At 30.7% G+C, this 72,089-nt stretch overlaps 1 protein-coding gene across 1 annotated transcript; it reads left to right on the top strand.

The window, feature by feature from the left end:
- The first annotated feature begins 30,954 nt into the window (after positions 1-30,954).
- LOC139510617 (peroxidasin homolog) lies at positions 30,955-68,661 on the top strand. The gene is made up of 10 exons (XM_071297167.1): positions 30,955-31,600; positions 46,821-46,921; positions 51,643-51,654; positions 56,083-56,391; positions 58,717-59,022; positions 60,239-60,541; positions 64,208-64,528; positions 65,157-65,219; positions 67,165-67,212; positions 68,309-68,661. The coding sequence occupies exons 2-10, from the start codon at positions 46,858-46,860 to the stop codon at positions 68,596-68,598; spliced, it is 1,716 nt and encodes a 571-aa protein (XP_071153268.1). The 5' UTR covers positions 30,955-31,600; positions 46,821-46,857; the 3' UTR covers positions 68,599-68,661.
- Positions 68,662-72,089: the final 3,428 nt, after the last annotated feature.

Here is a 72,089-nt window from a genome sequence, read left to right as displayed (position 1 = left end):
ATGTGATTGTTATTTTTTTTACAAAATTATTTTTTTTTCAATAAATTGCAAGATTAAAATAATTTAAAAACCATGTATGAAAATAATTAGTTTTCAAAAAAATCTTGAAAGGCAGGATACATCAAAGAATATTTCCAAATTATTTTTTTTTTAAATTTAGAAAAAAAGGGGGAGGGTCAACCCCAAATGTGCCTGTGCATTTTCCTAAAACTTTCAAAGTTTTACAATTTTGTGTTTAAAACATCTGTTAGTTAAGTAATATTATCGGTCGCCTTATCAGTATGAAATGACAGATTTATAGCACTACTTAACCATTTTATAATTGAGAGAAGATATGACGTTTTCACTTTCTTGTGCATGGATCTAGGACTGGCATTTAAGATTTACAACATTGTATAAATGTTATATTTAACAGCAATTATTGTTTATAGTTGATGCAGTATATAAATGTTATTTTTATGATCCCACAAAATTCATCCCTCTTTAAAATTTATTGACCCTTTTGCTGCCTGGGATGTAAAAATGCGTAGCAACGTCCGATGTCTTGTGTATGGAGAAGGCCACTCTTTGTGTGTGTTATTGTAAGGTCATGTAAAGGACACTACAAAAATACTTTTTATCCTAAATAAACGGATCATTAATTCATTGAAATCATTCAATTATTGACGATCCTTAGCATTTCCTGATTTAATTCCATTGTGGTAAATATATGAGAAAAAAACAAAAAGAGATACACAGTCTTCCAACTTATTCTTAGAACAATGTTCACATCACTAACTTAACTTCTATCTATTATTCTTCCTACTTTATATTCATACAGAATATCCGTGATTTGTTTTATATTTCAACTGTCGTGCAGATAGAAGGCATATTGCTTTTCAATTGTTATATTTGTCTGTAATATTTCGTTTCAAAAGATGACAAGATGTGTACATTAAAACAACTATACAATGTTTTCAACTAATCAAAACATTAGATTAAAGATTAATTACTTTAATAAACATTTTCATCTACAATAGATACCACCAAGGTCGTTTACCTCCATTAGTAGAAAAAGGTTAATGAAGAATAACGGCAATGATAAGCGGGAGATTAAAAAAGTGAATGATAATTTCAATACTTAAGATATCATCGTATCCTTAAAAAGTACAACAAAGTATTGCGCCTTGAACAAAGAAATAAGAATAGCTTTAGATCACATGTAAGCCAAATCCGCAAAGTTCTCAATAGAAACAGCATATCAATTATGCAAATATATTGCTACTTGAGGATTAGCCATAGAGTTGTACCTTCATGAATCATATGACCTCATGATGACCTAAAGTTTAAACATTGTTCAAAAACACAAAAAGTCTTTTCAACTTAGTAACGTCTTCTATAATATATTTATAAATCTAATTCATTGAACTAAGGTCAATGACTTATATGCTTGAATGTATCGGGATCTCATTAGTTATTTACGAAGACAAAAGGTTAAAATCGCCACCACTGTCCCAGGTTTTAGGTAAAGGGTTTGATTTCAGCTAGCATGTTTAACAGACATACATTTAATCTGTATGTGTCTGTCCCAAGACAGGAGCCGGTAATTCAGAGGTTGTTGATTGTTGTTGTATATCATAATAGTTTTTCATAAAGCAGACTGTTATATTTTTCGTTGGCAAAGGGGTTTTCGCTTAACAGTCATTACAAAATTATTCCATCATTCAGATGAAATAAGAGAATAAACTTACTCCATAGATATATATATATATCACAATTATCAAAAAATAATCTGATATTTTTGGTTGATTTGTGTATTCTTGTCTTTAATTTGTGTATTCTTGTCTATAATTTTTGTATTCTTGTTTTTAATTTTTGTATTCATGTCTTTAATTTTTGTATTCTTGTCTCTAATTTTTGGATCATATGTTTGGTGTTTATGCCATTTTGTGCTTCTTTGTTACATATTTGTTTTTTAATAGTCATTAAGACTATAACACAATGTTGACTGCTGTACTACAATTTGCAATTTTTACCTATTATGTCTGTTTGTTTTGTTCACAACATCGTTGTCAATATATTTGAATTTGATGCCACTATCATACAAGTGAGAGGTTTATCTAGCTTTAAAACTAGGTTAAATCCACCATTTTCTACATAAGAAAATGCCTGTACCAAGTCAGGAATATCCCAGTTGTTATCCATTCGTTTGATGTGTTTAAGTTTTTGAATTTGCCATTGATTAAGGATTTTCCTTTTTGAATTTTCCTTGGAGTTCAGTACATTTGTGATTTTACTTTTTGGTAGAACCAGAAATATGGGGAAAAAATGACATTGTGGTAATTTTTTCCCCTGACTGAGTTCTTCTTTGATCATGGTCATGCACATGCTGTAGTAAAGGGTAATTTCTAAGACTTGTCGACTCTGAGTCAGAATTATGTCCACGTAAGTTGGCAATTTGTACTGTGTTGTAATGTTGTGGGAAAGTACGTTGAAATTCGCTTCAGCGTGTTGGTCTTGTACATGGCAGGTTCATATTTAAATCATTTTAAAATATTTCAACTACTTGACACTGGGTGGTACATTTATATGCATTATTCGTCTAACTGATTTAGCAATACTCTCAAACATACATCCTAAGATTTAATCAAAAGTCGGCTTTGGTATTGAAATTATACATTTTGATGTAATGATCAAAGTGCACTCTGCACTCCAATTGTCCTATTGTATTTCGGAACCCGGTTCGTGCATTTCGAATCTCAAAGATTTTTCTTCTTCTGTGTTAATTGTGCATTTGATTTAACAGTGTCTATCGATGTGCTTCAATGAATATTCTGTAATTATTGATAAAACCATAACATCCAACATTGTACAAATAAAATAGTTTGAAGGTGGAATAATTTCTTAATCATAACAAAAACGGGGGAGTAAGTTAGTTATACTTAATGACATTAGGTAGGACAGAAAGAAACAATTAAAGAAAATTACATATTGTTTATTAGGCTACAATTAGACGATGATTCCACAAATAACAGGTGTTCTATTTACTCGTACTTGTTATCATGGTTATATCTATAAAATGTGTTCTTGAACGTTGTACTTCGCCCTTCCATTTTTCCAAACAAACCAGTTAATGACTTTTTTATATGAAATAGTTGGTCAATTAATGAATCATTATTCGGTCTAGTTTTTGTTATTTCAGAGACATATTATAACACTTTGGTTTTATATTTCTCAGATTGAACAAAATACAAAACACAAAATCATTATAACCTTTTAAACAGAATTTAACAAAAGTTTATTCAACAAATGTATTGTCAGTAAAGAATACAACATTTTCAAGAAATATAATATGTTTTTAATGGTTATATGATTTAACACTAGAACTTTGAAGCTCAAACACCATAGAAACCATTGCATATTGTTCTCATAATAACCGGAGAGGTGGAGTAATGCTGTTCATGTTTGACATTGTATCATGAAAACATTATCAAAGGCAATCAGAAACAGCTTTAATACATCTATTATTTTGTATCATAGAGACATTGTACCAGAATGGCCATTGGTTATGCCAGACTCGCATTATAACTACAACAAACTCATCACTGACGTTTGAATCAAAACAAACAAAGTTCCATGATAAAAAGCATTGAGGACTCAATATTTCAGAAAATTTTGCAAAAGCAGTACAGAATGTTTCAACATAATTATCCTTTCTAGATTGAATTCGTATTTTGGCTCTACTAAAAAAATATAGTGGGATAGTAATCGAAATTAATTACATGAAAATGAGATCATTTAATATGAAGATGCAGGGTATAAATATTTTGGCAGAGATTAGTAACCTCTAATAATCGGAAACAACGGCTAGGGGGAAATTGTCAGCCTCTCAAATGACAATTTTGCTGTACAAGACACATTTAATTGTTATGAAAACTTGGTGTTTCATGTCGTTTAGATTGTAGATTTAGGTACGTAGGAAATGTTACGTCACATTTTATCTTCCGATTTTTGTTTGGAAGGTAGGGGGGTCTTTGTACACTATTAGACTTACATGCATGTTTCAAATATTTAATATGTGGACTGTTAGTTTCTCCTTCTGATCGGCACAAACTTTCACTTTTATATCACTTTTATTTACAATGAATCGATACGCATTTAGAACGTACATTAATTAAATATTTCCCACGCAAGAAAAATGTTGCAGTAAACAATTATTTATTTGTTATTTTCTGCATGCCCTAAAGATATTTTATTTATTCCTATTGGGCAAATCATATTTTCTCGTTTACTATATCAAATCTGTATTTTTCATTTTAGATAAACAGGATTAAAACAAATTCAAATTTCCTAGAAAACTGCAGCATCAGATTTTCACGTTTTTTGGTAGAGCGATTTTGAAAAGAAAAGTAGCTTTGTTCTATGGTAGTCCTTGTGAAATGTGAAAGTGAACTCATCATAGAAACCAGAATATAAATTTTGAGTATGCGCTCATCAGTGACGCTCCAATTAAAAAAAGAGTTAAAAAGGCCAATTAAAGTACGAAGTTGTAGAGCATTGAGGACCAAAAATTCATGAACGTTTTGCCAAATACAGATAAAGTAATCTATTCCTGAGGTAGACAATTCAAAGATGACTGTTAAAGGTTTAGCTTTACAAACAACATCACTTAATATTATTGTTTATGTGTTGATTCTTATTTGTGGGTAAAAAGTTATGTTGAAGAAAATATAGCCTATCAGTTGTTTTTTAACCATGTGATGACAATGAATTCCTAATTGATCATTAAATTTAGAAACTAAGACTTTTGGCCTAATTAGATGGATAAATATTAATTATTTAGCATCAATATTTTATATTTCAGGACAATGAGCAATAAATAAGCCAATAAATGCCACTTAAAAAGTATTTCGATTTTGCAGATACACAATCTTATTAAATAAAGGCATTCAAAAAGATTTCATTTATTGCTTTTTATTATATTTGAAAATATATCTTGTTAAGAACGTTGTTAATCCAAAACTACACGAAGGAGGAACTGTTCAAAGCTACTTTCGCGAGCGATTATATTTCGCGAGAAGGAAAAAACGCAAATTTAAATCATTGAGAACAATGTTTGTATTCTGTTGTGTAAATATATACCTAAATTGAGAAAATCGTTGAGATATATTATCGCAAAAAGGCGACTGGTAAGAAACAATTGCGAAATAAAGTATCAGCGAAAATAAGTTGGTTTCAAGTATTTTGTTATAGTAGGAAAACGTTAACGACAAGATTTGAAGCCGATGTGCATTACAAAGCCGTTAATAGTAAATCATCGGTTAACTTTACGCTTTTGAAGTTCAATTTTTGCGCTTTAACTTCATATTATTGTTTGAATGGTTTTGCGTTTGGTTTATTTTATAAATGAAATAAGTGCAATTGTTTAATGACGGCCCATATGCATTGTAATGAAAAAAAAACCGAGTATCGGACATTTACGAGATTTCCGTTAATGAGTTCAACAGCATGTTAATGGAAATTCTGAAAACTATTTGCCCTAAGTATAGTCTTATTTGAAATTCAAGACATAATGACATCACATGCATGTCTAGCACGAAACTACCGATGCGGTAATTTGAATTCGAAGACAACTTAAGAAATTCGAGTCTTAAGTTAATTAATATAATTTATTGCATATAGACTTTTTTATTCTCTGCTACTTGTAATATAATTTTTGATAAACCTAACCGCAGTCTGTAACTTTAATTTACAAGGATCCATTCTATCACTTAAATTCTGCATGCTAGTATTATTTATATAAATAAAAAAATAGTTTGAAAGTCTCAAATTCTCAAATATTCCTTTTCGCAATATTCTAGTCTTAATTGAACAAAAGCTATCACAGTTTTGAAAGAAGCCCGATTGTCTTTTAGAGAGTCCACGCCTAAGGTATCATCATTCTTTACCAGGAGGTTTAAATTTAATGTATCGACTTAAACATTGAAATACTGAAATGATAATAGGTAGGGACGATTTTTTTTGTTGATTTTTCTAATAGGGCCATTTCAAAATCTACTAATTTATATTAAAAAAGTAAAACTATTACAGCTTCATTTTTATTTATAACAGCTAGTAAGAAAATAACTCACTAGATCTTTCTGGGATGGATTTAAATCAATCTTTATCTTTATGTGTTTTAAAACTGTTATTTATCCGTTCATCATTTGTCTATTAGTCATGCAGATAACTGTTTTTCGTCGATTTTTCCTTTTAATTGTACCCTCTTTCCATTTCCTCAAAATAACACAAAAACTAACATCGTTAACAATTTCTCATTCGTATCTCCAAGGTATAATATTTCTTTTTTATAGTTTTTTTTGTGGGAACTCTGTTTATGTTTAGTGTTATGCAGTTTCATTGGGAAATCACAAATAAATTATCACAAATAAATTAAATAATATTTGCTTAACACCCAATAGTAAAAATTACTAGAGTGTCCAGTACCAGAATACATCAGTATATAAAAAAGAAGATGTGGTATGATTGCCAATGAGACAACTATCCACAAAAGACAAAAATGACACAGACATTAACAACTATAGGTCACCGTACGGCCTTCAACAATGACCGAAGCCCATACCGCATAGTCAGCTATAATAGGCCCCGATAAGACAATGTAAAACAATTCAAACGATTTCAAAATTGTCATTTTACTTCCGGAGGGCAAGAAATACAGGCTGATCATATTTCGATATAACTATAAACCATTGTAGTCCATAAAGATATGTTGTGAATTTCCACACGATAAATTTCAAAATGTGAGCTATTTTTAACAAGAATTATATATTCTATATCCACATGTTTTCAATAACATAAAATGTTAACAAATATAAAACGTTTTGGGCTTCAAAATTCCAGAATGTGTGGTAATTTACTTCTGAAAACAATATCACTTTTTTTCATCAGAAAAAGAGCCTTGAAAATATAAATATTTGCTATTCAATTAAGAACTAAATAAATATAATAATGGAACTTAATTTGATATTCGCGTGTTTCAAGAGTTAATGCAAAACGTTATTAGAACAAACAGTACCGTTACTGTTAAAGGTGAAATACACATTAATAATTGTGATAAAAGAAACATTTCAAGCATAGGAAAATCACAAAAAAAATTATTTTGAAAATATATTTGAATTCGTTTTCCTGTTTAATGTAATATACTTTAGTTGATTCAATTTTAACCGTTTAATTTGATATTCGACCTTTATTGTAGGTTGTTGCCATTATAAAAAAAACTAATAGAAAATTAGAGTTTTGTAATATCGTGTTATTTTCTGTCATAAAATGTATTTTACATTTACTTTTATCAGACCGATATTCTGAGGTTATGTTAGTCAAATATTTGCACTTTTAATTCACGCGTTTAAGCAATTTATTAGTGACTGTTTACTTTAATTTGATGCTTACAAAGCGTGGACTTTCAAAACAAAATAATGAATTCAGTTTATATCAATAGTATTAAAAGATAAAATCATGTTGGTTTATAGAGGTTAAAAGCAATGTTGCTTTATCAAAACGGGTTAATTTAATTTTAAAAGCATATACCAAACACACTGTTTACAGATTAACCTCGCAATTTCCAACTCAAATAACTTCTTCGATTTTCATTATATTAAGTACCCGCCTTTGTGATCTAATTTAGTCAGAATCAAAAGATCACTCATGAAAATCAATTTGGTTAATAACTCCTAATTATGGAAGATAGGAACATGCGATTGTATCTCCCTGTCTAATACATTATAGATTAAATTTACGACTGATAGGTAACTTCCGACATTGATGGGTGTTACATCTATCAAATTGGAATTCTTTTGTGTATATAATATGGTCTTTATTTGATTATGTATTTCCATATTAATAAACCTATCCGCGTTTTATAGAAATATGCAGATGTCTTCCGTTATAGGTTTGGTAATATAATCTGCTTCGATACACATGCATTCATTGTGACGTATACGTCTTATATCTTGTCAACCAGATAAAAATAAGACTGTATGATAATTATTAAATTTGCATCAACTTTAAATTAGTTTCAATTTATCTGCAGTTATGCTATATACTTCACTACCACATTGATATTCAATATATCATAATTTTCAAATTCATTTTTTTCCAAAATGGTGGGAAGTCCTGAAGGCGTGAATAGAAAGGAATGAACTATAGTCTTTCGTGTAATTGTGCAACTTTCAAAGGTACAAGGAAATACTAAATTGTAAGAGATAGTCATTTAATATCTAACAACTATTTACGAGGAGTAGTTTATCTGTTAAAACCGAAACGTCTGCCTTCATCTAAAATGAAAACAAAGATTAATAAATATGATGTGTTCGAAGCACTATTCTGCTTTGTCTTTGTCATCGGGAGAGCTCAAAACCGAACATTTGTAAATCGGGGGTGTGGACATACTGTTCAACCATTGTACCAGTCTAGGAGGAAAGTGTGCCGCCCGCAAAGATCAGGCACGTTTTGTATATGCCTATCCAAATTCAGAATTGAGCATGTAATTCTGTGGTTCTCGTTGTTTCTAAATATCATATTAGTGTTTTGTGTATTATTTGTTTTGCATTAATCAGGTCAAATTTTATTTTTTTGGATTGTAATTTTTTAATTTTCATATTAGAGCCTTTTATAGCGTTTTGTGTGGTATTGGTTTTGTTTATATTTGGGGGCCTTACGGTTGCATATAGATGTTAACTTCTGTATCATCTAGTCTCTGCGTTTAATTGCCATTTTCTGAAATTTAGAAAAGCAGGGCACGTTTGTTTGTGTCTTTGTCAGATTTATTGGTATGAATGTGTGCATTTTGTCTTTGTTATTTGTTTACACAGTTTTGTTTGCCTGATGTCAATAACTGTTACATTAACAATCATGTTTAATTGGATTGCACACCAAATTTGTCAATATTAAGAATAAAGAAGAAAAAAAACATATCATACAAGTGGACGGTTGCGTTATTTCTTTGTTGATGCCTGTACCATGTCATGATTATGACAGCTTTAATTCATCCTCTTAGTGGATTTTATCTAACGTTTTCAATTTCTTGAAAGGAGGAGACGGGCTTATAATAAACATTTGAGTTTGGTTTTTGACACATCAAAATGGCAACGTAGGACTCGTATGTTGATAAAAATACATGAATAAAAAATTCAATATCTCAGAATTTGTAACAAATATTTTCGTTCTTCTTCTGATTTGTGTTATTTTTAACAGAAAATAAATCAGATTAAACAATATAAGTTGAAGCAGAACTATTTAGCAACTTTATTTCTATCATATTGTGAATTCCGGTCCTTGACTTTAAAGTTAATGGACTAATTAGCAGATTATAGCCTATGGGAAATAAAACAAGGCTACAATGAGTACTAGAAAAGGAACAAATGAAAATGATTCCAGTGCACATGACATATCTTTGTGGAATAATCTGTATTTGAAACAAATATGACAAGACCAAATGTATTGAAATATCCAAATTAATTTGATTTAACTGAGCCAAAAACTACAAATACAACCAAAAACATCACAGGCTTCTGAAATCTGATTAAAATCATTATTTGAATAGCCTACCAAAAGAACTTGGAATTCACAGAAAATCTGGAAATTCCATTTATACACAATCATGTACAAACATCATTCACAAAAAAAGAAATAAATGAATCCATCCTTCTCTTCATTGAAAATAACATTTAAATGGTAAATAAAAATCTGCTTAACACTGGATACCAAAACTTCAAAATATCATAATGAAATTAGACATTCCACTAAAAATTACTCGATTGAACATCGGTTATAACTACAATTTTTCCCCAATTAAAACAATTGGGGTTAACATTTTTGTGAAGAGATCAAAACTTTCACATTTGTTGATCATGTTCTGTCATTCTATCACCGACAATTCAATGAGTATAACGGATTTGAACTTCAAATTAATGGTAATACCGAAACTAGAATATATGCTACATACATAAAGTTCTTTTTATATTAGAGATTGACAGCTTCAAACTTGAATCCATGACAAACGTGACGATATCATATTCTCATTGTCATATTGACATTTATCAGCATAACATATTATATCATAAACATCTCTGTCCAATGTCATGACGTTTATATAATCATTAGATGTATTTCATTTATGATACGTTACGCACGCACGTGTATGTTCACATTATGCGGACTTCTTAAATACGGGTGTGCTCCTCACACAGAACCTGCTATAAAAGTAGGTACCACTATAAGAAGTCTTACTAAAATTGAGAATAGAAATGGGGAATGTGTCAAAGAGACAACAACCCGACCATAGAACAGACAACAGAAGAAGGTCACCAACAGGTCTACATCCGTTATTCGATCTCAATCCCAAATTGGTTTGCCGATTCTATGTGACTAAGTCTGAATTACTAGTAACAAGCAACATGTTTTATAGGTCTTAGATACCTTAATAGTCTTTTGATATATCAAAATTTACTGATTTTGTCTAATTACCTAATGGAGTATTTTGATTGAGTATGCATTCACAAAGCGGGTGATGCATGGACATCAAAAGACTTTAACACTGACGCATCCGATCTCTGCCCGTTAAGGTTATTTCGTTCTTTTTGGTTTAAGTTGGATATGTATATTCTGATTTGATTCGCAAGATTTAAACATCTGTATATTACTGTTGCCCCTCAGCTAAAGGATACTTTCGCAACCACCTCATTAACGAAGAAAACTCAAGTTTTCTGGTTCGTTTCCCACGTTTAATTGAAAGATCATGTATGAAGTGAAATTTTATATTTCCGTATTGTAAGATAACCCTTAATGAAACTGGTAATAATGTCAGACTTTCCTGTTTAAACTATAGTTAGCTATCCATTGAAATAATGGATGAACAAGATTATATATAAGATTATATTTCGTAGAGTAAACCATTTATTGCATAATAAGTTCACATATTCGAGCAATAAAGGCTATGTCTTTTCCGAAAAATGTCACATAGAATGTTGAAAAAATATAAACGACTACGAATATACAGCTTCGCCATCGTTTTGGTGATCCTACATAGTTATTTACTAGATGACACCACTAAAGAAACCTTACTTTCCACAATATAATTTCCTTTCGGAAATTAACAAATAATAAGGTTAATTGAAATGATCCAAAAATAATTTAAGATAGCCTAGAACCCAATCCCAAATCCAAAGTTTATATAAAATTCAAATTTTATCCAATCAATGATTAGTAATATTTTTTATGATTGCATGTCATCCTTAGGGTTGGAAAATGATTTAATTCGGCAAATTATAAATATAGAAATTACCTTAAGGAACATTGTATGAGATTTTTGTAATTTTCTGTTCAGAAGCAGGCTTCATAACCACTCGTTTCGTGTTTCTGTCATTTAAGCCAATTTAAGAAGTATTGGAAAAGATTTAAGATAGGTACAGGTAAACATATAGATAAATCAAGGAAATCAAGGTAGTGAAATTACAAATGCCCTTAGTTGGCCAAAGGAGAAAAGAAAGGTTACAAATTTTAACACTTCTACGCAATTATTTAAATTCAAATTATGAAATTCTATATCTACCGATGGCAGGCAAATTAAAGAAACTACATTAGAATTCTTCATGCTTAATAACAGAGATGTTCAAACCTTGCATTAAAATATCGAAATTGTGGTCTTCACTAGACGCTTGAGAATGTTTTTTTCAATCGTATGATAAAATATATTATTATACTTCACGTTAAAATGCCATATTTTGATTGGCTAATACGAGGGTGTTAATTTACCCTATCACATGGCTGAGCGGATGACAATTTTTTTGAATGTTACCCTCTCGGTTAGATTAATCAAAAATAGGTAATTTATAGGACAATGAATTGATTTTACATCAAGTTATTAAAGACAATGCTTAGAGCCCTACGTTTTGGCTCGGAGTTATATCTGACTTTCAAATTAAAAAAATAAAACATCTTATACTGCACTCATTCTATTTGATCAGTCAAAATGCGTTGACTGTATATTTCTATGCCATATACAGTCGCTAACCTGATATCACTTTTCCTCATGAATGTTTGAAAAGTAGAGTCAGAACTATATTTAAATATTCATGACGAACTCTTCAACCTGTCCTTGTTTCCAATGTACTATATAACGAAGCGTGGAACGACTCAAACTTATTTCTTTTACAGTTGTTGGAAAACACATTTCACTTGTTAGTTTTTTTATAAACCTATAAATCATTACGTGTAATGCTTATTGTTGATATTCTATTCGATACTAAAACGATTTCATTCACCATCGATTTATTTCACATGTGATGTTCATTTCATCATGAATATTTCTCCGCCAGATATGAGGCCTTTTAAAAGGGGGATTTCCCAATCCCAAGAAATTTAAATCAAATTAATAACAACAATACAATAACAACAATTGAAAAAAAAATTCAAGATATAGCCGAACATTTTCCCGTTTCGGGCCGAATCCTTTTATCGTTGATATGTCAAGTCAATGCATCATTATTGTCTATTTACTTCACTTCTGTTGATTTTTCTAAAAACCGTTACGTTGTTTAGTACGTGATTAGATAGAAAATATTTTTAGATAAAATTCATTTGTAAAAGACAATAATGATGGGACATTCAGTATAATAAATTAAATGAATAACACATATCTAAGAGGGTGATAGAGCAGATTGGTACCCATCGAAAAAGCCAAAGCAGCAAACAAGTACTGCAAGTTTCATATTCAGACAACATGTCCTGACGCTTCGAAAGTATAAGAATTTGTTCTTGGAGTTTTGCCCGCTGAACTGGGTTCACTAAAAAATGAAAACTGTATATGAAATAAACTTATCATTAATATCAGAATTCAGTTTTGTACGCAAGACGCGTGTTTTGTCAACAAATCTTTAACAGTTAAGTTCGAATTGAAAAGTCAATATGGTTGAATTAAGTGCGAAGTTAAAAAGCATTGACGATCTGAAATTCCTAAAAGTTCTGCTAAATAAAGACGAGGTCATCTATTCCTAGGTAAGAAAATCCATAGTTTTTCAAAAAAAAATCAAAAATTTGTAAACAGTTAAGAAAATGCATGTACCAAGTTAGGAATATGACAGTTGTTATCGATTCATTTTATGTTTTTGAGCTTTTGATTTTGCAATTTGATTAGCAGCATTCCCGTTTTAATTTTTCTCGGAGTTCAGTATTTTTTTAGATTCAACTTATTAATTTATAATTATTATAATATCAATGATAACTCCTGTCAACAAAGAAGTGCTGACTACTGGAAAGGTAATACGCTTGGTGACGCGCGTTTCGTCTACAAAAGACTCTCGAATCAAAAAGATAATAAAAAATAGGCCAAATACAGAACTAAGTTGAAGAGCATTGAAAACCGCAAATTCCTAAAAGTTTTACATCGAATAAAATGTAAAGTCTAGTTTTGAGATTAAGGAATGTCACCCTAACCATTTCACCGCATATTTTTTTTAAAGTTTTTTTGTTTATTCAAAATATTACATTTTCCCGATTTTAGGGAGGAACATTTTGTGCACATCGCCATCTTCCTTAATCCATCACTGTTCATTCTTTCAATTTGGATTTTATTCATACATTCGTAGTTAATATCATACAAATTCTGGCTATGACGAAGTCTAAATAACCAATGCAGTAAAGTGAAAGAGAATGGTCTCAATGTAGCCGTGTATCTTTAGTTAAGATGTCTAGTGATGTTAGTATTAAGATATTGTAAAAATAAATAGACGTGACCAACTGGTTTTAAAGAACAAATATAATGCTTTTATCCTAGCTTTTTGATCAATGTTGGAATGAAATAAAGTGGTACAAACAAAGAACGGATAATGGGAAATAATTTATTTCCGCAGTAAAACAATTCTTCAATTTCTTGTCCCAAATAAAAAACATCTTACGAAAAACACACATTTAAATGTCAATACAATTATTTTCTCTAACTTTATTGTACTCGGCAGAAAACTAAATTATCCATTCAAGGTAATCTCCGCTTGTAAAAGCCGCATGATTCTTTGTGAAAATTGGCCCTGTTATTAAATGATATAATTCAATTAAAAAACTTTCTTTGTACTAAATCAACATTTGAAATAAAATATTGAGAATACTAGCTTAACAACCATGGAACATAAAAGTCTCGTAATGGAAAAGAAATGAAGTATAAAACGGGCAATTTGAAGTTAATTAGTAACAAATCATTTCAAGCACGCATTTGTACTATTCAATGTCCCATGATACAAGTTGATTAGTTTAAACAAATATACTTGATGATTGCGTTTTTTACTATAAGACATAAGTATGTTCCAAAAATGTATGAAAAAATACTGCACTAAAGCAAATTAAAAAAAATGGGAAGTCAATAAAAACTTACAAAAACAAACACTATTTATCAACAAAACAAGTGAAAAACACTTAGCAGTAACAGGCATATGCCGAGGAAAATGGTGGGTGAAGCCTGGTTTCGTCTCTAGCTAAACCTCCTACGTGTATGACAGTTGTTATAGTTCTGATATATTAACAAAATTTGATGAACAACCCAAACAAACATAATGCTAGATTAATGTGACTATATAATTTAATAACATAAATTTATGTTTAGATATATGATTATTATATTTTCCATTTGTACATCTACATACTTTAGTTTCATAATTACCTCCAATTATGGTAGTCATAAATATCAGTCAACATAACATAAAAAAACAACTATCTTAAGAATTTCTTTTTTACACCATTTTCATTTGAAATTCAGGGCGTAGCCAATCACAGTTACTAAATTACAAGTTGAATTTTCGAGGTCAGGGAACGAACTGACTTTAAAAGCTTTTTTCAAATATAGCATTACAATAATTAACTTTATTTATAAGTTATAAAATAATAAAAACATATATGTCAGTTCTAACTGATATCTTATTAGAATCTAAATCAGTTAGGTCAAACTTTAGCCGACCAAATAATTAAAAGAAAGAAAAAAGAAAAAAGAAAAAAAACCAAATTCTAAGGAAAATTTAAAAAACGAAAAGTTCGTAATCGAATTACTAAATCAAAAGTTCCAACGTATCAAACGAATGTACAACAACTGTCATATTCCTTGATTTAAACTATTTCGTAGAAAAAATCTCTTTCATTTGTCTTTGTTTCCCCCTGACGACAGAAAAGGACATAAAACAACATACAGGTTTCAAGGTAGATCGATCATGATGAAGGACTGGAGATGTGGAGTGCAACTAAAAAATAAGATAAATTAGATAACGCGGACATTTTGCTACTCAAACTAATAGTTTTGAGAGGCCCCTTATAATACAAGCATATGGAAGCAATCCGATTGTAGCAAGTTTAGCATTTTGTTCTATAATGTGAACTTTCGTAGGTGATTAATTGCTATTACGTGTCGTTTGTGTTTGAAAAGGTATAAAATATTTATTGAGAACATCTAATTCCGATGCTGTGGGATTTACAAATGAGTGTAGGTTGCCATTCTTGATATCAATTGTATTCACAATAATATAAGGCATTTGAAAATTAAGTTAAGGTTTGATTATTCATTTCATTTTGGCTGAAATGTTAAATTTCTCAAAAGAGTACAACTGCAATAAAACAATAAAAAAAATAAGCTTTGAGTATTTGCAAGAAAGTTATTCTTCTGAATAATATTTTGTTTCAATTTTCAACAGTTTTGTAGATTTAAACGGAAAATAATATTCGATTAATATCCGACTAGATTTGTAGAAGAACAATTGAAAGGAATTGATTTCTGATTCATTGCTATTAAAGAAAACACATATCAACATTTGTTATCTTCTGTCAAGTAAAAGTAAACCAAACCATTCATATTATTTAACTGACTTTTTGTCACATGAAGGACATTTCTTTCATCAACAAATATAAAGGTTGAAATAGCAATATTAGCGAAAATAGAAATTTGATAAAAAAAAAAAAATAAGTATAAGGGAAAGGTCAATCAATAAAATATTCTAATTGAGATAATACCGCAGGTCCACTAAGCCACAATCGCACTATGATCTGTGTGAAAAAAAAATTGACGATTGTACCGCGATCGTCGTGCAGATCGCAGTAAGGTCATAGTACGGTCGTTGTGAAGGCTTTATGAGCGTGATTAGCGTGGCCAACTTTAAACATGTTCAAAACAATCGTGGTGAGGTCCTGGCGAAATCAAGTCGTAGTAGAAGCATAGTGAGAGCGCAGTGAGGTGTGGTAAGATTGCAAAGATCGCTGTACCATCGTAGCGAGAGCATAGCGAAAGTATGATTCTATTCGTAGAGACTTCGCTACGATCTCACAGCGACGTTATTACGACCTCGCTACGACTATCACGTTCTCACCGCGACCCAACTACGCTTCCACTACGACTATACCACGTTTACATCACGCTGTTTAAGACCATAGTACGATTCTAGCACGCCTATGCTGTCCTCATTACGCTCTTCTTACGACGTTCATACTACGACCATCATGTTCATTGTCATTTTCACATAAAATATATAAAATATCTCAAGGTTTTGTTTTGTTTGTATGTAATTTGGACTTCTTGTCCCTTTTCCCTAACGGCTCAACCACGATTGACACATCTGTGTCATCCCTGCTATCGATCACTAAAACATCGTAGTTTTAAGTTTGATGGATCAACTTAAGGTTGTGATTCAGGTTGGATTGGTCGGTCCGACATTGCTGCTGGATCAGGACTCGTTACTATCAGAGATCCTTCTGCCTCTACACCAAAGCCCACGTGTTCTGGTAGGTTTTGTGACATGATTGTGTAGTTTCCGAGAAATCTACGTATTGATCAGAAATAGAAGGAATGGAACAGTATTGATATGGAACACGATGTTGACGTTATTGCTGAGAACGTAGTAAGATCGCGATATGAACGTAGTATAATCGTGGTAAGAACGTGCTATAATTGCAGTATAAGCGTGGTAAGATCGTATGTAATCGAATAACTCGTGGTATGGTGGTATTGAGAACGTGATGTGAGTAGTAAGAGCATGATAATCATATAAAAAGCGTGTTGAGAACGTGGTATTATCTTAGCAGTACGTTGTAAAAGCGTAATAAGGACGTAGTATCAGCGTGAAAACAACGAACATTAAAATTTTCATGCCGCTCATACCGCGACCTCACTAGGATCTGAATTAATTTAAGATCACAATGAGCGTGGTGCGATCGTGGTCTAGTGGGACTGGGGTTAAATAAGATCGCGATGAGCGTGGTGAGATCGTGGTCCTGTGGGACTTGGGTTAAATAAGATCGCGATGAGCGTGGTGAGATCATGGTCTAGTGGGACTGGGGTTAAATAAGATCGCGATGAGCGTGGTGCGATCGTGGTCTAGTGGGACTGGGGTTTAATAAGATCGCGATGAGCGTGGTGCGATCGTTGTCTAGTGGGACTGGGGTTAAATGGAATGCTGACAAATTATGTTTTCAATTGCGGCAGATTTTTTTTCAAATTGGACTCTAAAAATACCAAAACTGCAAACTTAATCATGTTATCTATATCTATGTTTGAAAAACCTATAAAAAAACTTTGTTTACATTACTGACAATTTGGTATGATAACCGTTTTGCAAATCTTAAGACTTTTATATATATATCTGATATATAATGATCTAAATCAGTTCATCTTTATCTTTCAGAAGCACTTCTGTTTGGTCAGGATCAGAATACCATAAAGGAGGATACAAAATATACAACGATAATAAAGGAGACAAATACAAAACTAGAGGAGAATACAAAACGTAAAGCAATAGAGGAAGATACAAAATAAACAACCATAGATGATGATATAAGAAATACAACCATAGAAGATGAAACAAAACATAAAACAAGGAGGATGATACAATAAAAATTCAACCATAGTGGGGGATACAGTATATTAAAACCAAGAAGAGGATACAAAATATACAATCATAGAGAAAGATGCAAAAACACTATCATAGAGAATATAGAAAATACATTCATAGAAGAGAATTCATGCAAAACATACACAACCGTAGAGCAGGATACGAAGTATACAACCATAGATGAGAATATCAAAAACTCAGCCATGGAGGAGGATTTAAAGAAATACAACCATAGAGGAGATAACACTACATAAACAATGGTGGATGATACAAACTATACAACAATTGAGGAGGATACGAAAAATACAACCATCGATATTTTAGAGAAGGATACAAAACAGTAAACAATGGAGGATGATACAAAAAATTCAACCACGAAGGTGGATACAAAACTGACACCCTTGGAATGGAGGGCGATGTAAACATGTATATCCATAGAGGAGAATACACAATAATATCTCAAATTTGGTAATGGAGTCAGCTTGAATTTGAATTTTTGATTTTTAAGTACATTGTACTCAATTTTATTATCTAATGTATAAGGGCTTCAAAATGGTAGTCTAAAATATTTGTCAAGATGATATTAATCTATTGTTATTTTAAGAAAAAAAGAAATTGCTATTTGATTTGATTTTAATGATTGGTGTTTAACGCCACTTTCAACATTATTGTGATATTAATTAGTGGCGGTAAGTTTTGATAGGCGGGGTAACCCGGAGTGCCCGGAGAGGACCACCGACTGTCAGTAAGAAAACAGAAAGTTGTAGTCAATTAGGTTTTGAATCGAGTGTTCCTGCCCGGTCGGTTTTCAAAGTAATAACCTCAGTTGATTGGCTGGAAAAATAAAGAGTATTTGAACTACTTATACCACTCTGCTTATATGCACTGTTTGAAAGTCAGTTCATAGTTGATTACATAAACAAAATTACAAGTATAGAAACACTGAATAGATGCATTGCGTCCAACCTTCCCCAAAGCGGTGTTCTCAATTTACATTCATCGGACACGCTCAAATCCGAATATTTGGGAACAAAATCGATTAAGTGACACAGTTTTTAGTTACCTCTGTTAAATTTCTTTATAATGTGTCTAGACGATCAAGAGCTTTATAATTGGTATAAACAATTTTCTGTTCTTGAGCAACAATATTTTCAATCCGTTTTAACACTCGACATTATCACTCAAACTGGTATTCATTTTTTAACAAAATTAAAGTCCTTTATTCGTCAAATGAAACTTTGAACAAGAAATCTAAGTCAAAGTCATCTGTTGTTTCTATCGAGTCAGGAATTCAATATTTAGACAAATTAAAATGTATATATGAGAATTACGACTTTGAAGAGGCATGTTATAATTAGACATTGCCTCCATGTTCTTTTCTTTCAAGATGATGGATATTTAACTTCATTGTCCTAAACCTGCTATTCGATTATTTCCTCTGTCATACAACTTCTCCATTACAACTGTCTTTCAGATTTACTGATAGGCATTCTGTGTTTTTAGTTCTTTACGCCATTGTATAAAAAGTTGTAACAGGGCAAAATGTAAATGACTAGTCAGGATTTCGCTATTTTAGATGTTAGTGGTCCATGTTTGTCTGGAAACTGATATATAGCCCAAATAGCCAAAGTTGTCATCCAGACTAACCAAAACTTCCACAACAGTCAAGTTTCCAAACAATACAATTTCTTAAGTTATTAATAGCTATCACAACCTTTTCTTTTAAAAACGGCTTAAATGCTGATGAAACTTTTGCGTTTAATTGTATACCATCTTATATTTCAGATGGAATGTGTAGGAATAAACTTGACTAAACAACCTGAGAGTTGATGTGCTTAAACGTATGTGGTCATTGAATCATTTCTGTCACTAATTATCTTCTTTGTAAATTTGTTTCCCCCACAGCTGAATTCATATGTTTTATTTTGATTTGAACTCATGTAACATTTATATGACCTTGGAAAAAATATGCTTCACTTTATAAAGAACATAGATCATAAATAAAGAAAGCACGTAGATTCTGCCAAAAGACAGAAAACGTGCAATGATTGATGATTTTGTATCGCTAAACATTTGTACAAGTAAAAGATGATAGATTTATGCGGTTTATAGTATTCGTTAGTTCTTTTTTGAAAAAAAGTACATCCATAGTGTGCTTCTGGGACATTGATACTAATAACTCAATTGCATGTTACCTTAAGTAGCAGATCGGAAAATTTACAAATGGCACTTACAGAGCAAAGCAGAAGAGAGAGGGAAATATTGTTGTTTATAAGATTTAATCGTTTAGAATAAAAATAAATATGCAAAGGGAATATTAATTTGCCTATTTTCACAATGATGTTATTTAAAAGAAGATCATACTTTTTGTTTTGGGATCCATGGCGATTATGTTCTTGCAGATCTCTTAACTTAAAGCCATATGATTTTTTTTAATCTAACAAAACTTGAATATGTGCTATATACTTGAATAGCTGTGCTTAACTTTAAAATACATATACATAGAATTTCTTGTAAAATATAACTATTCAGTTATTTTATAAGTATATTCAGAAATTGAGTCTTATTATAGTTATCAAAGGTACCAGGATTATAATTGAATACGCCAGACGCGCGTTTCGTCTACATAAAACTCATCAGTGACGCTCAGATCAAAATAGTTATAAAGCCATACAAGTACAAAGTTGAAGAGCATTGAGGACACCAAAAAGTTGTGCCAAATACGTCTAAGGTAATCTATTCCTGGGATAAGAAAATCATTAGTTTTTCGAAAAATTCAAATTTTGTAAACAAGAAAGTTATGAAAATGATATTCATGTCAACAACGACATTGCATATCGATTGTAATGTGGCAACCACACAGCGCAAATGTGTGGAGAAACCGTTACGAAAGAAAAGTTAAACAAGCCATGACGAAAGAAAAGTGTGTAATTGAGATAGACTAAGTATTTACAAGTAAAATTACAAAAATACCGAACTACGAGGAAAATTTACGCTCATGTGGCTCATGATTCGCTGTTGGCTGTTTATCAACACCCAAATCCAAACGTGTCTTGTTTTGGACCGAACTAAGTGTATTTTCTTATTTTTTTGTTAGTTAAATGGAGAAATATGTGTAAATATTTCATAAATTCCGTTGTCCAATATGCTTCAGGCCTTCACAGAAAATAGATATGAGCGTATAGGGTATACAAACAAAAAAATGTATATTTGAAGCTTTAATAACAATTTTCTTAAAGGTTCCACTTCATGTACATGCATTCGACGCTTAGACTATAATACAACAGAGACATTTATTATGTATCAATATTTCCAATGCAAAATACACATATGTACTCCGATGCTAATTGTAGTGTTTTTGAAATATTTTTTTGTAGTGCATTCTTCGTGTACTATGCCACACATTTTGATTAGGGCTGAACCTAGTTATTGATAAATAATAATACTGAATTTTGCGTTAAAGTTATTATGTACATGATTCATTATATTGTCTTTTTATCGAGGCATTAAAAATCCTTGAACGAATTTACAGAACAAAAATTCCGCATGATTTTAAAATGTCTAGGCCTCTTTGTAGTTACGACGTAAATGGCAATACAAATATCCTAACATGTATGAATGTTTCATATAAAAGTAATTATCTTTGGAGTGCTAGCACGATATGACAGTTGACTGCTAAAAATTAAAGTTATTAAAAGTAATGTAGTGTTTATTGTTGCAGTAATTCGTTTGCTGTGTAATTTCAATCACACAGATTCATTTTTTTTGTATTATACTCAAATATTCTAGTTGCCAAACTATTTGACTGTAGAAAAGTTTTAATAGAAAAATATAAATGATCGTGGTGCTTATCATACAACAAACATAGTACGCGACATCATTTTATTATCTCTAATGTTTCATTTGTGGTTTCTGAAGGTTAAGGAAAATTGCATTTGAAACTAAGTCAATTCAGATATTTTTCTAGCCGTAACACATTTGTTTTCACATGTTTTGGGCTTTCATTATGTTGATAGTAAAAACTCATCAAAGATAACAAACTTGTTATTAAGTACGTCAGACGCGCGTTTCGTCGTAATATATAGAAAAAAAAAGATTTTATGAAATAATAACAATATCATAATAACTATTAGTAAACAACGTTTGTTTTCTTTGACTGCTTCATGATAGATCTTGCACACGGAACAGACTTTGCCTTCGGTGGGATAGAAATTTTAGATTGACCCAGAAAGCAACATTCTGGATAGCATCTTTTATATAGAATATGTCAGACCGTAAAACTGTAGTCAGTTTTGAAAAACAGCGTATTCAGCAAACAATTACAAAACACACGATCACTAGTATACAAATCTAAGCAGCAAATTGTGTCTACCCCTAAGTAGGAACTGTATCAGTGGTTGTCTCAATATTTAACTACACGTTTACGAGCTTTTACATTCCGTGTGCAAAATGTTTATGTTATATAGATAAGGAAACGACATAATTTCGAGTTTCGTTTGCAAACTTCCGAATCAACAAATCATCTTCATGTGATCAATTCAATAATATGAAAGATAATAATTAACGACGTTTTTACTTTTTTGAAATAACTATTGGGATCTGTTAAAGCTACAACATGCGATCTGGTAAATTATGATTTCCAGTTATCTTTCTTTAGATGCAATTTAGGTCTGGGGCATAATATATATTGACCAGTTAGGTAAGACTTATAAAGTAATGACATGCATTTCAGTTATACTGGTTTTCATAGGTTAATAAACTTTCTCTCCATAATAATTTGATGGGTGTATTTCCAATCGGTGGTAAAAACGTTTTCTTAAAAAAAACAAATAGGGTTCGTGACGATGTTTTTTTTTAACTGGGGAGAGACTATCTCTTAAAACAGATTAGTTTTTCTTATAAATATGAGTTTTCACTCGTCAGTATCTTATATTAACATTTCAAAATATGCCACAATAAATTGCAAAAATATGAATTCCACTCCTATTTGTGTACTTTGCACCAGTAAATTATGGGCTGCGTATTGATCAACCACTATTTTGCCTTTTAACGTTCAGAGATATTTTTTCTTTATGAAATCTGCGTAACCGTTTACGGTTTGGAGTAATGATATGATAAACAGATTACTTGTATATTTACTCTTGGTTATTTTAACTGAGCAAGTGTCCCTTAGACATTTGAGAACAAATATTTAAGCGAATGAGCCAGCTACAAATGTAGCGAACTTTCTTTATCTTTTATTTTCCATTCGGATTAGAAATCCCGGTAAATTTAGTCAGCAATACAGAATGTTGTTTAGAGATCATCGTATTTCAAATGTAATCCTATACACTACGGTTTTCAAAAGAGAGGAATTAAGACACTTAATATGAAACTGTATATCTCCTTTGAATGGAGCGACCATTGAACCAAGTTGCTGACAAAGGTCAAAGTACCTGCGTATCATTGCATGATCCATCCTTCTTTTAGGTACAATACATGATCTTATAGTTGTCCAGTGATTTTTGATGTAACTTTTTCATCTCTTTTTTACTGATGTTGTAACTCTTTGTGTTGAAAAGTGTGTCATAGAATTTGACAAGAACTACCAATGCAATTTTAGCATGTGATTTATTTATTAGTCTAAATAGAGTAGTATCATACAAAGAAAGATAACTGGGCACCATTTCCAAACACAAGTAGCTTCAAATGTCCGAAAAAGTATTTCGACAAAGTGAAACGTTGATATTCAGAATTAATAATTTTGATGACGATTTCTTGATCCGAAACTTTGCAAAGAAGCATATACTATATCGTTTCCTTATTTCCTTTTTGGTTTGAATATCCCTTTTGCATATTCTCTTCTATTTATTCATCATGCAAATTAAACTTTTTCACTGTTCATATCTTATACTTTAGGTGACTGAAGTCAGTTATTTTACAAAGAAAATCTAAGTTTCCCGAACAATACTGTGCGTGTGTTGTGGGTTTTTTTAATGATTTTTTTTAATGATTTGACCACGTTTTATGGAGTGAATGTGATATAAAAATGTATAAAAGGAGACTTCTTTTCTGGTAAGAAACTCACAAAAAGATGTTAAAGTCTATCATGTTTATCTATTGTCATAAAAATTCCTAATATCTAATTAAATTAGTAGATTTAGCTAACAAACGTCCTTATATTTGAATAATTGGAAAATTGTTTCAACGTTAATTAATCTATAATTAAAAATTGTTTGCTAATCCCTCTCGGTGATTAATGTAAGATAACTCTGGTTAATTTTCCCAACATCCTATCATTATGGGGAGATAATATAATTCGGTATTCATTTAAAGTCTTTTTCAAAAAAAGTTTTAAATGTTTTATATGTAGGTTCCAATTACATGCACATATAAAGCTGGTAAATATTTGTTTTAACAGAAACTACATCCAACTTGTTTCATCACCTTTTTGTCTTGGTAATTATATGTTTTATCGTCTAAAAAATGGAAATCACGAACAATCTCAGTCACATGTAGACAAAGCACAATGATAATAGCTTCATGTCCATTTGAAATTAAAAGAATTATATTTGTGAGGTGTCGTGTATTCAAATAATAATACAAAAATGTATGTTTCGGCAATGACATGATTTATAAAAAAATCTTTTAATATTATTAATCTACAAGGGAACTGGGGAATAGAGATATGGTCAATAAGGTGCTCTTCTAAACGGCAGTACAAGCCTTGTCAAAGTGTTGTGTCCGTTTTTCTGTGCTGAATGTTCGATTACGTAGCCACGTCAAGTCAAAATGGAGCATGTAGGGAGTGCCTCGCTCACTGCATGTTAAGAACCCTTGCAACTTGTAATGTCATTTTAAAAGATCCAGACTGATCTGCAATCGAAAATAAGGACCGATTCTATCTTCAAAAAGCACAATCTCAGCCGAACATGTACACTTAATCTAGTACCGTAAAAAAGTATCTTAATAACATTTATCATTTCAGTTTATTATGATGTATGCGTGTTTATGTAAATATATACTCTCCGAGGAAAATTCAAAAAGGAAAGTTCCTTATCAAATGGCAAACTCAAAAGCTCAAACACATCATACGAATGGATAACAACTGTAATTTTTCTGACTTGACTAAAATTGACTAAATTTCGTATATGAATACGAAAGTTTTATTTTGATTCGGTTATTGTTATGCATCAGTATTATTTGAGTTGCATCAAAATTGATCAGAATAAAGTGGAAAAAATCAAGGCTTATTGTAAAAGTAGAAATAAATTTTAAAGGTAAAAAATTTTAAAAAAATGATATTTTCATTAGATTAGAAAAACTATAATACACAGGTAAATATCGGAATCATAATTATATTCTATAAACCGATAATCATTTGTCCAACATATGAAATTACCATATCAGATGACTTTAGAAAATTTGAAATCTCATTCTGAATCTAAGAATACGAAGTGACAATCTTCAAGATAAAAAAAGATAACGGATGCGGAATAAAAGTAAAATTTGATTGGAAAGTAAAATATGTTTGCCTTCAAATTAAAAAATCAGTAACCAGATTGATACAACATTCATGTTCTGTTATTATATTTTTACCTTTTAGAAAAATAAAGCCGTTCATTGTAGTGAGCAGTTTTATACTTTTAATGTATGAATGGCAGCATAAATTAATACAAATTCAAATATACACTCCTAATCTTAACCTCAGATTAAAGATAGACGAAAAATCTTCGCGATACCGAAGAGACATTCAAACTCATATTATGTATTAATAAACTGATAACGCCATCCACTTGTATTTTTGTCCATCTGATGAGTTCAGCCTTTTTCAACTGATTTTCATAGTTCGTTCTTATGTTGTACTGTTATACCACTGTCCCAGGTAAGGGGAAGGGTTGGGATCACGCTAACATGTTTAACCCCGCCACATGATTTATGTATGTGCCTGTCCCAAGTCAGGAGCCTGTTATTCAGTAGTTGTCGTTTGTTGATGTTTTACATATTTGTTTTACGTTCATTTATACAAATAAGGTCGTTAGTTTTCTCGTTTGAATTGTTTTACATTGTCGTATCGGGGCCTTTTAAAGCTGACTATGCGGTATTGGCTTTGCTCATTGTTGAAGGCCGTACGGTGACCTATAGTTATTAATGTCTGTGTCATTTTGGTCTCTTGTTGATAGGTGTCTCATTGTCAATCATACCACATCTTCTTTTCTATATGATAACACCATGGTAAAAAAACAAAAAATCAAACCAAATTATACACAACACCGGGTGGAAAATAAGACCTTACTTCTTGGGTGATCTCCTGTGCTCCGGATGGGTTAACAGATCCTGCTCCACATGTGACACCCTTTATGTGTGTAGGAATCTGCATTGACTGTTCAACGATGCGTAGGTAACCAAAGTAAGAAATGCAAATAATCATTGATAATTAAGTCATTGTCACGTCTCATGTATCATTCAATGCAGATTTCTCTTTGTGTGACTGTTTATATAAAAACATTTAATAATTGATGTTCGTTCTTAAGTCATCATACGTAGAAAAGTAATGAAAACATTGAATCACGTCATTGTATTTATCGCTGGTGAACCGGTGTATCTCTTTAATGACAAGCTTTTAAAATCCCCAAAAATGGATAAACATGCAGGTTTTGAATACCTGTTTCAAGAAGGTTTCTATAAACTCTGGAGACCAACCTTCAATGCATATACTAGAATCTTTACTACAATACTTGGAAGATTAATTAAAATATATTTGACGTGTTTACTGTAGCTACAGTACGTGTTAAACTAAGTGTAAGTTGTTAACTGAAAAGGCTTGATAATTATTTAAGTTATCATACATAGAAGAGTAGTTAAAACATTAAACCATGAAATGTATTTATCGTTTGTGAAGCGGTGCATCTCTTTAATTACAAAGAATTGATAAAAAAAAAAAGCAGGTTTTGAATACCTGTTTCCAAATGGTTTCATTAAACTATGGAGACAAACCATAAATGTCATATATTAACCTTTATTAGAATACTTGGAAGAATAATTAAAAGATACTTTACGTATTTACTGTAGCTACAGTACGTGTTGAACTAAGTGTAAGTTGTTAACTGAAAAGACTTACTGAATTATAAAACAAATCTCACTATAGGAAAGCTAGATATCTGAATAATATCTAAATATTGAATATCGGAATATATTAGTGTTAGGCGAAAACAATTTAAGAAATGAAGTGAAAAAGGCAGATTTATGTACATTTCATAATAATTAGTGTTAGGCGAATACAATTTGAGAAATGAACCGAAAAAGGCACTTTATGAAAATTTCATAACAACTTGAGTTAACTTCCCGCTCAATCTTAATGTTTTTTTCTGTATACATGTCATTGTATTTCTAGCTGTATGTTAATGAGCGCTTTTGCTGTCCTTGTTATAGGAATATCTTTTGTCTTTTTATGATATGATTGATAAAGGTTAACAAATCATGACTTATCACGTCGGTTTGAGACGAGTCGGTGTTTTAGTTATAGTACAAAACAGCACCTGACCAATGATTTCATAGTTAATATTTCAACTATTTGCTGAGTCAGGATTTATTTTGAATGCGGTATGCATGACAATTATTCAAGCTAATACAGGAATGCACCATTACATCAAATTTGAAATACATCATCACAATTGACCGGAATAATATTTTAAAAAATCAAGGATTATTGCAAAAGAAATCAAAGTTAAATTTAAAAGGTAAAGAACAAAGAGTATTTCATTAGATTAGTAAAACTATAATATACAGATAAAAAAGGCATCATATATTCTTTCAACTTTTTGTCTATTAAGATAAAATATTTCTATATCAGATCACATTTGAAGGTATGAAATTTCATTCTAAATCTATGACTATCTTCAAGATTACAAGAGATAGCGGGTGCGGAAATAAACAAAACTTTGATTGAAAAGCCTTTAAATCTAAAAAAAATCGGTTAGCAAATTGCTACACCATTCGTGGTCTGTTATTCTAGTTGAACCAGTTAGAAAAAAAGCCGAGAATTATAGTCAACAATGTTATACTTTTGATGTATGAGTCGGCGCATAAATGAATATTAATACTAGTATACATTCCCATTTTTTAATTTCACCTAAAAAGAGAGGCGATATATCTTTCGCAATACCAAAGAGACATTTAAACTCATAAATAAAAAATAGACTAATAACGACATGATAAAAAAAAAGAAGACAAACAAAATTTTACACAACACAGGATAGAAAAAGACTAGAAACCACGAACCCCAATAAAACCAGTTGGTCTCCTGTACTTTAGAGGGGTAATCAGATCCTGCTATATGTGGCACCCTTTATGTATGCAGGTAAAGGCAATAGTAGTATACCCCTGATCGAAATTTATAAATCGATTGAAAAAAAAACCGCTGTGTTTAACCGGCGATGCTTGGATAACTAAAGTAAGACATGCAAATTATCATTGATAAGTTTTAAGTCCTTGTCTCACGTATCATGCAATGCAGGTTTCTATTTATGTAACTGTTTATGTGAAAACATTTAATAATTGATGTTCATGCTAAAGTTATCATACGTAGAACATTACAAGGTTTTAAAATACACAAAAAAATGATAAACATGCAGGTTTTGAATACCTGTTTCCAGAAGGTTTCTTTAAACAATGGGGATCAACCATCAATGGCATATATTAAAAGTTCATTTGAATACTTGGAAGATTAATTAAAAGATACTTTACGTGTTAACTGTTGCTACAATACGTGTTAAACTAAGTGTAAGTTGTTAACTGAAAAGACTTGATGAATTAAAAACAAATCTCACTATAGGAAAGCTAGATATCTGAATACTATTTAAATATTTAATATCGATAAAGCATCATCGGAATATATTAGTGTTAGGCGAAAACAATTTAAGAAATGAACTGAAAAAGGCAGATTTATGTAAATTTTATAATAATTTGATTTAACTTCCCTCTCAATCTTAATGCTTTTTTCTGTATACAATGATTTCTTAGTGTATGTTAATGAGAGCTTTCGTCTTTCCGTCTTAGTGGGATACCTTTTTTTTTTTTTTATGGTATGTTTGAGAATGGTTAACAAATCACGTCTATCACGTCATTATAAGATGAGTCGTTGCTACAGTAAAAGTACAAAACAGCACCTGACCAATGATTCATCAATAAATATTTATACTTTTTACTGAATCAGGATTTATTTTGAATGCAGTATGCGTGAAAATTATTCTGTCCAAGATAAAAATATGTCTATATCAGATCACATTTGAAGGTTTAAAATTTCATTCTGATAGTATAAACATATTTTATTTGCAAAAGTAGCAAAAGGGATTGGACACAAGTTATAACAACATTAGAGACGTCCTCTCCCAATATAAATATAAACACAAAATACATTAGATAAAGACGAAAAAACATAGTAGGAATGCATGTAATACATGCTTTAAACGAAAATTAGAAATAAAAAGAAAAAAATACAATATAATAAAGAATAATAATGAAAAAACTGGACTTGAGTGAAGAGTTGTAAAGTAGAAATTAGAATGTTAATTGATTGTTTAAATCGTTGTGTTATTCTGATATAGGATTGTACGGATTCAAAAATGTCTTTGTTTTGCTAAAAAGAAAGGTCACCGTCACCAGCCAATAGAAGCTAAATGGATATAGCATATCTTTCTAATTTTGAAAACAGTATTTCTCTTGCTTCGTTGTGAAAAGCGCACTGTAAAAAAAAGTGTATACTATCCTCAACAGCTACATGCGGGACTGGGTTTAATATTCACACGATGTAAATCTGAATTTAAAGAACTGCACATATTTCTCTAACGTGTATGAATGATATTACGTTTTCTATCCCCACAACAAAAATAGGAAGGTGGCTGTATCAATTTTGACTTCATTTTTTGTTTAAAAACATTTATATTTTTGGACGTACGTATGTCGGGGTAAAGGCTATGCCATTCAATAGTAGAGGCTGTGAAAAAGGGTTCTGAATCTATGACTATCTTCCAGATAACAAGAGATAATGGATGCGAAATAAAAGAAAATTTTGATTGAAAAGCCTTTAAATCTAAAAAATGGGTTACCAAATTGCCACAGCATTTATGGTCTGTTATTCTAGTTTAACCATTAAGAAACAAGCCGTAAATTATAGTGAACAATTTTAAACTTTTGATGTATGAGTGGGTACATCAATGAATAATAATACTAGTATACATAACCATTCCTAATTTCAGCTAAAAAGAGAGTCGAAATATCTTTCATGGTAAAAAAAAAACCAAAAGGACAAACAATATTTCACATAAAACAGGATAGGAAACGAAACTAGACACCACGAACACCACTTAAAACCGGTTGGTCTCCTGTGCTCCGGAAAGGTTAGCAGTTCCTGCTCCACATGTGGCACCCTTTATGTATGTATGAATCTGCATTGTTTAATCAGCGATGCGTGGATAACGAAAGTAATAAATGCAAAATTATCACTAATAACAGTTAAGTCATTGTCTCAGTGCATGTATGTTTCTCTAAATGTAACTGTTTATGTGAAAACATTTAATAATGGATGTTCATGCTAAAGTTATTATACGTATAAAAGTAATTGAAAAATTAAACCATGTCATTCTATTTATCGCTGGTGAACCAGTACATCTGCTTAATTACAAGGTTTTAAATACAAAAAAGATTAAACATGCAGGTTTTGAATACCTTTTTCAAAAAGGTTGCTGCAAACTCTTGATATCAACCATCAATGGCATATATTAAACATTTATCAAAATACTTGGAAGATTAATTAAAAGATACTTAACATGTTTGCTGTAGCTCAATACGTGTTAAACTAAGTGTAAGTTGTTAACTAAAAAGACTTGATGAATTATAAAACAAATCGCAATAAAGGACAGCTAGACATCTGAATAATATTTAAATATTGAATATCGATAAAACATCACCGGAATATATAAGTGTTAGGCGAATACAATTTAAGAAATGAAGGGGAAAAGGCAGATTTATGTAAATTTCATAATAGTTGAGTTAACTTCCCTCTGTATACATGTCATTGTATTTCTAAGTGTATGTTAAGAAAGCGTTTGTTGGAGACCTTTTGTCTTTTTATGATATGTTTGAGAAAGGTTAACAAATCATGACTTCTCACGTCGTTTTAGGACGATTCGTTGCTACAGTAAAAGTACAAAACAGCACCTGACCAATTATTCTTTTATAAATATTTCATCTATTTGCTGAATCAGGATTAATTTTGAATGCGGTATTGAAATCTAAAACAGTATCAAACTTGGATCAACGGTTATCATAATCGGCCGTGACTGTTGGCAAGCATAAGATTGTTTACATTCAGAAGGACTTGATCACTGCAAGGTTAGCTATTCAGTGTTTCTGATTTAGAAACCTAAGCACATTCAAAAACTATTGTAAGTACATGGAATGCACTTAACAAATTATTTGCGAATGTACGGAACGGTCAAACTCTGTATGATACACATTTAAGTCAATACTGTGTTGTATAAAAATATAATCGGCTCTGATAATCCATTTCTAGTATTCATAAACTATTTTAAAAGAAAGTTTACAATCTAGAGAAACAAAAACATCCATTCGTGTTGACGGAAATTATCAGTGTATCTAGTTCTTATTTCTACTGCAGGAAATTACAAACACTTTAGGTTCTAGACTAAAAGATTTTCAAGTTAAAATTGGTAAGTAAAGTTGTTTTATTACTTTTACTATTTTTGCTCCCCGAGTTTTTAAGCTAAAAAGCCTTGGGTTGCTGTCAATTATGTTTTCCACCCTTTTCAGTTTTCCCAAGCCTCAAACGGAAACTGTGATGCTTTTTCTATCTGTGATTTTCAAAAAAGTAAAATACAAATTTAAAATGTTCTCTATATATATATATCTGTTGGAATCATTGTCTTTTGTACCCCTATTTTTGACACTTTTTCCTATAATGTCTGTTTGTTTTGTTCAAACATTGTTGTCAATATAATGGGATTTGATGCGACTGTCATACAAGTGAGAGGTCTATTTAGCTTCTAAACCAGGTTTAATCAGGAATAGGACAGTTGTTATACATTTGTTTGATGTGTTTGAGCTTTTGATTTTGCCATTTGACTATGGACTTTCCGTTTTGAATTTTCCTCGGAGTTCAGTTCTTTTGTGATTTTACTTTTATGAAACGGTGGTTATTTTTTTATGATTATGCATAGTAACGTCATGAGGGGGTTATCGGTTATGCGAGTAAATTTTGCCTATCACCAATACCGGGTTCAGTGAAAGCAGATTGTATCCATAACTTGGAAACGAACATCATATCGAAAAAAGTCCTTGGGAATGAGCTAATTACCACGTTAGTAGAAAAGTGAGTTTAATCCTATAGAAGAATCTAAATGCTTAACAATATTATTATAAAAGCAAGGTTTCTTGACAGTTTAAAAAGAAACACGTATATTAAGACGTCTAAACGTACGGTTCTATAAGATTAATCACACCTTTTGTATTGACGTGTAAGCCGGGGCGATGAGCTCACAAACTGTTAAAAATTCCCAACGACTTTAATGAAACGTTTGTGAACTGAAAATCAAGCAACGTGTCTCCGACTTGACTTTCTTGTTATATGTGTTTGACTCCATGCTACGGTGACATTTATACATAACAATGTTACAAAGTTTGTTGAGTGCCATCAGTAAATATTTTGGGATTTATAATTTAATCCAATCAACAAAAAATATATATATAAATTAGATCTAACTCGATATTGGATCCTCATTTGCAGTCGCATTACAAAAAAGGGGAGTGTTTAAAAAAAGAGGAGCGAAGTATACCGGGTGGATATATAAACTCAAAGATCGGAATTAAACTGGCAACGCCATGTCTGAAAAAATTGAAAGATAAACAGACAACGAATAGTAAAAAAGACACAACATAGAAAACTTAAGACTAAGCAACGCGAGCCCCACCAACTGGGGGTGATCACAGGTATTTCGGAAGGGTAAGCAGATCCTACTCCAAATGTGGCACCGGGTGTGTTGTTCCTGTTATTACAAACCCGGTTAGTAGTCTTAATCGGTAGGTTACATTCATGAAAATGGAACGGGATTGTGGTACGACATAAGGAACATATCCGATATTATATGTGAAACAGAAATGCCATAAAGGTCAACCAACTCTTGATTGTATCTGGAAAATTAACGTTAGTTTGAAGTAAACAAATGTGTGCATAAAACATCAGTCAGATCATTCATTTATTAAGGACAAATTTGTCTCGTCCGATGATAGAATTTGCGTGCTTTATATAAAGGTGACAACTTCTTTTTGTACAGTTTACGCTGACGCTATAATCTGTTGGTTGACCATTATATAAATTATCCATTGTTGAGATAGAGCAGATTGTTTACTTACCACGTGAACACATTATCAACTGAGGCGATTTATTGTCCTTTAAATTATCTATTTTTGATTGGCCTGTACAAGAAGGTGACATTAAAAGAATTGTCTTCCGCTCAGCTATTGGATAGAGTTAATTGTTCAACTCGTATTAGCCAATCAAAATCTGGCATTTTTACTTGAAGTATCAAATATTTGTTCCAATTGTCGGAACCACAATCCTGTCCTCTGCACTTCGATTGTGACATTATCGAATGAGAGTTACCACTAGATTTGTACTTGCATGAGGAACACGACGGGTGTCATATGTGGAGCAGGATCTGCTATCCTAATATCGGATCGCTATGTCTCACTTTCATGACATAAATATCGCAGGCTCGAAAAAATCTGCCTCTTTTAGCGCTAGTTTGTTTATGGTGTTGGTTAAGTGAGGATATATCAGACGTAACACTTCATTCACTGTGAAAAATATACGTTTTATTTATCGTCGTGCTAATTTTGTCCTTTTGCTTTGTACTTTTATTTATTTATAGTAAAGGTACCGTTGAACTGTTAATCTATTTCATTGTCTGAGTGATGAAAGGCACTCCATGGGTCTTTCGCGGTTCAGAATACATAAATTACATTCAATGTGTTTATGAGAAACAACACCTGGTGTCTATTTTAATTACACATTTGATCAATTAAGTGGTAATATTTCACTATCTTTTTAAGTCTATTAAAGAATTGAAGTAAAATGATTGGAGCTATCAATAACTTTTGTCATGTTCACTTCCTTGTTACGTCAGCTTTAGTTGGATGCTGTCGAGTTGACATCTTATGATATTTCTTATTTACTTAATGGAGACATAATCAATATGTGTATTTCCTTATGATACCAGCTAAAAGAAGGATGAAAGTATAAATCAAAAAAGGAAATCGACTTAAACTGTTCTCAACATACACCGAGGAAGATTAATTTCAATTCTATAAATATTCAATGAAAAGAATTACTATACTAATTTAAAATCCACTGAACTAGAGAATTTGAAAACTGTATCCTGTATTTCTGGTTTGTGTCAATGATTTAGACATTATTAATAAAATATGGAAATTTTGGAACAAGAAGTCATTTTTATTTTAAAAGAATTACAATGGATAAATAATTACATGACATGAATGTTTCAGTTATTTTGATTGGCCAACAGCTATCTCGCGTCATTCTGAAATTAGCCTTCATTTAATAATGGAATATATTATTACTTCATGTAAAAATGACATATTTTGAATGGCTATTACGAGGGAGTCAGTTTACTCTATCACATGGCTGAGCGGGTGAAAACTTTTTTTTAATGTCACCCTCTCGTCCAGACCAATCAAAAATCAATAATTTAAAGGACAATGAATTGAAATTACATCAAGTTATTAAAGACAATGCTTAAGTTCTACGTTTCGGCTCAGATTCTATTTTTTATCTCTCTAAAAAAAAACCACATAAAATATCTTGCTTCTCTTCTAATCCCCGTAACGTTGTTATGTATGTGACGTCATGGAAAATACTTTTGAATAAAATACATCTGTAAAAGACAATAATGATAGGACATTCAGTATAATATATTAAATAACATATAGCTGAGAGAGTAATAGAGAAGATTGGTACCCCTCGAAAAAGCATTGTCAACCTTGGCTTCGCCGCGGTTGACAATGTTTTCACGGGTACCAATCTGCTGTATCACCCTCTCAGCTATGTGTTATTTATTTAGTAACATTCATGATGACATGAAGTTCCACAATAAAGTGCAAAGGGAAATAAAAGAAAAACTTGATAGAAATCGTACATTAATGAACCTAGCAAAAAATGTAATTATATGTATTGTATGCTTATTTGGTAATTTTAAAGGGATCTAATGGGGGCTAAATAGAATTATTGCGTTATTTGGCCATTCGTGGAGAATAGTTTCATTGGCAATCACACCACATTATGTTTATATTTTTTTATAAACTGTAACAATTTACTATTGTTAAAACACTGCGTCTCTATTTTGGATTGTCTTCAGCGTTTTTGTTTTGTATGTTTTGGTATTACAGACATATTGATATGTTCAAAGACAACGTTAAATGAAAACAATAGTATTAAATAAAGGATACAGTTAAAACGTATATTCAAATCGCAAAGCATCAACAGATTGGCAACAATAAAGTGTTCCAGGAGACAATCGCAAAATCTACCAAATGGATGAGGAATAGGTGTTTAGAAAGGGTAAGCATCTCCTCATATCCTTCTAATCATACATCCTAGTCATCGTCCTTCATAAACCATGACTAATGAATCTTATCAAGTCAGGAATACGACAGTTGTAATTCGTTTTATATTTTGATTTTGCAATTGGGATTAGGGACTTTCCTTTTGAATTTTCCTCGGAGTTCAATATTTTTGTGATTTTACTTTTTATGGTACTATATTACTTATAAGCATTAAATGCCTTCAGTTATTAGTCTGTTTGACTAGCAGCGCATATTAGTATTGAAATAGTTCATAATTCTTAATATATATATAGCGCTGTATCAAGCTACAAGTGTTTTACATTTTTGAAAAATCTATGATTATTCAATTTGCAGATAACTGTTATGATTATTTCTGTTTATGTAACGTTCAAATAGGTACATAGAAAGAATAACAATTATTCAAGAAATTTGAAAGTCATTTTGAAATAAAAATTCCAAATTTATCAATGATTTGTAGAGATGAATTACAGCTGTGCTGACTGTTAAAATTCAACTGGTGCATTATACAAGTAAAATGCACGTGTCTGTTCATGCCATAATAGTCAAAACAAAGTCAATGTTATGCGTTGTATGCTTTTTCAAACTAGATGATATGCACACAAAAAAATACATTTTTTTACACCTTCTCTTAAAATTTTTGAACAATGTAGCTGTCAGAGATAAGTTCAAGAAGAGTTAAAATTGATCTTGATAATTTGACATTTTTATAAGTAGGCAAAATTTCACATAGAAAACGTTGTGATATAGTTGTGTTGTTAATACAAAATAACTTCTTTTTACCACATCAAATTGAAAAGGAATGTAGAAATAACCCCTCAAGTATGCATTATATTATTGTGCTGTAACGTCAGTTTATCACTAATTCTTTACACGGTTTAACATGTTTCCTTTGACTGCAACCACTGATCAGAACATATATATTGCCTCGTCTCGTAAAATCCGAGATTTTATCTATTTGATATCGAAGAGCCTATTAGATTCATTTCCCGTTAGGTACATGTATATTGTTCCCAGCACTGAAATGATCACAGAAATTTGTGTGTCTAGGGGTTTAAAAACAAAAAATGCACAATTATGTCGTTCTATGACCATTCATCCTGAATGTACTGACTTTAAGTCCAGAATGTACTTACATGAAGAGATTTATTCAACCAAGTAGTAAGGTATCGAGATGGATCAACTTATGACCAGTTTTTAAAAAAACATAAAACACTTTTGAATACAAAACGATTGACAATTCATGAGCTGGATTGATTTATAGATTTTCATTTGTAAAAGATTATGAGTTACAGCATAAACAGATTGTATCTGAAAAAATTAGTAAGGCTTAAAATTAATGAACGATTCCTTTTTTTTTAATTTAAAAAGTGTTGCTATATATAACATAATACATATTGAAAGCCATAGAAGCTTTTTGTGGCTTAAAATCGTAAACCAAAGACATTAATTCATTACACTTTAGAAAAATATAGAACTAACAAGGACAGTAATACTGCTATGTGTTTCCAGTGAATATTGATGGCTGCTTATCATACATATACAAATAAGGAGATGCGATATGATTGCCAATGATAATTTAATACCCACCAAACTTTTTAAAGTTCAAATTAAGTAGATGTCAGCAATCAAAGGCAAACGTACAACCTTCAACAGTGAGAACAAAAATTAACATAGACATGAAAGGCATATTATGCGTCTTTTGATGTGCAGAAAACACACATATAGCCCTATTACATTTTATTTTTTATATTGCAATATATCAATTAATTAACTTAAAACTTATTTCAGATTATTACGAAGCAACATGGCATTTTTCTATGATATTTTTTTTTCATTATGAAAAATTCTATATGATGATAAAGATTTTTATCACATATTTTGTACTGATATGTACGTTTTTGCATGGCCAATAATAGCCGGAAGTCAAGGTTGGTTATCAGCCCTCGGGGCCGATATCGATATCAGCCCTCGAAATCCATATCAAGCCCCCGAGTTTAACTTCCGGTAAACTGTCAATCAAAGACTATTTGTAAACAAGTTGAACACAATGAAAAGAAATTTAGAAAGTTACGAATCTGCTGTAGAAGAAAAAAGTAGAAATCAACAGTGAAAATCACAAAAGTTCCCGCAAAATTTTGACGTCATAAAGAATTTATAAAATATATGACGCCACACTGGAATGAGTAGCGATATAGGATTCTTCTTAAGCATTTTTAACATTTGTAATGTAACATTTTAAAGTCGTTTAATATTTGCAATTCTTAGAATTAATATATTTATTGTTAATCATTTCTGAAACTTTTCACAAAACGTTGTTTACCTACTGTGATACGAACTTTTTTAAACTCACAGTGATACATTTTTTATTTTATTTTGGATTTTAGTTAAATATCTTTTTGATTTTTGATGAAATATCAAACATAATTTGGTGTAAGCTATTTGTTTTCTCTTGCTTAAAAATATGTGATAAATAGATTATTACACAGTAACATGTCATTTTTCATATGGTCCCTGGTATCAGCCCACGACCCATATCAAGCCCTCGGGCTAAAGCCCTCTGGCTTGATATGGGAGTCTAGGGCTGATACCAGGGCAATATGAAAAATGCCATGTAATAATCTATAAAAACATATTATACCTTTTTTTTACTTGGTGTACACGAACAATGACTAAGATTAAAATTCGAAATGTTTCGAAGTGGTATTTTTGCAACTATTCCTACATGTCTAAATTTGATTAAAGCTTTACTATATACAATTGAAAATAACTTTCCTGTATTTTAATTTTAATTGGAAATATAAATATATAGATCCGTTTCTTGACCTAGGTAATTAGAGTCATGTCTTAGGTAATTAGAATCTAAAAAAAAATCTTTGTTAGGAAACACATTATTTCAAGTAACAAAGACATGATAATTAAATTTATTGACGTCTTGATTGACAGCCTATTTGGTGAGGTCGATATATTGATATACAAACAAATAGTCGGTACAGTTGGTTTTATTGTTGATAACTATTCGTCCTTATGGTACCATTTATATATATATATAAAACATCACATGCGGGGTGTTGCTATGCTTTAAATGGGTGGGCGGATTTAAAACAAAGAAAAAACGATTGCGGTAAATACAAGTTTACAATTGTCTTTTATTCAGTTGTAAGTGCTGAATCCCATATTTCACGGAAACTAAAGTACCGATCAATTGTCAGTGTCCATCAACCACACAAGACGTCCCCATTGCTCTGTTTATACAAACACTCCTCAGTTTTTATGGTATCATATTCTGAGAGTTATGGGTTCAAGTTTTCTGTAAAAACAAATGTTGATGAGTGAGGTACTTATGTCAATTGTGTTATATGAATATACTTGTGTTATAGAATGAGACCTATTGTCATTTAGATTTCTTGGTTTTAAAATTAATTGTGCCTCGAATAGTGATGAAGGTCAAGGGGTGGTACATGTCATATCTCACATGGTTAAGTCATCTACTCAAAAACAAAATTGTCTGCAAGGTTTTTTTTAAACTTTATTATAAAGCTTTACATCATATGAATAAAACATCTCGCTGACATTATTAGACAAAACCTGAAAACGAACAGTGAGCTAAATTAAATGCTGACTACAGCTACCTCAGTCAAAATTCAACTTCTTGTTAGTTGAATACCTGCATGTAAATATTGTAAATACATTTGTACGCCTAATGGCCAGCTATGGAAATATGTCACATTTGTCTCACGATTCCTGAAATTTGGTATCAAACTTGTTATAAATATAAAAAGAAGATTTGGTATGCTTGCCAATGAAACAACTCTTCATCAGAGACCAAATGACACAGAAATTAACAGCTATAGGTCACCGTACAGCCTTCAACAATTAGCAAAGCCCATACCGTATAGTCAGCTACAAAATGCTCCGAAATGCATGGTTTACAATACGATATGTTTTCATATCCATCGCTGTTCAGTTTCCAATGCTGATATCTCTTTTTTCTCCTTCTTTTATATGTAAATCAAGCTTTGAAAGTTTAAGAAGGACATCAACAATCACGACACAGCCGAACACACATCATAAGTATCAGATATAAAATGATTAATATAATACAATTTGAAAGATATTTTTAATTAACTTGAATAAAGATGTACGTACATATATCTGATAGTTGGGTGGTTTCTTGGTACAAAAGGGCATCTGTGGTTAGATTTGCTTTCCCATAATTTTAACTCATATTTGCCAAAGTAAATCTGCTAAGAGCGGAAAATAGAGAATAACTTTGTGTGCATATTCATTATTTAATTCATTCACGTCATAGTTTTTCCGGCATTTTGTGTTTTAAATATAAGCCACGTTTATCAAGCATGTGTCAAACAATAAGTAAAATTATTATTTAAACAAAAAAGTATTCGATTATTATACATCATACAGAACTATTTAAAGAGGTGTCACAATATAGACAATAAACCATTAATTTTACCAATATTTTCAATCAAAAAATTATTCATTTTTTTTTCTAAATTACAACGTTTATTGTAAAATGTCAAAAGAAGTAATTTACTGTTTTAGTTTATAAAACAGTTAATATCCGGCGGTTTGCATAAAAAGCTTCTTTTTTTTTATTGATATCATTTAACAAAATAATGTTTAATTGTTGAAATGAAAACTCAATGAAAGTTTTTTTTCAACAGAAATAAAATAGGGTTGATAACGTGTATTAAGAAGCAACATAATGTCCATACAAAAGTGAAAATTAATATCCGAAGAGTATGATTTATTTACATGTAAATGTTAACTAAAATTATTATAATGTGTGTAACACGATGTAAAAGATATACATGTAGATCTTAATGGCAAACACAAATTTTCCAAAAATTCATACTCATAAAAAAGAAATCAGAAACAAAGATCAAAATCATAATGAACACTTTTCCTGTCAAACTATCTACTGATAAAAAAAATTCTGACATCCCTTCCCTCAAGACATGGTATTAGAGCTTTATATATTACCAAAGAGTGGTTTTAGAGAAATAGATTTAGTATGCTGGACCATACTTACAAATAATTGACAATCTGGTATGAAAGCTCATCTCATAGGGAATGTTATGCATCCATGATATTATCAACCAACTTAACAATAAAAGAGGGACGAAAGATACCAAAGGGACAGTCAAACTCCTCTTATAATCTTCATTCTCCTACAAGTAAGACCAGACTTTCAAAGAAATAAAGTGGTACTTTAAAAAAAATCAATCCATTATTCTAGCCTCCTCATGTTATAAATTGACTATCCTCAGTTAACTGAGGGTTTATCAGACATACAAATGTCACATAGCAATAGATTCTATAACTTTGTGAAGTGTTATACGATTTCTCCGATTGAGACTGTCAAATTTTCAAATTAAAAATGCAATCCATACCCATGTTTTTTACTTTTAGTGACAGTGGCAATAACTTATAAGTTATTTTGCTGAAGAAAAAGAATCATCTCAAGTAACAGTGTGTGACCTTTATCATTGACTTATTGAACCCGAAAACTACAGGCTACTTTCACTTTCGTTTATCTTCCATCTGTATTAATTTCATTCCAATCTAGCAACGGATACTTGTCCTTACCAAATATCCCTTTTTTCTCGGTCACATAAAAGGACTGATCGATGGACAGACATAATGACGGATGAAAAGAAGGACTGACGAATAAAACCATAAATTCAGACTTTTGATTTTTTAAAGCATAATAATCATAGGTCAAAGAAAGACCGACAACAACGTTATGAATAGTAATGGAAATTGACAAAGATTCAAAACAATACACATGAAACACAAAATTGACAGAGATAAAAATATTCAAAACAATACACATGAAACACAAAATTGACAATCTCCAACACACTCGGACACTAGGATGAGCTGAGGTTACTCGAAAGAACAGTCAATACCTTAATGATACAAATTTCAACTAAATCACAAAAAAAACACAAAAAAGGTCTCCTTTTTATTATACTGAATATGTATATAAAAAAGAACACACAAAAAGCCTCTTGTAGGACGAAAGATAAATATTTTGTCTACATATTCCACTAAGCGCCTTCTAATTAGGTTTCTTAATTCCATTTTTTTCTATAATTTAACGGAAGTTGCAAAATAATTGTGATGTGGCCTATTTAACCGTTGATGTGTTGCAAACATTTAGAAGAAACTCATATCAATATATTATGAACCGTTTTAAAAAAAAATCAGTTATCCTACTTTCCATTAGTGTATTAATTTTCTCTAATTATGTATAGAGATAATAACAAACTTCATTAAGAGTCCTAATCGTATGATATTTCAAAGGGAAATGTAAGTAAATATGTAGTAAAGAAGCATAATTGTAATTTTAACAAATAACGTCTTTCATTGTGTTTATAATATCATCATCACTATGCCAGTTTTTTTTATCATAAATAAGCCGTAAAGTTCTGTCTTACTGCTCGAAAAAAACCATGACAAGACAAGACAAAAATTTGATAAAAGTATCCCCACTTGTAAGATACAAAATATATAGCACAGTTCTAAAGCATATTTAAACATGTTACATATTCCGCAAACATAGCTTCCATCCCTAGTGGTGCTAGGACCGTATAATACAAATTTGGAAGAACTTTTCGTAGTTTTGGGCTAAATACTCATCCACATGTGATTTTGACGATCGACCGTTGTTTTTTAAGAGATCAGTATTATGTAGACGAATCGTGCGTCTGAATTATAAGCCTGTTCTTTTTACCTGTTGTAGGTTTTTTTCTGTGTGGATGGACTTACGATGTCCTTTGATATGAAGAGCTTATTATGAAATCTCTGTTCAATTTTGGTCTTCTTAATGGGACTTCTAATTTTTTAAATAAAAAAAAAACATATCCCTTTTTTCCCTTAAACTATATTAAGGAATCATTCGGGGATCCTAGTGAGAATATTAATCATATGAATGTAACAAAAGTTTTGAGAGATTACAAGGGTTTTATAATTGACCTGCTCATTATATATCCGTGGAAATGTCTGCCTGTGTTTGTGATCATGACGTCTCTCTTGTGTTTATAATATCAACACTACTATGTCAGTTTTTGAATATAGATAATTTAGTCTGTACAAAAAAGTTGTTTCAGTATCAAATTTAATGATGATAGTTCTTCTATATATCTCTCTGTAAACATACTTAGTTACAAAAAACATTTGACTCAAATTTAGCTGAACCTTCAAACAAATATCAATATCTTGTCGTAAAACGATTATGTACCAATTTAGATCAAGACCATGTCACTTTTTAAAAAATACATGACAAATGTGTAGACCATTGACTGATCAAGTCGATCGGTTAACTAAATAATATAAATTTTCGAAAGTATGTGTTACTTGTGTTTATTTCTTAAAAAAAATATTTGAAGAACAGTTGTAAAAAAATAGAAGATAAAATAATGACACTTGGCTAGATTTTGGTATATCTAACACATCTGTTGATAATATTTACAGGTACTCATGCTAAGTACATATAAACTATATAAAAATTGACATTAGTTGATTAACAGCATTTCAGTGTAGTTTGACTAAATTTTAATCCTCGAATAATCGCATCAATCGTATTGGAAAAACAAGAATAATAATCAATATATAAATTAAATGTTATTTCTGAATTCATATGTCAATTTATAGTTATACGAGACAATTAATTATATACACATAAAACATTTAACATTGATGCTAACAAATAGACTAAATGAACTATGTTTGATACATGTATATCATTTGCATCTACATATAATTCAAAATTCAATGTTTACTGTGTAGGAGGTCATGATTACTTATATACATGTTCATTATTAGTATGTTTATAGTTTATGTTTTCAATCAGTACATACTAAGTTTTCTATTTACCTTAGTAAATGATGCCTTCTTATGATTTAAGTTAGTTTTCTTCTTCTTACTTGCGAATTTCTTTTTATTTTCTAAAGACTATTCTCACTTCAGTTGGATTCAAATACTTTTTGTTTTAAATATGTTTAATATTGTGTCACATTTAGCTCCAGTTTGGATCATTTGTAATCGTTCATCAATTCCGCCAGGAGAACTATTGTAGAAAAATTATTAAAAAGTAAAATCACAAAAATAATTAACTCCGAGGAAAACTCAAAACGAATAGTCCCTAATCAAATAGCAAAACCAAAAGAACAAACACATCGACGGAGAATGGACAACCACTTTCATATTCCTCACTTGGTACAGGCATTTTCTTTTGTAGAAAATGGTGGCTTGAACCTGGTTTTATAGCTAGTCAAACCTCTCATTTGCATGACAGTCGCATCACATTCCATCTTTCGTGACATCTTTAAAATCGTTTCAAACATACCATGACAAGCTCTTAATCTTGTTTGGAACTTTTCCCCTATAACTCGTCTTGTTAGTTATATCCTAGATTATGCAGTTTTAATTTAATGGACTTAATATGTATTTAATATTAATAAATATTTTGCTATTTATAATTTATTTTATTTAAAAGAAAATATTAAAGGAATAATAATGTTGTCACATTGTATGATTTAATCATTTTTTTTATCTTTAAAATCATTATTTAGACTACATGTATATATTTTCGTTGTTATTTTTTGTTGTGTCTGTTTATAAGTTCTATTTTGGGATGTATATGTGAAACTGTAATAGTGTCCTGAAATTACAATTAATTGAGTAAAAAAATAATTGTTTGTTAATGATAATACATGAACATCTGTATTTTATCAACTTAATTTATTCGTTGTAGTAAAGTGCTTTTAAGACAAATATATCAAAATTATAGAATGATTTACACTTTCTAATTTTCCGTATGGACAATTTTATCTTAAAGTGTCTTTTAAATAATTCAGGTTGACAATTTCCGATATTATTTTTCTAACTTTCAGTCAGGACCAATACTTTACTACAACCAAACTGAGTACTTTCATTCCCTTGATTGCAATGTTATATATCAAACATGACGAAATAAATTTGGAAGGTGTATAAAAAAAATGTGCAAATAGTTCACTGTCAACACTAAGGAAAATGTGGTATCTGGTCAATTATCGCAAGGCGGGGCAAAGTTTAATATATTAAAGTTAGTGTTATTTTGAAATACCATAACCGGTATCAAATCCATGATGACATCAGAAAACTGTCGAACAAATAACTTCATCTTTAACACAAAAGTTATATCCACTCAGAAACACAATTTAAGTATTCATTATTTATTTTGTATGTGTGCTTCCCTTATAAATTCTGATTCATTTGTATATTTCGGAGTTTAGTGTGGCGTTCATTTCCTTGTACTAGTATACAATTTTGTATAGGCGCTAGCTGAGGTCTACTTTGAGAACTAAATGAGTTGAAACATAACTAAATATGTATTCCTATACATTAATGAACACTAAGGTTCTACACCTTGTCGAAACCTATATTTTGGCATTGTTGATAGTCATGTTTGTTTTCAGACAGTGTATAAAGTCTTTCAACTTAATCCATTTGATTTTTATTGATTGATCTTTTAGTCTAAGAGATATGCTTAGTTATAAATTGTAATATAAATTTTTACCGCGAGTACTCTTACGTCATTATTTTCTGTCATTTTGTCAATTGGTTTTTTTGCTTTGTGTGTCCATTTGATTAGCCAAGCCTTTTTATCTGTGTTTTTTTCTTCTTTCAATTTTTACCAAATGTATTTGTTGTGCTTTCCATTTTAAGAAAGGGTTGGCCGTCCGCACATGTTGAACGCTTCAATATTGTGTATGTGCCTCTACCAAGTCAGATGCCTTTATATCCCTTTTGCCGTTTGTTGTATCTGTCATATTCAGTGTTCTTTTTCTTTTTATGTACATAAAACAGGTAGTTGTTTTCCTCATTTTGATTGCTTATAAATATGTTACGTGGGTGTCTTTTATATCTGAATATACGGTTAAGGTAATGCGTCTTCGTCATTTTGTCCAAATTATCCTGAATATTGAGTAGGAAGAATAGTTCGCGTCACTTAAATTATCTTGCTTAGTTCTTTTCAATAACGGATTATTTTTTTCAATATTCAGCATACACAATTGTTATTGTTTTTTTTTTTTTTTTTTTTTTAGCATCACTTTATTCTAGATAATATAAAAAAGAAGATGTGGTATGATTGCCAATGAGACAACTAACCACAAAAGACCAAAATGACACAGACATTAACAACTATAGGTCACCGTACGGCCTTCAACAATGAGCAAAGCCCATACCGCATAGTCAGCTATAAAAGGCCCCGATAAGACAATGTAAAACAATTCAAACGAGAAAACGGTTAACAAAATTTCCGTAAAAATGAGGATGTGTTTTAATCAGTAATATAATTTATTCTTATTTAGTGTTGTCTGCGTCATATAAGTTTGAAATTCAAAATTACAACTTTCAAGCAGGCAATCGACACGGCGTTACGTATTTTTTCACTCGACATATGACAACTAACTGAAAACAAAATTCGATGGCCCTTTACATTTCAAAGAAAATAAAACGGAAAAGTTCATATCAATTATCAATACCGTATTTCGAGATCAATTAAAACGACAAATTGCATTTTACATACATCCAATAAATGTTTTAATTAGTTTCATAACTTTTAAATTGTTGTATCTCTGACAGTATAAATGCTACATATATCAATATTTTAATACTTATATGTAGACCAATAAGTTCTAAATGCAAGCATTATTTCATAAAAATCTTAAATATTGTCAAATAAGTTTGTATAAACTCAGCCTCATATATCACTTTATGATCGGATAGTTGCTTATAATTAATTTCGTCAACAAAACGAGTAAGGTCTTAAATCTTAGAAATACCCATCATGTGCAGCATACAATGAACGTATACACCGAGTACGATGCCACAAACATATGTTTATGATAAAAACTTCACTTGAAACCAAAAGTTTGAGAAGGAAAATGTATAAAATTTAAAAAAAACACGGGTGGCATTTTGAGTTTATCAATGCATAATTAGAGAACATAATAAAACGAAATGTTCATCTTATCTTTACGAATTAGTTTGAGTAATGAGTTTTAATTGATATTTTAGATATCTTTATTGTATTGTAATGAAACATTCATGAAATACCTGATATGGTGTACAGTTTCAGAATCTACAACATTATTTGTATTTATTATTAATTTTCTATTAAACAACCAGTTACTCATCAGGCATAACGTAATTTTAAAACGAGACAAAATAGAATATTTTATTTGAAAAAAAACATTTCAGGATTATGATTGGAAGAAACACCTTGTGAAAGATTAGGATGATTCGTCACTTGATTTGGATATATTCGGCTTTTATATCAATAGTATTGGTCTCGATTGCAGGTGAGTTGTTTTCTTTTCTTACAAATTTTCAGTTGATAATTTATCCTATTTTTATGGATCTTAAGTAACTATAGTTATCAAAGGTACCAGGATTATAATTGTATACGCCAGACGCGCGTTTCGTCTACATCAGACTCTTCAGTGACGCTCAGATTTCATTTGTATATACTAAAACAATATGAATTGTGCTATAAATTGAAATTAATTATTTCAAACAAGGTGTACATGTTACTGTAACTTTACCTTTGATTCACTTTAAAACAAAATTTAATAGAATTATTAAAGATGTTCTATGTAGTTATTTTATATATTAGTTTGGACAAAAAAATATAATCATGACATAAATCAATTAGTTTCTAAGTTACAATATCCATTAGTGAGTATTTAACGTGATACCTATATTGAACTTTTTTGTTTTAGATTGATATCTATTTCCAATCCATAATAATTCAGATATAATTTTACCGTTCGTATTTCTATGCGACAGCAAGCTATTTTGTCATTAAAACATTTAATATGTGTTGCAAATAAAAATACTTAATTATGCTATATAACATATCTCATAAACTTGCTTTCAGCAATTAAAAAAATTATCTTTACTATGTAAGGGGGTCACATTCTATGTTAATTGTATATCAAATTAAGTTCATACTTACTGAATTTTCCATTTCTTTCAGTTATTGATGCCTTCGTTTACCTTAAGAAATTATTATTAAAATTCGTTTTAAATATTTAATTCAATGTTATACTCATTTTGATTCAATTGAATTACTTATGTATCAAATATGATAATAGTGTGTTCTATTTAGCTACATTTAGAATAACTTCACTTATCTTCAAAAAAGTAAGGAACCTTTTATTAAACAGTCTCTAGAAAGGGGTTTCTGCCACTCTTATGGACAGTTATGACTTTAAACAGATTCTAACAGTTCTGAATGTACAGTAAAAAATTTGGCTTATTTATCTATTCACTTTATTTAGTTCTTTTGATTCTGGACCGTATGCGTACTTTTTCAAAATACTCATACGGTCTGACTTATATTAAGAAGTTGGCAAAGTTAATTAGATGCATATAACAGATCAATATAACTTAATTCTCAAATTGATATAAAAAAGTTTAACTGTAATTAAAAAAAAAACACTTTTATATTTTATTGATTTAAAAAATTCACGCTATTTGAATCTGTTAATCTCTTGTATTTATCATGTCGATCACTCAGTAAAATAATTGAATTATAAACACTAAAATTGAAAATATTGGAAGTAAATATAATGTGGGAGGACAATTGTTTTAGAATATTTAGCAACTTTACGAAAAATGCAAATGCTAAGGAACATACACGAACTGCAAACATGTAAATGTAAAAAATATTACTACGTTACTTGTGGTAGCAAGTGTAACATTGGTTGAGAGTACCAAAATAAGGATCAAGCTATATACAGTTAAACAAATATTTAATTCAATTGTTCATTTGTTTATTTTATCCGTGTAATTGTAATAATATTAATTAATAAACCTAAAAATAAAGATTGTGATTAATGTTAATTTGTTTAAATATAACCCATATGATCTAATAACATATATAGTTAGCTGGTTAGCTCGTACTGGACCATACGCGTATACTCATACGGTCCGACCGTACGCGTATGGTCGGACCGTACGAGTATACGTATACGGTCCGGACCGTACGCGTACGGTCCAAATACTCATATGGTCTGGAACATATCCATTATTTGCACTACATGTATAGCATAAAGTGAAAAGAAAACAGTCGCTTTTTTCTTTTAAAAATGATATAAAAAATCTAAAATTACTTTGTGTATTTATATAACGGTCATACTAGTAAATACATCCGTTTACATTAAAAAAAAATCTAATTGAATATCAATAGATAAACATATCCATAACTAAAATAAGTATAATTAAAAAGGATAAATATTAATAATTAGAGATAAACTCATCATAGGTACCAGGATTACAATTTTATATTTACGCCAGACGCGCGTTTCGTCTACATACATGTAAGACTCATCAGTGACGCTCGAATAAAAAAATTATTAAAAGGCCAAATAAAGTACGAAGTTGAAGAGCATTGAGGACCAAAAATTGATAAAAGTTTTACCAAATACAGCTAAGGTAATCTATTACCAAGGTAGAACCAGATTTGACGATTTTAAGGTAAAGTGGCTTTTGTGAGGTACACGAAATTTATCTTTAAACGAGCGTATTGACTTTTGATGTCCAAAAATAGTTAGATCAGACATATTTTGACTTTTTCAATGACTACCTTAGTTTGGAACTAATTGTAATTAATATATTCCAATGAGACTGATTTTGGTTTGTTAAGATCAACAATAATATTACCTGGCGTAGCCGTGCGAACAATTCATTTCGACATTTCTCTTCGAAAAAATGTCATGTTTTATGGAATAAAATGTCGTATTTTGTAAACTTTCTCTTCATTCTCTATAATGTGCTATAGATAAATGATTTTTCAACTGTGTATTCCGACAAATTGAAGATCATTTAAGTTACTGTACACATGCTTGCACGTTCTGATTTAATCAATATACATGTATGAAACAGTTTGAAGGTAATAATAACTTAATCCAATCAAATTGCGTCAGATTCAATTACAATGACCGGTCCACATGATAATAAGTAATAGGGGTAAACTGGGTAAGAAAAAATGACAGAAATCTCAGTACATATTTTGCAATAACAAATAAAAATTTGTCAACCAAATGTTTTGCTGTAATTTCATAAACATGTCGTTCTGTATTGGTATATTTTGGTTCATTTATTTGCGTATTAAAGCAATACACAGTTTGTGCTTCAAAAGTCTACATAATTATTGGCTTTATACAGAAAATTCGCCTTTTAAAACAGTATATGTAAACTCCTTTCTTAAAACGCTGCAAAAAAATAAATCATTCTAATTGGTAGAATGGTATTGTCATAAAGTGCGTTAAAATGAACGTTAATATAGCAAACATCAATTCCTCAACCAAATGTTATAACACACTATAGGACTTTCCAAAACTTTTCTACTGTTGAACTGTCAGAATCTAGATCTGCTTTTATAAATTAGTAAAAACAGATATAGGTAAAAATAATGTGTCATTTTTTAAGGGACTGATTAAGGATCAGTAAGAACAGTTTTCTAACAAGTCCTGTATGATTCAAAGAAAAATTGGAACTGTGAAGCATCAGCAGTATTTAAACCGAAATGCACATAAATTCATGAATAAATAAATTCATAATTTTCAAACGATTTGAACGTCGTTCAAAACATTTCTAAAAACTTCTAGAACTGTAAAAATATGTTCTTAACTAGCACCACAAAATTGTTTTAACAGGTCTTTCCCTTTTTGCATTTAACCTAGAGTATGAGCCGAAAAATTCAGTCCTCACTTGCGATCGACTTTATCATTTGCAAGTTCTTGAACTCCTAGTATGATGAACATGCGCGAATCAAAGATTTTGAGTGATTCTGTCAATCAGCTCAAAGATTAATTCCATCAAGCCAGCTATATATTAGATTATTAAGAGATTATTGACGATTTAAATTCATTAAGACGAAAAATGTTTATTTATTTAGAAGAAAAAGAAATTCCCATTGGAATTCCGTACGGTTAGGACTCTTAATGGAGAACAAAGCATAAGCGCTGAAAATGTTTTGTATTTGATAGATATAAGAAAATGTGGTATAAGTGCTATTGAGACAGTTCTCCATACAAGTCATAATTTTTAAAAGTACACCATATAAGGTTGAAGAACGGTCTTCAACACAGAGCCTTAGATCACATCGAACAGCAAGCTATAAAGTGTTCCAAAACAGGAAAATTAACGGTCTCATCGAAAAATAATAAAAAGCGGGAAACGAGAAAGACTTATCAAACACATCAACAAATGACAACCATTGAACATTAGAAATCTGACTTTTGACAGGTGCAAACAAATGCAACAGGTTTAAACGTTTTGATAGGTACCAACCTTCACCTTCACCTGAAACAATAGTGATACAACACAACATAGAAAGACACATTATGAAATATCAATTGAAATGTTTTAACTCAATCAAAAGACATATTAACAAAAGCAAGTGAACATACACTGATCGAAATAATTTGATCTATGTCACAATGTAAATACTATATCAATAAAATAAGGGATGAGATGGTAAACAGAATAAGAAAGCCAACCATAACCTGGAACAAAATGCCGCCATATAAAATCATGTACACAGGTAAATAAATTAATTTTGTTGTAAGGTATATAGTCAAGGGGTACGAAAATATGTTTTGTTCATAGTATAAGAACAGAAGTGAAATTAATAGTCATATCAAAAGCTGGTAGATATTAAAAATAGACAGACGAGATATAACACTAGATAAACATTAAATCATAAAATGCATTAAACATTTACAAATGATAAAAATGACCAATGTTGTAACTGATATGCTTTTAAAACTGGTAAATGTTAAATTAGTATGAGTGTCTGTTGAATTATGAAAGCATTCTGGAATTATTAGATCAATCCAGTTTTATTTTCAAAGTCATATCAATATGGATGAACCAAAGATGCTATTGATTTCTAATTAAGACGATCTTATTAATTATTTTTTAACCAATAACTATTGACTTTCACGCTACGAAGTCAAAGAGCACTGAGACACTGATATTAAATAATTATACACTTTTCTTTTTTTCATTTCAGAGTCTGGTGGTCGTAAGTATATAATGCTTGAAAAAATACACATCAAATCGCTGCTTGCCTATTCAAGTAAAAGAACTTATCTTTGAATATTTACCATAGATGTATGTTTCATTATGATACTTTTTTTCTGATTGGCTAACTGCACATCACGTGTTATTTCGTAAGCAATTGCATTGCTCCATAAAACTTTTCATTCATGATAACACGTGGTCCCACAATAAAGTGCACAGGTTAATTAAATAAAACAATAATAAAATTCGTGTTTTCATGATCATTGCTAAAAAAACATACAAAATGTACTTCGGTCAACGCTTTTACACCCCAATGAAGTTACAAAAAGAAGCATTCAATTCTTAAATATAAATGCAAAATATTATAGGTTTGAAGTGCTGAGTAAAATCTAGATACAATATTTTCATATCAAATGATGTTATAAATAACTACTGGTAGGCGTGAGCAGTAATGAGACACATCAACCAAATTACACAAAACAATCATCTGGTCTACAGACAACCTTTAACAATTGTGGACGGTTGGCTGCGATTGGATCATAATATTTTTTTCCTGATTAAAACTATAAGAGACATAAAAATATCTATAAGCATGATTTGTTTTTAATCCAAAATACATGTCTGTATATATCTAGTAACAAGACAAATTCCTATTTTTTATGTTATTTCATTCTATAATCATACAGGAAATTCATTTTTTTGAAACATTTATATTGTTATTGAATTCATATAAAATTTATAAAGTTGGGATACTATATCTGCGCTTGAATTTTTACTTGATAACATTTGTGTTCGTTTTTGGAGATTCCGTATATCGTCAAGTTATTGGAATTCCAATGGAGACTAACTGTGCACCACTTATTGCGTACCTGTTTTTGTATTGTTACGAGTTACAATTCATGACTAGAATTAGCAAAGACCCATCGAAACAACATTTGATACAAAAATTTAACAATACTTTGAGATATTTGAATGATATATTGGCTCTCAATAATGACGACTTCAGTATGTATACTAAAGAAATTTATCCTGTTGAACTTACTTTAAATAAAGCTAATACTAACAATGACCACTGCCCTTTCTGATCTATATCATTAATGGGAAGCTTAATACTAAAATTTATGATAAAAGAGATGATTTTTCATTTCCTATCGTTAATTATCCATTTTTAGATGGTGACGTTCCCTTGTCACCATCTTATGGTGTTTATATATCTCAACTTGTACTATTCGCTCGTGTTTGTAATAACGTACAAGTTTTTAGCGAGAGAAATTTATGTATTACTGAAAAATCATTACACTAGGCGTTTCGATATCACAAACTAGTCAAAACATTTACTAAATTTTATCATCGGTATAAGGAAATAATTCGTAAATATAACTCAACATGCAGACATTTTATACGTTCAGGTATTTCACATCCAATCTTTTATGGTAATAGTTTTTACAAAGCACAAAAATGTCAGTATTCACCTCAAAAGCTTACAAAACCTTAAAACAGACTTATTAAGGTGTTTTATGCGGGATGTGACTTTTTTTTACTTCATAAGATTATACATCATGTGTATTTTATAAACGTTTGGCGGACATATTTCGTGTCATCTGAAAATAGCACTTTACATATGTTGACTTGTGTTGTCGAGTTATGTCTTTTCTATTTTCAGCTAGGCGTATATTTTAAAAAAAATGAATTTATAGAAAACGTAAAAGAATTTCTGAATAATGGTCGTTGTCTTCTCGTATAGTTCTTTGCCTCTTTGTGATATATAACATATTCTTGTCAGTTTCCATTCTGTTTTTAAAGATGTATTGCGATTCCCTTGTAATCCGCTGTTTACTCTCTGATGGTAGTTATCTTTTTTCCTGTGCTGTGATGTTGTCTGAATCATAATTGACAGTTATGTTTGCAAAGTCTTCTGGGGGAGGAGTGGGGAGTAGTGTGCAACTTTTTATATCTACGCTAATGAATAATAATATAAGGATGGTCTCTTTCCTGATTAGCTATCTCGGTATAAGAAATATAACTTCATCTTCTGGAACAATGCTTCGTTCCAAATAAAATAACCTATTAGGTTGTTGTATTCTAGTTGTTCTTTATAGTGTTAGGTCGTTAGTTTGATTTTAAATAACCACTTGGGTTATTGTATTCTAGTTGTTCTTTAAAGTGTTAGGTCGTTCGTTTAATTTTCTGAATTACACAAAATACATAAAAACTGGTAGTCATTTCTTGTGAGCTAAACATACAATACTATGACATTAAACTAAAAACTAACTGGCCAAAATATATGGTTTGGTAAAGTGAAATGTGTGTTTCTGTGAAATGTATGTACCTTTTGAGTCCAGAAAAATCCTTCTGACATATCAAAATATGTAAAGTGCTATTTTATAATTACATTAAATTTAAATTGTATTACTAAAAACATATGTTTCAAGTTAACTACATTTATTAATTTGTTATGATCCATCAAAATAGAGAAAAATTACAAAAAAGAAGTATGTTACTAATATTGTTAAATGTAATGTAACTTGTGTTTTTTGTTTTTTTTTAATACGTTATTAATATATTATCTTTTATTGAATTTGAACTGTATATATATATAAGTAGCACCGTCTCATTATTGTGTTAAATGATGTACATCCCTTTACATGTTAAAAAAATATTTTTGTGAAAACGACATTTTTACTATTAACGTCATTCGAAAAGAAATCGTGATATTGGATTCCAAAATATTTGAATAAAAATTTATTTGCTGAATGTAGATTCGCATGGCGGTAAATAGTTTTAAAAGAGACGCTTACTTCGTCGATGTACCCAGTTTTGTACCTTTTTGTTTTTATGTGAATCCCTCGGAAAGAGATTGTTATTAAGGTCTTTCCTTTTTCTATAAGGAAAGACCTTACTGTATTTCTTCTGTTTATTATTATTCTTTTTCCGCCAAACTTTGACGAAGTTAGCAGCCTAAACCGTAAGACGTGTCGCTTTCATGTTCTCACTTTGTATCGGTGTCATGAATACCTATCCGGAACTCACCCTGTTAGTCGAAATATTTTGTCGGTTCGGAGTAATCCCTCCGAAACCAAAAAACCTTGTTATCGTTCCAACACCGTAACCGTAATAGATAGAAAAAAAACGAAGGGTGAAATTTGTTCAGGACCAGACCCCGGTTCTTCGTTACATTTGATTCGAAAAGATTCAACGACTCATTGGTAGGGTTATGCCCCTTTGAAAATTAACCGGTGTCGGTGGACCACCAAAACTCAGAAACCGTAAATCGTAGAGACCTAGGATCTTCACCATTCATCAACAATTCATGAGACTTTCAAAAATACCTCAAGGTCAAATGTGTATGTTGACCTTGACCTTTGACCTAACACCTTGTTATCAGAACAACTCAAAAACCATTATACTTACAGAAGTTTTAAATAGTGGAAAATGTTTGGGTCATTACGGCACAACTTTGTTACATTTTGACCGAAGAGATTTGACCTTTTTTTAAGGGGCATAACACCTGTTTTAGGTTTCTGGAAAGACAAAATCATCTTTTACTATATAACCAAAGGTCCTAGACCCATGGGGTCTTCGGCAATGACATTGGGGACTAATGACCTTGACAAAGGTCAAAAGGTCAAAGGTCAAGGTCATGTCCCATATAGCGAATTTGGTGTTTTTAACCTTATTTAAAGGTTTTTCAGTGTGTTTTAAAGCTTTTCAATACATTCTACGTCTAATTGAACATGTATTTTACATTACAAAAGGAAAGACCTCTCAATTGTTCAAGAACAATTGACAGTTTAATTTTTATTTCTGTTTTTAATTGATAGATGAGTTTTGATCATCGGTAAACTAATGCTGCATATTTTTTGATTTCATAAAATAATTTTAATATCAAGATATTACATTAAATTAAACATAGGAAAATGCATTTTATTCAATCTGAAATGTTACGCCGGACATGCAATTATCATTTTGTAAAACAATATTTTGACCAATGTTAAGTTCTTATACTTCTTTTGAAATAAAATGGTCTTAAGAAAATCACTATTTTAAATTCAAATCGAAAGCTTTCACCAGTGACTAAACTCACAGTATAATATTAAAAAAAATATTAATTCAGCGGACGACCATTTAGTAACTTGGGAGGGGGAGATGGCAGGATTATTTGTTTTTGGTGTTTTTTTTTGTTTTTTTCTGGATTATGAGGACAGATTCAAAACTGCATTTATTGCATCCGTATGAGAAATATAGGTTATAATGGGAAAAATGTATGTGTTAAATCACTCACACAAATCAAAAGTGAGGTAAATGTTCATGAGACAATATTCCTCAAATGAAATGAATACTGTTTTGAGACATTTGTTCGAACATTGAAAGTAAAGAAATTTTGTTTGTTAAAACATTACTTATTGTTTTACCGATATTTTCAATATAGATTATCCAATAGTAACTCGTGAGAAAAATACATATGACATCATCACCGGGAGGGCTGTAACACTAAAATGCATAATTGACTCTTCACATCACGAAGTAGAAGTCATTCAATGGAAGAAAGAAAATGTACAAATATATGATGGAAGCAAATACGTTATTTTTGAAAATGCTATAGACGAGGAACGTGGAGAGACAACTTTAACAATCAATAACGTACAGACTTCAGACATTGCAGATTACTTCTGTCATGTAGAAAACCAGGACGGTTGGGGAAATAGTGAAGCTATTACTCTTAATATACATGCACTTCGTAAGTAGTTTGTATTATGCAAATTTTATATATTTTTTCGAAAAATGTAGTATGCTCATTAATTTTGTCTTTCGTAATGAGATATCGATAATGTCCTTAAGTTATTAAATTAATCTGAACTACAAACACTTTTTATTTTGATACGTTTTTCACATAAAAGTCGAGCTATGGTAAATTGTAAGACAATGTAGTAGAAAGATAGTGCATTTTCCTTGTCAGAAAAATTTAAACAGAAGTCGTCATATATTTTCGCTTAATCGTAAATAAATTGTTTTGCATGAAACTGCACGTTTTAAAGAGAATTTTACACTATTTGGAGATCGCAATTACAATTAGGATAATTTTCAACTAATTTGTTTTACGTGTTTTGCTTGAAAGTTAAGATTTGTATAATATTGCCTCAAGGGTGACAGGGAAATAAAAATAAGGTCACTACAGATCTTCTTCCGAATCAAGTTCAAGCCCTTGACAAAGTGAAGTGTCAGTTTGGCTACGCGGGATGAACAAATACGCAGGCACGTCCGGTCAGAATGGGGACGTTAAAACCGATATTTCATATAGAAAGAGTGCACGTTAAGAACCGTTGTAACCCCTTTTGAGAGGTCCATAGGGCTGCTGTCATGCAAAATTTCTGTTTCTATCAAATTTACCAAAACTGTTCAGTGTCCTGTTTTACCACCTATTGTATTTATTATTATTGTATTCTCGTCCTTAACATTGCCACTGGACGTTATGTTACCAACATTCAATCAATTATTATTTTGGTTACATATATGATATCTTTTATTTTTGATAATTACGTCTTATAATTTTGAACGGATTGTTAAAAAAATAATTCATGGCAGCCTTAGATTTTTTTTTATTCAATCATTGGTTGGGCATTTATATTCCATTATTTCATCCCGAACGATAGTGATAGCTGAAATACGAATATAAATTCCCAATCCATGGTTAAATGAAAACAAATCTACGGCTGCCATGAATTATTTCGATTCTAATAGGAGAATTTTGTAATTTTGTAACTAGAAAGCCCTATATACAAGATACTGTTTCGTGTTATCCCTGTATGATAATATTAGTAATTATATATTATTCAATAATAAATTAAAATAAAACTCACATTTTTCACCTTATATGTTCTCTCAATGTAATTTAATTACATTCTGAGCTCTATGAAAACTTAAAAACGACCAATGTTTACATTTGATGCCGAAAACATACAAATGATGTCATTTGGTTTAGATGCCATTCAAAGACGATAATATCATTTCGCCAAATTTTCTTACTATGAAATTTCAAACCGCAAAATGAAATGTAATGGACTGATTTGTTAAATTTTCTTTAGAATAGAAGTAGCTGTAATATATATGAATCTTGACCTATGTAAACTATTGGTTTTGGTGTCGCAAATTGAGAATACCTGGTATTATAAATAAGTTATGTGTAACACGGAGCAGCCAAGTTGTTTATTTATGCGCTTGCACTAAAAGTAGATATACTATGATTATACTGGTAGCCGATATAGGTCGTCATATTAGAATTTGGATAATGCAACCGTACATACAACGCTTACATCGACGGCTGAGAAACATGTCAATGTAATATATCATCGCCTGCGCATGATATTACTGATTTTTTTCAACAAAAGGTTCAGTGACACAACCTACATGAAAGGCACAGTAACAAATAATGACTTTTTATCCAACTTGAAAAAACGTATAAGATTTTGTTTAAGTATCAGAAAATGTGGTTTATAGGCCCCAAAAATAATATTACACGGCAAAGGGTCGCATTGGCATTTCGATTGATTTTTTACTGAGTTTGGTAGCTGTAGCTTTCATGTATATTGCTTATATGCGTTTTGGGTTGTTTCTTTGTTACATTATTGTTTGTTTTTGTAGTGAATAAGATTATAATACAATGTTAACTGGTATATCCCTATTTTGACATTTTTACTTATTATGTCTGTTTTGTGCACACATTTTTGGCAATATAATGGACTTTTTTTGCGACTGTCATACAAGTGAGAGTTTTAGAGACCTATAAAACCAGGTTAAATCCACCATTTTGTATATACAAGAAGGCCCGTACCAAGTCAGGGAGATGATAGTTGTTATCCATTCGTTTGATGTGTTTTACATTTTGATTTTGCCATTCTATTAAGGACTGTCCATTATGAATTTTCGACGGAGCTCGATTTTCCTTTTGCATCACTGTTATGATTTGTTTATGTCTTGCTGTGTTTAGATTTCATATATATACATGCATATGTGATTTTAATAAAAGTTAAAAACAGATATCTTGTTTATATCTTGATATTATTAGATCTTCCATCCATATCGCTACAAACAACAACATACAACGCTAACATCGGAGTCTCAACATCATTTCAATGTACAATATCATCGCCACAACATGTAATTACTGATATTTCTTGGACTAAAGGATCAGTAACACTATCTGCAGGCACCAAATATACAATATCAAATAATGGCTTAAGTCAGAATAACGGAGTGCCGACAATAACAATAAATAATATACAGACATCCGACAGTGGAATATACAATTGTTATGGTGAGAATCAGGACGGTCAGACTAAAAGTCTAGATATAACTCTTCATGTAAAGGAACGTAAGTAAATTATATGTAACAAGGACACTTTTGATTTATAAAACAAAATTGCCTTTTGTTATTTTATAATTAGTTTTTGTTTGATTCAATTAGTCATGACACATTTAAAAAGAAAATATGGTGTTATTTGATAGAGATTTCAACCCTTTTAAAAAGTTCAAGATTCCCGTGATGCGTCGGAGCTATGGTACCTGAACCGTGTATTTGGTTTGTCTCTACAAAACATTGAACAAAAGAATCAAATTGGCTTCCATGTAATCGTATGTACATTTTACGCATAAATCTAAATATTGACATGAGATGAACGTTGATATATAATGTATTTTCATATATTAATTCAACAGGTAAGACATGATACATCATATTTTATTCAACCGACAAAAATCAAAATAATTTGTGAATAACCCAGAAAAGAATATTACACGTAAGAGGATTGCAATTGTATTTCGATTGATTTTTAACTGACTTGTTAGATGTAGCGTATATGTGTATTGCATGACAGTAATAATTTGTTAACCTCGTGAAGTGTTTAGGTTGAATAATATGTAAGCCTCAAATATACTTCCGGCCTGAAATCTATGTTCTTTACGCAAATCTATGTCTTTTTTAACATTGCATCATAGATATTCCAAAGATATGTCCTTTAATGTCTTTAATATATGTTCTGTATTGTCTCTAATCAATGTCCTTTATGAACTTATATCTATGGCTATTTTGGTATAACATATATGTCCTTGATCGAAATGATGTATTGTAAGACATAAAATAATTATACACTATAAAATTGAGAAAGGAAACAACCCGACCATAGAGCAGACAACAGCCGAAGGCCACCAATGGGTTTTCAATGTAGCATGTAAAACTTGTAAGCACACACATTGAGAACACATCCCAACTTATCATTAAATTATGGGAAATGACTCAATAAAACAAAAATCATATAAGGCCGTACTTATTAGACGTGCATACATTTACGCATGGCAAACACACTGGAAATAGATTTTTTTTAAAGGAGACAGATTTGAGGTCGTATCTTTTTTAACGAACACAGTTTAGCGATTGACGTCACGATTGGGCACAGATTTAAATAACGGACACTGATTTGAGGCCGTCCATAGATCTTAGGTTTACATATACGTATAATATATTAACATTTTGGTAGATCTGACGATACTATACCCAAATGGACATGTTGTTTTTATATTATCTATTTTAGATTTTCCATCAATATCGGTACAAACAACATACAACGCTAACATTGGAGACTCAGCGACATTTCAATGTACAATATCATCACCAGCACATGCAATTACTGCTATTTCGTGGACTAAAGGATCAGTGCCACTAACTGCAGACACAAAATATACAATAACAAATAATGGCATAAATCTGAATAACGGAGTGCCGACACTAACAATTAATAATATACAGACATCTGACAGTGGAATATACAATTGTTATGGTGCGAATCAGGACGGTCAAACTACAAGCTCAGATATAAATCTTCATGTAAGGGAACGTAAGTAAAATATATGTAACAATAAAAAAGAAACAAGAGACCCAAACGACACAGAAATTAACAACTATAGGTTACTTTTGATTTACAAAAAACTACATTGTCTTTCGTTCGTTTATAATTATTTTTTGTATGATTCAATTAGTCTTGAAACATTACAAAAGAAAATATGTGGTAACGTGAAACGGATCTCAGCCCTTTTTTTCGAAATTTTAAAAACATTGCCCAATCATGATGTACTGGAACTACGGTACCTGAACATTGCATTTTTATTGTCTTTACTGGACAATTTTAACAAAAGTTTCCATATGTTTCCCGTTGATTTGTTTAAATCTTTTAAACTCAAAACTGCATATTGACATAACATGAACGTTAATACATTATATATTTATATATGTTTATCCAAATTATAAAACATACTACGTTTTGTTTATATAGATTAGACCGTTGGTTTTCCCGTTTGAATGGTTTTACACCTTGTAATTTTGGGGCCCTTTATAGCTTGTTGTTCGGTGTGAGCCAAGGCTCCGTGTTGAAGGCCGTACTTTAACCTATAATGGTTTACTTTTTAAATTGTTATTTGTATGGAGAGTTGTCTCATTGGCACTCACACCACATCTTCCTATATCTACAAATTTTTTTTTCAAGTATTCAACAAAAATAGGTTCGAAAAATCATACAAGGAAATGGATCGCAATTGCATTCCGATTGATTTTTTACTAGTTGTTAGCTGAAACTAATATGTGTATTGCAATACAGTTATGATTTGTTTTTAGATTTCATATAATATATATATATTGATTTTGGTAAAAGCTATTATCCTGATTTGGAGTAATTTCTCGCAATTTGATTGACTGATTTTGTCCTAATAAATTTCAGTCAATTAGAATTATCTCCCTTATTTATTACGTCAACTGGAATTATCTCCCTTATATCATTGACCTAATAAAAAAGTAATTAAAAATTGAGTTGCTTTATAGTCCTAATATTTTTAATTTTTCACAGTTTTAGATTAAATATCTAAAATATATTTGGTTGATATCGTCCTAATATTGAATTGGAATATAATAATATGTATTATAACAAAATCAAGATAAATTCGTTACACAGTGTTCAATTGTCCTAATACGGAATTTATCGGGTCAATAAAATTCATATCGGGTTTGGCTTCGCCTCACCCGATATGAATTTTATTGACCCGATTAATTTTCGCATTAGGACAATTGAACACTGTGTAACTAATAATATGCTATGCCCAAAACAAATACGGACTTCCCGGGACTTCATGAATCAGAGAAATATGTCCATAATAAAACACATCTGTTAACCTACTGTGCGATGTCTGCAAAACCGGTATCCAGTGTGCTAAATTTAAAGATTAATGTAATGTCTCGTGTGGAGAGATCGTCTTTGGTTCCTCTCCCTTACTTCGAAATACAAATTGAGTTTTGAGAAAATATATTACAGTCATTCCTTAATAAAAATAAGATTAATACCACTATTTTTTACATAAGGGGATGCTTGTACCAAGTCAGGAATATGACAGTTGTTTTCAATTCATTAAATGTGTTAAGCTTTTGATTTTGCCATTTGTTAATGAATTTTCTGATATGAAATTTCATCGGAGTTTGGTCTTTTTGTTGATTTTACTTTTCACAATTTCTTATACGAAATATATATAGTCTAAGATTTACTTAAATTAAGAGGATCAATTATTATAATGTATTCACGTTTATTCCCAGTATAAATCAGAAAAAGTCAGAAAAGTTAACTAAAGTATAAACATATGGACTTCCCGGGACTTCATCACTCAGAGAAATATGTCCATAATAAAACACATCTGTTAAACTGTGCGATGTCTTCAAAACCGATATCCAGTGTGTTTTGAATTTAAAGATTAATGTAATGTCTCGTGTGGAGAGATCGTCTTTGGTCCATCTCCCTTACTTCGAAATACAAATTGAGTTTTTTTGGTCGGTTTGTACTTACATAAGCGTCATTTAACCAATGGTGATCAATTTGGTGATGTCTTATGGTTACATAAGAGCCAATTATCGTTCCGCAATTTTGAATTCCTTGTCCCTTGATATAACTTAACAATTTATTTTAGTACGAGTGTTGCATGTGAAGCAGGATCTGTGTACCTTTCTGGAGCACGTCAGTTCACCCCAGGCTTTTTTGGAGATAGTGATGGCCAGCCTTTATATTTTCATGTTGTGCTTTGTATACTGTAATTTGTCTTTTTGTCTTTTTCTTCTATTTGTTTTGCAATTGCGTTGATAATTTCTTTTCGTCTTATGAGTTTGAATGTCCCTTTTGTTATATGTCGTTTCTTTTCTAGTATGTTCTTGTTTGGGGAATCAAAAATGCAATAAATATTTAGGGGTATATCAGTAAAAAAAAATAGTAAAAAGAACACAAAAAGAACAATTTCTAACAATACAAAATTCTACTGATTATTTGAATAAAAAGCATAAAATGACAGATTAAAGAATATTATAATAAAGTTGAACACATTCGCAGGCTTTTAAAAAGATAAGTAATTAATATTAATCCAGTTTTATTAATTGAATGATTTGAACATGTTGATTTCTTTTGTTCTTAAATGCATGAATGGTTTAATAGTTGTTATTAACTGTCAGTAACTGCGAGTACTCTCAGATCTATATTTAGTGTCATTTTATTGTGTGGATGTATAAGGACCCTGCTACGTGTACTCTGTATTTTTGTTAGATGTGTTTTTGGTTTCTTTGGATCTGATGAGTTAAGCACTCTAACAACCGAGGTTTACAGTTTTTCTTATGTTGTACTGGTATTGTCCAAAGTTACAGAGAAGATTGGACCGAGTTCAAATTAGTTTAACCATGCCACATTATGTATGTGCCTGTCCCAAGTCAGGTGCTTGCAATTCAGAGGTTGTAGTCTGTTACCGTATATCACATTTGTTTTTCATTATTTTATTTTTGTACATAGTTCATGCTGTTTATTTGTCCGTCAATTTGTTTTTATTTTGTCATTTCAAAACCTTTTATAGCTGAATATGCGGTATGGGTTTAACTCATAGTTGAAGGCCTTATGGTGACCTTTTGTTAACTTTGTGTCATCTGGTCTCTTATGGAGAGTTGTCTCATTCGTAATCATACTTCGACTTCTAATTTTTATATTGAAACATAATAATGTCATATATTATAGATTTTTTTTATAATAAAATGAAAACGTTATAGATAATGGTAAAATCTTAAAAATCTATAAAATTTTAACTTTGCTTACCTGTTTAAATTTAAATTTCAATGAAAAATTTGAATAAGAACACACAAAGCAGAAATTTCAGTTGTAATCATGCACCAGCTGCCACAGTCAGTCAATCACAAAAGGTTTTGAATTGCGTTCACGATTTCAATATTTAGGATTGAAAAATTTTTGTTGATAATTTTGAATTTTGATCTTAATAAGTAAATGGAATAATGACATTCAAACACAAAACTTAGGAAGATTAACCTTGGTATCTTTCAACAACCTACTATTCCTTTGTATGTTTCTTAAGGTCATAATTCTTGTCAAGGTTTTATTTTTTATACATTTTTGGATTTAAAACAATTGGGCTTGATTTTTGCTGTTATTGGTTAATCTAGAAATATTTTTAAAGTATTATTTTCCTTTAATATTTAGATGTTCCAAACGTATCCATACTACCAACATCAGTAGCTAACACTATCATCGGAGGTTCCGTGACATTGACATGCGCAATTACATCATCAGTACATCCACTTACTAGTGTTTCCTGGACGAAAAACATTGCTGGAGTATCACAGATACTTTCTACAGATCCTTTTAAATACACAGTGAATACTTTAGGATTAAATCAAAATAGTGGATCTGCAACACTCCTAATTAGTGGTTTATCGTCATCAGATGAAGCAAATTACTTTTGTATTGCTGAAAACGAAGATGGAGTTAACAGTTCATCTTCTACTCTTCAAATATCAGCACGTAAGAATAATCATCGAAATATCCTACTGTTACGTGCTAAAATAAGCGGCATTTAAAACAAAATTCGATTAAATGCAAATTGCGAAATGTTCTGTCACTTCACAAATATTTTGAATTATTCTAATTATTAAAGTGTGGTTACACTATGCGTTTCAATTTGATTGGACATAATCAGATCAGACAAAGGCTTTATACTGGTATTGTTTTTATCAATACGAAACCATTCGTTATGGCATTGTACTTAAAATAAATGTAAGCTATAGAATCAAAGAACATTGTAAAAGGGCTTAATTAACTTTACAACTGCAATACTATGTGTTAAACGTTTAAATCATAATCACATATACCAAATTTTAATCTTGAAATGTCTATTAAGGAATTCTTGCAAATAAAGGATATAACAGTATATCATGGGGCATCAAGAATGGACTAAGGGCTAGTTAACAGAAACATATATTGATAAGGGACTTTCCGTTTTAATTTTCCTTAGAAAAGTTATTTTTGTAAGTTTGATGACATACCAAGGGATTTTCAAAACCAATTCTTGAAGAAGACTGAAATAAGTACAAATAAACGTGTTTTTTTTTTCTTTCGTTATGATGATTTATAATCTATTTCAATTTTACAGAAACGACAACAGAAATTACAACTGAAGAAACAACAACACTTTCACAGACAACCACTGCAACTGGTAATTAGAATTAGTAATTTTAGAACTGTTATACAGCTTATTTTAGACAATGTCTCAAAACGCTAATTTTCAATATTGTAAAAGATTTTTTTGTTTATTACTTTAACAATGTTGTATCTAGACGTTTAGTTTGTAATTGATCTAGTAGTATATCTTGGTCTGTTATAATGTTACTGCGTCTGTAGTGATTTGAAGTACTTTTCCTCGGAACGGTCGAACGCAAAACAAACATTTGCAAGCCAGGCATGTTTGAATCAGTAGAAACATTTTGAGCTTCATAATAAAAAATTATAATGCAATTATTTTGTATCAATTGCGTTGATTGGATGAGAGTAAGCCTACAACACTATATCTCCTTGTTGGTAACTAAGAAAACCGACATTTTGAATTGCGGAATATATTGATATGTAATTTCTACAATAATTAGCAAATACCTCACTTGTTGCACCTAGAAATCTACTTTTTATCAAAATTTATTACATTATGAAGCGGCCAATTAAGATACCGGAAAACGCCAGGTGTTGCCTTTGACGTCGAAGGCATACATATGACGTCATTTAGTCTAGGGGTCAAAGAAGATAACATCCTTGACATCCTTGCGCGAAATTTTCTTTAATAAAAATTTTACACTGAAATAATGATTGAAATTGAATTATGTACTTGTTTTGCATTAGAATAGAGATAACTGTATTGTGTTTGAAGCTATGCGGAATTCCATCGGTAGTTTTATTGTCGCAAATACCCGTTTACCTGTCTCCACTATGCGTTGCCATGTAAACTAAATTTGCGACAGTAAAACTACAGATGGACGTCCGCAAGGCTTCAAATACAATACAATTATCTCTTAAATGGCAGTTAGGAAAACAACCAAAATCACTCAAGGTTTACATTACGTGAAGGACTTAGAATCTAAGTTCTTTAGAAATTTTGTCATTGCTCAACTCGGAATTTAAGAACACAGAAAACCGGCATCAGTACAGACTAGGTCGCAGTATTGAAGGTAACTGCTCCATAGGCTTATATACAAAAAAAATCTTTTAAAATTAAAAAGTAAAAATGCTACATAGAACATTTTTTTCATATTCATTTCATGGATGAAGTAATTGTTCATGCCACAAGGAATAAAAAGTTATTTTACCCTGAAGGTAAATTTTTATTCTACTGCTGTTTGCTGTTTTTAGTAGGCCGCACCGCATTAAACATGATTTCCTTTCACTTTCCTGGAATGATATCCCCCAAAAAGCATTTTTTTTCTAAATCTGTATAATGTTTTATTTGCTTTAGTTAAGAGCAAAAATTTAGTCCAGAAAAATATTTTAAAAAATGGACTATTTTATCATGCACCGGAAACTTGAATTATTATACAAGACTGGTACCACTATTGCTAGAAAAAAAAGTAGCACTTTATAAATAGTATGCATTCAATGGGAGTTTCTTGGTTTACCATCACAATACAATACAAGTATATATAGAAAAAAACCTAGATAAAATATGTAGTAAATCATTTCAGTCAACCATCAGTGGTATCCTCCAAGTGCTAGTAAATTGAAACAACACTATATAAATGCGTCAGAAGGGTGTTTTTAAAATCTTGCAACACTTTTGAGACAACAAGTATCCTAGTATGTGTAATGATATAAAAGGATTGGAAAGACAGACAGTCGTTCGGTAATCCAATGAAATGGACCGGTCACTGCTTTTAGGGATTCCTATTTTAAGGTGATGTTTGGGGTGCTCTGGATTTATTTGTTTTTCAGTTTGTTAAAACGTTTAGATCATTGCTGGAGAAAAAGCAACAAGTTGGATTAAGATACGTATCAATGAGGAACTTGCATTTTTATTGACATATGTATTGAAAAGCTTTTTTATAGACAAATAATTTCTTCGTCGATATATTAAACTACATGATGTAAACTAGTATTTATATGACAGATATTTTTTGTAGGAGGTTCTTGTAAATGTCATTCTGAAGCAATATGCACCGCCTTGAAAGGTAAGGTCTATTCTTTATCAACTACTGTTTCTGTTTCTAACATTGACGTTCAGCAAAGTGTCTATACACATTTTTTTTATGTAGATTTTTAATGAAAGAAAAGCATTTTTGCCGCACCATTCAAGTGAACCAGTGTAAGGTGAACATTGTGTTCTATATGTGGGCACCGATGATTGTCAAACTCAAGGGTCTAGCTTTCAAATCTATGGACTCAAATCTGTAAAATTTTTGACAATATATCCAAAAAAAGACAGAATCACATACAGATACCTCTTAAAGAAAAGGTAAACGATATAAATAGGACATTCGACATCATGAGTCAAAAATAAACTGACAACGTCATGGAAAAATAATAAGTGCAAAACACAAACAAAATAAATTAAAATACATTATATAAAACTAAAGACTGAGCAACGCGTACCGAAAACCGGGGATTGATCTCTGGTGTTTCAGAAAATACAGATCCAGATCACATTAGATTCCCGTCGTGTTACTACTATACAATGGAATTAATAGGTAATATCAAGTGGTAAGACATCACAAAATTGCGGAATGGTAATTGACTCTTGTCTGACCCTAAGACATCACCACATTTTAACCCATATGTTAAGTACCCTGAAACTTGACCGACGAAACATTTAAATGTTTTAATACAAGGGATAAATAAATGAAATAGTCGTTTACCGCCGTTCAATGTTGATTAATAGGTGTAACTGAAACAAATCAGGGTTACAAACCAAAAGTAAGGGAAACATATTAAATAAAAGAGGAAAACACTGAACTACTTTTTTTTTAAATGGTGGGTTGAACCTGGTTTTATGGCTATCCAAACCTCCCGCTGATATGAAAATGGAATAATATATCGCTAAAATGACAACACTACATTACATCAACAAGACTGCTACCGATATAAACAGCACAAACTTTGAAAAATTATAAAGCACAAAAGAAAAACAAGTAAGATCCCTTTGTCAACAAAACTATGGGTGATATCAGGTGCTCCAGAAGGGTAAGCAAATTCTGCTCTAAATGGGGCACTGACATTTACAGAAAACACATATTTTCTTGTGACCTTTCTTTACTAATTTATTTCCAGGGTTTAGATGGGCTTACCTCAAGGATAGTAATCTAACATTTGAGGAAATGAAAGAAGAAATGAAAGAATACTTAGACGAACTAAAATCTAATATGACTGTTGACAAAAAAACAACTACAGCTGCCATTAGACGAAAGATATCTGTACGTGACTTCAGAACATCTGCAGTTTCAGTAGGTGCCTCGGGGATAATACTACTTATTATACCGGCTGTTTTTATTTTTACCATTGATTTAACAAGATTTATACAGTACATTCAAAATCGGAAGAGAACCAATAAATACAAATAAATTTAAATCCTGTGTCAATTTCAATGTGCTTTATACATATTAAATTGCTAAATTTTATATTCATTCATGAATGTTACTTTTCTTAAATCAATCAGAGAAGGCATTCTGATCATGATTTTGATCAATGTTGAATATCTTTTGTATAGGTTAGGAAAAAAATCGATAATTTTGGTATCAGACTAAATGTTGGTTTGTACCGCTGTGTCGTCATTTTAAAAGTTAACTTTTTGAATTCGTTTTTTTTTTTATAAAATTGGTAGTATGACATAATTTTTTATCCCAAAAGGCATGACAGAAAACCTAAATCAAATATTAAATATCTTGGTCTCTATGATTCATATTTATTAACGCATAAGCCATTTTTTTAAATCATGTCGATTTATTTTAGATTAACTTTGTTAACACTCCGTAAAATTTAACAGATTTTATTGTGATGTTCCTTTAATCTGTATTCGTTTGTGTACATTTCTGTGTCTATTTAATATGCAGATTGTGGTGATCTCCAAATTTTAAATGACGTTGCACTTACCAAAAATTCGTTTACAACTTAGAGACATGTATTATCAATTTAACAGTTAAATACATTTTATTGCAAACATTTTTGTGAACTTTTAATACAACTTGACAGTTTTAGTAAAATAGGAATATTCCATAACAAATACTTTTTTACACTGATTATAAAAAAGGAACGAAAGAATTCCTTTAAATTATTTTATTTGAGCTCTTGTAACTCCTTTCATTTTATTCTACTGTATGAAAATTCTGCACATAACATTGCTTTCAAAACTGGTTGATAATATTGCTACATAACCTCTACCTGTGAATACGATAAAGGTATAATTGTTTATCAGGCTTTTTTTTTTTTGGCAACATCAATCATCGATCTGATAGCATAACGATTAGTGTTGTTTTATTATTTTATTATAGATTTCAATTATTAAATGCTTGTACTAAATGTTTTCCATTTGTTTGATGTGATTGAACTTTTGATTTTGCGGTTGGATTAGGGAATTTCCGTTTTGAATATTCCTCGGCGCTAAGTAACTTTTCACTTTAATTGTGGTAAAGTTTGTCAACTCATCAAACATATAAGGTACACCAGCGTCGGGTTTTGTCTACAAAAAACTCATCAGTGGCGTTCGAAATAAGATACAAACATGCAAAAAAAAGTAAGTAAATAGGTATTAAATAAAGTTGTACCGTCCAGATTTTATTACATTTCTTCTTAAACGATATAAGGTTCACATATCAGAGAGGCTGATAGAGTGCTAGATACCTGGTAAACGGTTTAACTAACCCATATTGCTTGTGTCAAATGAATGTACGTTTATTAATGCAACATGTATTGTCCTTTATTGTGTTTTCTAATATGTATCTGATTTGTATAAGCTATACTAAGGTAATGGTGATTGTGCTAGACGTTTATATCAATTATTCAAACTGTATATAAATACATGAATTTGTATAAATAAACATATAGTTTATTTATGTTAAGTTGTAAGTTTTATATTATTACTTACCTAAAGAAAGGATATTAAAAAAGTGGATTTGTATCATATTCCTTAGAATTTTATCAGGCAGTCTTTAACTATTATATTTTTTTTTCGCAAAGGATTGTTTGTTTTAATTATAAGGTTAACTAGCCATTAATTCATTGCAAAAGAGAAAGATATGGTATAACTCAGCACGACTCTTGGCACAATATTGTTACATCTATAATATGATTTTTTTTCATCCATGATCAAATAAAGTCTTTAATTGACGGTGAAGTCTCTGTTGCGTCTAATTTTTCCTAAGTAACGTATGCCCAGTAGCTCTAGGCAATATTTGGTTTGTGTCTAATGAATGTACATGTATGTCTTTCAATTGTCTATGTCTTCTAAATTGAGAATTTCATATACCGTTATCGTATTAGCTCTACTAAGTTGTTGTTGGTGTATTTCATATACCGTTATCGTATTAGCTCTACTAAGTTGTTGCTGGTTGCGCTATATGTTAAGATCTTGTATCCATATATTTATAATTTTTTTATGTTTCGTGATAAGTACTTTATTAGTACTTGTATAAAATTGAGAGAGTAACGATTGTTGATTTGTAGTTTCTTAGAATTATATGCCTTTAATAATAAATATTTTCTCACATCGACTAAATAATTAGAAAATTATATATTAAACCATAAATTCCACGCAAAAGGGAAAAAAAATGTAATAAAGCACAACTCTAATCAGTGTTAACGTTGTTATAGCTATTATTGTTTGTTTTATTTCAGAGATCAAATGAAGTCTCAATCGACTGTTAATCCATTGCAGCATTTGTTTTAAGTTTGTTTACTTATTTCCAGTTTTTCTAGGGAATATTTTGTACTTTCATGACAGTCAAAAGGATTGGTGATCGAATGAATGTGAGGAAAAGAAGTCTATTTTTTTTAATGTTAACATGTCTGATGTCATAATCAATAATTTTAATGAAAGTATTATTTAGTGTACAAATGTGGGTAAACCTTTGTTTTCATGATATTGAACGATATATGCACTTTAATAAAAAAAATAAATGATATAGATGAGAAAGTAGAGAAAAAAAATTGTCACAGAATTTGTTTTCTTGCAACAGGAAAAAATGAAAATATTATCGTTCCAATATAAATATTTTACTAAAAGAGTTATCTCTCTTTAAATGCATTGTTGTTTGCTCTATGGTCGGGTGGTTGTCGCTTTGACATATTCACCATTTCCTTTCTCAATTTTATTTTTTATTATCCAAATGTTTGGACAAACCCAAATATTTATGTTTCTAGAAATATTTTTTCAACACGACTATGTAAAGGTGGATAACTCTTATAGTAAAATATGTATACTGGAATGATAGTTACATTTTCATTTTTACTTATTGCAAGAAAACAAATTCTGTGACACAAATTTTTTCTATTTTCTCCTAAAAATGTTTTGACAAACCCAAATATTTATGTTTTTAGAAACAATTATTCAACTTGACTATTTAAGTGGAGATAACTCTTCGTAAACTATTTATATTGGAATGATAGTTACATTTACATTTTTACTTGTTGCAAGAAATCAAATTCTGTGACACAATTTTTCTATTTATTTTCCCTAAGCATATTATAAAACCTATCTTCTCATATTTTATAGAAAAATTCTATATCATATGTTTCTTTTTTTCACAAAGATGTGTTTTTCTTATTAACAATCTATACGAATTTGGCCGATTTTTCACGACATGTAGCTTGACAATAGAACGATGACCAATACTTTTTTTTATATATTTGGACAAATAAAGGCAACAGTAGTATACCGCTGTTCAAACTCATAAATCCATGGACAAAAAACAAACCGGGGTAACAAACTAAAACCGAGTGAAACGCATAAATATAAGAGGAGAACAACGACACAACACAACAATGCAGCACACACAGAAACGGACCAAGCATTAGACAAAATCCCACGAAAACAACAAATATAACATCAAAACCAAAC

Source organism: Mytilus edulis, chromosome 2 (assembly GCF_963676685.1).
Source record: "Mytilus edulis chromosome 2, xbMytEdul2.2, whole genome shotgun sequence".
Taxonomy (NCBI): Eukaryota; Metazoa; Mollusca; class Bivalvia; order Mytilida; family Mytilidae; genus Mytilus; species Mytilus edulis.
Note: the sequence above shows the minus strand (reverse complement) of the source record. Positions and strands in the feature narration are given on the sequence as shown.

Coding starts and splice junctions, on each gene's coding strand:
- LOC139510617 (XM_071297167.1), top strand. CDS start 46,858: ATGATTCGTCACTTGATTTGGATATATTCGGCTTTTATATCAATAGTA. Junction 56,392..58,716: donor TCTTAATATACATGCACTTC/GTAAGTAGTTTG, acceptor TGATATTATTAG/ATCTTCCATCCATATCGCTA. Junction 65,220..67,164: donor ACAGACAACCACTGCAACTG/GTAATTAGAATT, acceptor TATTTTTTGTAG/GAGGTTCTTGTAAATGTCAT.